Source organism: Garra rufa, chromosome 1 (assembly GCF_049309525.1).
Source record: "Garra rufa chromosome 1, GarRuf1.0, whole genome shotgun sequence".
Lineage (NCBI taxonomy): Eukaryota > Metazoa > Chordata > Actinopteri > Cypriniformes > Cyprinidae > Garra > Garra rufa.
The window spans coordinates 11,067,577-11,131,387 of record NC_133361.1 but is presented as its reverse complement, the minus strand read 5'-3'; the positions used below and the strand labels follow the sequence as shown (position 1 = coordinate 11,131,387).

Genomic DNA, 63,811 nt, shown 5'->3' with positions numbered 1-63,811 from the left:
AACCACAGACAATAAATAAGGCTATAGACTGTACAGTACAATTGAAGAGCTCTTTTCCAATGCCAAATAAAAAAATAAAAAAATAAAAAAAATAATACTAGCGTGTATAGGTAGATATATTGTTTAGATGGAGGACGTGCTTGGAGCGGTCAAAGTAGGAATCTACTGATAACTATAAGTACAGCAACGAACATGATGTGATTGTTTACATGGTCCTCAATGATATGCAGAGAGAATGTGGGCAGCCATGCCACTGTTTTCAAAAGTCTCAGTTTTGGTCCGTTTACAATGAAACGCGCAAACTAAAAGCTGTCAGCGGACGACCTGATGATTAATTTGAACACGTTTTACCAAACAAGGTTGAATAGGACAGGGCAATACGTAATTTTCTGGACATAACGCAAGTGAAAAGGCAGCGTCTTAACGTAAACAAAGGGACAGACCGACATTAAAAAAATAACGATTTATATTATGAGTCCCTAATGTCATATGTTGCATGTTGTCTTTTTTTTTTGTTTGTTTGTTTTTTAAGACATAAACGAACAATGTTTTGGAAAAAGGATGGATTTGTAGCGGTTTGAAAAAAAATAAAATAAACGTTGAATTTATAATCAATGTTGTTTCATTTAACGATCGTTGTTTAAAATGTTCAGACAGAGCCATTTGGATAAAGAATATAGGATCTAGGTAAAAATGTCATTTTCAAGAAAACTATTAAAACGAATTTATAACGTTTTTGAAAAGAACTCATTAATTATAAACGTATACACTCAGCTTTTGCTTTCTACAGTCGCCATTCATTGTGTGCGTTTTTGTATTAAAGCCTTGCGCGGGACTGTTTTCTTTATCATGCTTCTGCAAACATTCTAATATTAAATATAATTTTGGCGCATTACGGAGTCGCTTTGGAGTAGTTAAATCGCTCTGGATGCAGCTCGTGTAAGATGTAGGGTTGCCAAATCCATTTTTAATAGCTGATTTTAAACTGTTGCGGCGGGTTGATTTTCTCCCGTGGGTTAAAAGTTTGAAATATTGAATAAACTCCATTTGACTGAACTGCTTGTATCGAAACTTTTTTTTTTTCATTCTACCTTTGATAAAACTGTGGTAGATATTAGTTATGTGAAGGATGACCACTTTTTAGCTGTGTTTTTGATCTGCATAACGGTGACTGTAGAATTAGTAGTTTTGGTATAAAAAATATATATTTGATACCAAAACTATATAGGACTAAATGTTGTTGTTATTTAAAAGAACACTTGTTTATTTTATATATTAAAAAAAAAAAAACATACTTAAATTAAATTTGGCAGTATAGGGTGGGTCGTTCAAAGTTTTATTCGTTTTATTATTATTATGATTATGATTATTATTATTATTATTATTATTAGGCTACGTCAGGGCTGGACTGGGATTAAAATGTTTGAAAGTTTTGTTGGATTATAGGGACATTTATTGGAGTAAATACATTAATGAATAAAACAGGACAGAAACAAATAATGATATCCTGAGTTCAAATTTTAAAAACTTAATAATGCATTTTAGCAAAGTCCCTTTAAGGCAAGTCATGTCACTCGGCGGCCATCTTTGAAACGCCTCTCGGGCATACAAGTGCAGCTCCTATCTGTTTGAATGGGGAAACATCAAATTCTCCAAAACTGTTCACCAAGCTTACGATTAAATTTCATATTTTAAATATCCAAAGAAATCCAACAAGAACTGCCTCATAAATATGGTTCCTTGTACTCCAATAGCGTGAAAAAACGCTTATTTTTCCGGCTAGATGAGCCAGTGCGCATGCGCAGTACTGAGCGCACGTCTAGAGCGCCGATTGTTTCTATAGCAACCGGGACTTCTCACGGTAGCTCCAGTGACGCGCTGACTTTACTAATCAACGATTGGCTCTTTCACTAAGAAGGCGGGGCTTCGCGGCCATGATGACCGCATTTTTCCCCATTCAAAACTACACGAGTGACATGTCTTGGGTATTCTATAGTCTTTGATTTTAGTCACATAGAAATGCACATAGCACTGATTTTCAGCTAGAATGCGGGATTTTTATTGCTAATAAGTTCTGTAATAAAAAAATCTTTCTTTAATACAAATAATATCCTCACCATCACGTCGTTCCAAAACTGCATTTTGTATAATGTAACCAAACATAATTTGTAACCCTTGATTTCTACTCTATAGACATCAATGTACTGAATTTATCAGAGTATCTTCTTTTATGTTCCACAGGATAAAGAAGTAAAATTAAGTAAATGAGGACAATTTTCATTTTGGGGTACAATATCCCTATCAGAACTTTAATATTTGCAAACATAAAAAAAAAAAAAAAAAAAAAACCTTATTTAAGACACTGATATTTATCTTAAATCTGGCTCTTATTAAATTGACATTAAATGAAAACGAATTAGAACTAAGCCTTTAAAAAGAAAGAAATTCTTGCTTAGAATCCAGATATTAGCTTACTAGTTTTAGTACGATGGTCACAAGAAAACATCATGGTTATATGTTTTTTATTTTATTTTAATTTTTTTTAAATAAAGCAATAAATATAAAACAAAACATAAAGCTGCTACACATTTGTTTTTTTATGAAAATAAAATTCAAAAGACCATAGGCTATTGTAAAGTGCAATATGGTGCTGAATTTACAGTATTATGCATTATTTTTCTCCTCTAATCCTCTTTAAGACTGTTGATGGTGATCGAATACCATGCGAGTATATAATTTTAAGTCATTTTCATTTATTTGTGCTGATTGGCTTTTTTTTTCTAAAGGGGAAAAACAGCGTACCTCCCATGTGAAAATAAAGGTTACTTGAGTACCCTAAAAATACTTAAATACAAGAAAGAATATTAGTAATGTTATATTTTGTGCTAAATGGGATTGTAAAAATGATACACTATAAATGCAATGCTAAAAGTATACTTTTACTTTAGTAGTACTTTAGTGCAACTGTGAAAGTATACTAAATGCAACTGATATTTATACTGATTTTTAGTGCATAGCAACAAAGTAAACTACTGAAAAAAATTACATAAAGAGTTATATTAGCATTTCTTAAAAGTATGTTTTGAATGCTTTAAAAAATAGTTCACTGTTAGTACACTTGTAGATAGTTACCCTAAGTTTAAATTAAATTGATTTTATTTAAAATATATTAGTAATGAAATAGATAAAATTAAATTTTCCCAAATGTGCTACTTAAGTAGACTTAATATAAATATACTAACTAGCACTAACACTTACATATATTTTAAGTGTAGTCAAATAAATCAGAATTAAATTGATTTTACTTAAAATAAATTAGTAATGTAATAGCTGAAATGTTATAGTTAAAATTACATTTTCCCAAATGTGCTACTTAAGTAGACTTAAAGGGGCTATATTAAAGGAACACTCCACTTTTTTTGGAAATAGGCTCATTCTCCAGCTCCCCCCGAGTTAATAAGTTGATTTTTACCGTTTTGAAATCCATTCAGCCGTTCTCTTGTTCTGGCGATATCACTTTTAGCATAGCTTAGCATAAATCATTGAATCCTATTAGACCAGTAGCATCGCGTTCAAAAATGACCAACGAGTTTCGATATTTGTCCTATTTAAAACTTGACTCTTCTGTAGTTATATTGTGTACTAAGACCAGCAGAAATGTAAAGCAGCGGTTTTCTAGGCTGATAAGATTAGGAACTACACTCCCATTCCGGCGTAATAGTCGAGGAAGTTTGCTGCCGTAACATGGCCGAAGCAGGCGCATTAATATCACACAGCGCCTGAAATTAGATCCCAGCTAGGTAACTTCCAATGTGACCGGTGCTAAGTTTGTGTAATTCCGGTTGTTGCAGCTGTCAGAGTTGCAGCTGGTAAATTGTTAGTGGCTGGATTTACCTGTGTGTGATTAGCTATGGTTATGTGCATTGTAAGGGGCTGTGATAGTAAGTCGAAGACGTAATCTACTACCATCTTTCATAGAATTCCCACGAAAAAAAAAGCAATTTCGACTAATGAATCAATGGCTGGCTGCTCTGAACATAGATCTCAAAACACCGTTAGAAACGATCAAGAAATGGCGTGTTTGCTCCGAGGATTTTGAACCAGATGACTATTTGGATAGTTTTACCGGTACTACAGCACGGCGTCTAAGGGACACGGCGATCCCAACAATCTTCAAACTAACGTTACAGACAGGACAACAAGGAGCATCGCCCACGGCTGTAAGTGAAACATGATTAATTGCTAACGTTACCTGTGAAATGCAACCCCTGACGACTAGGTTTGGGCGAACAGTTAGCTTAGTATTTGCTATGACCAAATTCCATGTGTGATTGCAAAAGAAAGTTATTGCGAACAGTCGGTGGTGTTTTAAAGTCAGTTTTGAGTAAAAGTGTACATCATGAATGTAAGCCTGAAAATGCAAACTGACAGTATGCATTTAAAATCTTTATATTATATAATGTAGCAGGAATAACTTACTCTTGCGACAGCTGGCCATTAGGTCCACTCGGCGTGTGACGTTTTTTCTAGTTTATTTTGTCAAACCGGAAAAAAAAATCGACTATTGCAGGATGCAGCATTGCATCCAAGTCCTCGGATGTTGCGACCTGACACTTCCTCATCAGGTAGATCCGCCCTTGCCATCGATGGCAATACCTAGTCCCACTCGCGACAACACAGGCACTCACTTTTAGTTGGCATGGGTTGGCAAGCCCCGCCAGCGCGAATCTGCTCTCCTCATCCCTTCTGTCCCAGGCAGTTCAGACACACTTTCTTGTCTTTCGCGTACCAAAACCTTAGCTTCAGTGAATTCTGGTTCAAATTGATACGGTTTAGGATCTGCACCAAAGTAAATATCTTCTAAATCGTCTCTCACAAATGTCTCCATGGCGAGGAACGCTGCCTATGCTGCATGCACGTTGGATATGTTGACGGAAGTAAACATTTGCACATGTGCTGTGTGATATTAATGCGCCTGCTTCGGCCATGTTACGGCAGCAAACTTCCTTGACTATTACGCCGGAATGGGAGTGTAGTTCCTAATCTTATCGGCCTAGAAAACCGTATCTTTACATTTCCGCTGGTCTTAGTACGCGATATAACTACAGAAGAGTCAAGTTTTAAATAGGACAAATATCGAAACTCATTGGTCATTTTTGAACGTGATGCTACTGGTCTAATAGGATTCAATGATTTATGCTAAGCTATGCTAAAAGTGATATCGCCAGAACAGGAGAACGGCTGAATGAATTTCAAAACAGTAAAAATCAACTTATTAACTCGGGGGGAGTTGGAGAATGAGCCTATTTCCAAAAAAAGTGGAGTGTTCCTTTAAAGGGGCTTTCTGAAATTTAAACTCGGGACTGACACCTGTGGCCAAAAAACGGAATTGCTCTTCCTTTCTGCTTGCTCTGAAATGTTTAACATGAACGCGCTTGACGTCACATCCACAGACAGTGCACGAAAAATCCGACCCGACAGAAAATAGGAAAAATAAGATACAGGCTTATAGGTGCACAAACTGTTATGAAGCAGACGGGACAACAAGGTAAGTGTTAATACAGGTAACGTTTATTTATATGCAGCAGTGCCGGAGATGAGAAGAGATTCTGTGATGGTGAGTATAACTGAATAGGATGGTTTAGAACCGGGTTGAGGAGTGTAGATTTTAACTGATCCTTTTCTTTGCAGATGGCAAGATGGGAAGACTCCAAGAACGATAGACGGAGGAATATTGAAGAGTCTGTGGATCCACGAATCTACCGCTGACATGGAAGTCAGCTTACAGCCACACACCGCTGACGACTGGAAATAGGAGGACTGGAACAACAGGACAGAGTTCAGGTAAGTATAATCAGGTAAGTTTTTCAGATAGTGACACTCGTAGAGAGACACTAGCAGTCCGCTTCGCCAAGAACGAGCCCGGACACTGAGCGTTGTGTGGAGAGTGACTTTATAGTGAGGTGGATGATTGCAGGTTGATGATTGATGAGTGCAGGTGTGCGTGAATCAATATTCAGGTGATGGTGATCTGGGCGTGATTGTGGGTGTAGAACCTGACCAATCCGTGACACAAACTGTGAGCTGACAAGGTGTCAGTATGCTCATCAGGAGATGTTTGAGTCATAAATGGTCAGATAAAAAGGCTATTGTTACGTTTATTTTGGGGAAAAAGTTGCATATAGCCCCTTTAATATAAATATACTAATTAGCACTAACACTTAAATATATTGTAAGTGTAGTCAGATAAATCAGAATTAAATTGATTTTATTTAAAATATATTAGTAATGTAATAGTTAAAATTAAATTTTCCCAAATGTGCTACTTAAGTAGACTTAATATAAATATACTAATAAGTACTACACTTACATTCCCAAGTGAAAAAAAATATTTTTAAAATGCACTTATGAATAATATATAATAAATATATACAAAACGTATTTATAATGTATTGCCCACATATTTTTATTCATAACAATACACAAATTAATTAATTAAATATATATGAATAATATATAATAAATGTAATAAATCTTAAGGAGTAGTCAAATAAAACTTTTAGTATATTAAGTACAAAATTAGTGCGTGAAAAAAATATCACTTTAAATACATTAGGGAAGTGCACTAAATAGTGTACTTAAATTGTATTTTAGTGCACTTTTTTTTCACCTGGGTTTACAAACGCACTAAATAATTTTGTCAATGCTTCACACTCCAGGCCAGCGGGTGGCGCTAAAACACATGCGTTTGTTTGCCAAACAGGACTAAACCCCAGAGGAAGATGATTAGTTTAACCGGGCTCTCTGTTATAGAAATACAGAAACGTACAGTTTTTCAATCAAGTTAGTAAATACCTGTAATATACCTCATCCAGTCGTGACTAAGTTTTGATGCAAGCTATAATATCTGAAGGAGTATCTACGGTGGCCGACAGAGGTCAACGCGCTGCAAACAAGAAAACACATGCAAACAGAAAAAAACGACAACAAATTAAGAAAACATCTTCATCAGTTTGACAACACAGGCGCTGCAAATCCTCGCAACGCAAACACAAACGCGCTGCAAATTCTCACAACACAACCAAACTCAGAAACGCGCTGCGAACACACGAAGGCACTGCAAACTAACAAACGCACTGCATACAGCTCGGTCTACAATGCAAATGTTTCAGGGGGACCTCAAAAAGTGACGAACTCATCTGGGACCTGATTATTTATATCACTATCACCTTTAAGTGATACTATACTATCACTAAAAGGTGATAGTTCACCGATAACACCTCTGCTCTGACCAACAGCCACTGAAAAAACACTCGACTTATCGTGACTACATTTAAGATGGCGGCGACCGGTCGAGCTGCTTTTTTCTTCGCTTTTATCATTAGTCATTGTTATTTTAATACCTTCGAGCTCAAAGTATCACAGTAATATAATGTGTAGTGCAGTCATCAACTCATTTTTGCTTAAAGCAACCCTTACTGGTTTAGTTTAACAGAGACCTGTCAATCAACTTACGTCTTTAACGTTAGTGAGATGTGATGACTTGTGAGTGACGGGGTTCTGACCCTATAACGGGCAAGATTTTGAATACGCAGCTTATTCATTTATACATTTTAAGTAACTGCAAGGCAAAGTGGCCTAAATATAAGTTACATGATAAAAAAGTCTTAAGTGGATTACACGTGGTGAGAGATGAATAGAAGACTTCTAAATATAATTGTAACTGAAATAAGAAAACGTGGGTGTGTGCATGAACGTAAATGTCAGCTACATTACATTTGTTTCTCATCACTTTATTGTGCACTTTTTGCACAGAAATTAGCATATTTTTACTGTGGACATTGAAAATGATGCATGTGTTTTCCCCAGGGTTAAAGTCATCGGTTAATTTCCACTTTGAAAAGAAGACATTTTACGCATATTTTTGGACTGTTTTGATCCATATTCCTGTGGAATTTATTTATCTTTATTTTATTTTGTCATCATTCTTTTTTTAAAGAGATAAAAATGGTCCTTATCAACCTTGACATGGCAATAAAATTCTCATTGTTTTGGCAAATTTGGGCTGGTTTTTGTTGAAGTGGGCTGGTTTTTCATGAGCTTTTGGGCTGGAAATCGTCAACCCGATCTGGCAACACTGAACCCTGTTTAGACTTTAGTTTCAGCCCTGCTCCAACTCAGCTGTCTGTAATCAAGTGCTACCCAAGAGATTAATTAGCTGGTTCAGCAGGTTTGATGAGGGTTGGAGCTGAACTTTGTAGGATGGTAGATCTCCAGGAACAGCGTTGGGCACCCATGTCCTAAACCAAATACTCTGGTGTTTTAAACAAGATCTCAACAGCAACACACACTGTGCTCGGATATTTCTACAAAAAACTGTTGTGTGTTATGTATGACTGTTAAATAAAGTAATTTTCAGAATTTGGTGGCATATTTATACACATGGGCAAGATTAGACTGGGGTATGGCTCAGTTTTGGTGTTTCTGATTAAAGGCTCATAATAAAAACCTGTTCTGGTCCACTTAAGGGCTGGTCAGGAAATAATTAAATGGCTGGCACTCAGTTATGACCCATGTGTGGACCTTACATTTAATTCATATTAGGGCCACAAAGTGAAACTTTTACCCTCCTCTCAACGTTTCAGGCTCCAATCCAGCGGGTGGCGCTAAAACACATACTTTGTTTGCCAAACATTAAACAGCAGAGGAAGAACATCAGTTTCACGGAGCTCTCTGTTGTTTTATCGTGATGCTGTACTAATGCAAACTGTTAGAAATGTTATTTCTGTAAATAGAAAATAAAATATCTTAATCAGGTCAATAAATACATTCCCATCCTCACAGTCGTGACAGCTGAACTGAGATCTGCTCTGTGAAGATGGTGTTTGTTAAAGAGGAGAGTGAGGAGAACAGGAGTGAACCAGAACCCTGGAGAATAAAACAAGAGGAACCAGAAACCTTGAGAATAAAACAAGAGGAACCAGAAACCTTGAGAATAAAACAAGAGGAACCAGAAACCTGGAGAATAAAACACGAAGAACCGGAACCCTTGAGAATAAAACAGGAGGAAGAAGGAGGTTGGTGTTTACACATCATTCATCTTTAATGTTTTTGGTGCAAAGCATTTAAATTCCTCACAGAATTCTGTTATGAACTGACCAAACAGTGCTGATGCAGAAACCCAGACACAGCTATAACCAACGGCTCAAGTATTTCACACTTTATATTTATATTTTATAAATGTATTTTTTCCATTCCCTTATCTCTTAGGGCCCGTTCACACCATGAAAACAATACAGGGAAATGATATCGTTGGGATCACTTTCAGAACATTTTTTTTTTCAAAGCTGATGAACGATAATAAAACACTGACAGCTAATGCGACTTTATTCAATTTTAAAGGGCTTGTGCAGTTGAAATAGCAGGCGACACAGCAAACAGAGTAACATAAAATTACCTCAGGAATTCAGACCTAGTTTGGACAACGTCTTGCCTCCTTTGAAGTTGCAGTAAAAAAAAAAAGAGTACGTATTGTTTTTATTCAGCTGCATTGACAACATTACAGACAGTTTACGCTAGATTCACTGTTTAGAAGCGTGTTGAGGACATCTACTGGTTGAAGTCCTGTAAATGCAACAAATAACAGACATTATATTTAGAACATAAATGACTAATCCATTTATGAATCAATAAAATTGGTATATACATGACTATAATGATTCATAAAAATGATTATATGATTAAATGGAATATCAAAATCAAAAAAATCTAATTTAGTCAGTTTTACACTTTTTCGAAGTATGTAGTTAGAATTTTCTGAATCTGAATTACACATTTATTATGATCACTTAAGTTGTCGATCAGTTCCGTGTCATGCTATAAAAGAATAAAAGTACATTTAGTATGAGTAGAAGATATTAATTTTCTACATAAAAATTAGATTTTGCATGTAACTGATGTTAATAGAAGTGCAATAGTTTTTGCATGATTCTTAACTTAAGCTCAGTGCTTTACTGTTGACTGTTTTACCAAGAAACAAACAGTAACTGCAGTCCCCTGTGCTACCAAATCTGCTTCTGGTGCTAACATCTGTAGAACTTAGTGACGCTGCTCTTAAATGTTAGTGTGTAGCCCTGCACCTGTTACTTTACATAAAAAATGTCCATGTTTCACTATTTTTACTTTTATTTCAGCATTGATTGAAGAAAAAGAGAATGAAGAATCAAGTGAAGTTGAGGAGAAACAACATGTCAAAACTGGAGAAAAACCTTTGAGTTGCTCGAAAAACAAACAGAATGTTTTAAAGAAAAGAAGAGCTAATAAACGGTTCACCTGCACTCAGTGTGGAAACAGTTTCACACGCAAAATAGGCCTTCAGCGTCACATGATAATTCATACTGGAGAGAAACCGTTCACTTGTGATCAATGTGAGAAGAGATTCACTCAAGCAGGACACCTAAGGAGACACATGACCATCCACACGAGAGCTAAGCAGTATGTATGCGATCAATGCGGTAAAACGTTTTTAAGGGATTCATTTCTGAAGAGACACTTGAAAGTTCATTCAAATGAGAAGCCACATTCATGCTATTTGTGTGGTAACAATTTTACTAGCCATCTACAAAATGCAAAAGTGCATCAGAAAACAGATAATGGTGTGAGAAAGTACATGTGCTTTGAGTGTGAAAAGACGTTTACTTCAGAAACCTGTACAAAACTGCATGAGAGGATCCAAACCGGAGAACAACCTTATCTGTGTTCACACTGCAACAAGAGATTTAGGGATGCAGGAGACCTAAAAAGACATGAGAAGACCCACACTGGAGAAAAACCTTACGTGTGTTCACACTGCAACAAGAGATTCAGTCAGACAGCACATCTGAAAACCCATGAGATGATCCACACTGGAGAGAAACCATTTACATGTTCACACTGTGACAAGAGATTTATAGATTCAGGAGACCTAAAAAGACACGAGAGGATCCACACTGGAGAGAAACCATTTACGTGTTCACACTGTGACAAAAGATTCAATCAGTCAGCAGAACTGAAAAGACACATTTGGATCCACACCGGACTGAAACCTTATAAGTGTTCACACTGTGACAAGAGATTCAGTCAGGCAGCACATGTAAAAAAACACGAGACGATCCACACTAGAGAAAAAACGTTTAAGTGTTCACACTGTGACAAAAGATTCAGTAGGTTGAGAGACCTGAAAACACATCAGATGATCCATATTGGAGTGAAACCTTATGTGTGTTCACACTGCAACAAGAGATTCAGTAAGGCACGGAACCTGAAAACACATGAGAGGATCCACATCGTAGAGAAACATTACAAGTGTTCACACTGCGACATGAGATTCAGCCATTCATCAAATCTAAAAAAACATGAGAGGATCCACACTGGAGAGAAACCATATAAATGTTCACAGTGCGATGAAAGATTCAGTCAGTCAGCAGAACGGAAAAGACACATTTGGATCCACACTGGAGTGAAACCTTATAAGTGTTCACACTGTGAGAGGAGATTCAACCATTCATCAAATCTAAAAAGACATGAGAGGATTCACACCGGAGAGTAACCGTATCACTCAGATGCATGAACTGGAAATTGGAAATCTTGGTCACACTTTTTCACTTGTCTTCTCACTGCAGCCACCAAATCTTAGTCTTACCTACATTTCAGGTGAGGTAATAAAAGTGACAGATCCCCAGCGTTTAACGGCTGTATAATCTGTTTCCTTCACAAAAGGGGAATTCTCAATGTGTTTTGCTTTTGTAATTTGATGTAATTGTAATTTTTGGGGAGTATTATTTTCTTTTTTTATTGCATTTTTTGGTATGAAATTGGAAGTGTTCTACTAGCCTTTGAACTTTTGTATTTCAAGCTCGTATGAACAGTGTTAGGACAGCTTGTGAGCAAAATTTGATCATTTGATATGAATATTTTGATATTCATTAATCTAATCATATAGGATTATATATAGATATATATAATCCTATATGATTAGATTAATGAAATTTAATAAAGTTGCCATTATATGTAGTAATTCTGCCTTGATTACATTCATTGAATTTAATTGAATAGCCATGTGGCGCCCTGTCTTTGGGTGACCTTGGGATCTCCTACCCAGAAAAATATGCCTTAAAGGGTCATCGGATGCAAAACTAATTTTTCCAAGTTGTTTGAACATAAATGTGTGTTGGCAGTTTGTGTACTAAGATGTGCGGTACGCCACTGCAACACCAGTAGCATATCCGAATAAATCAGACAGTTAAAGATTCAAACAGAACATTGTTGAAACAAAAAGAGCCAAATTCCACAAAGACAACATGGATGGCCATAAATCAGAGCCTAGCACCAGCCTGAAGGAGGCCTAACCAACCAACTCTTTCACAGCTTGAACAGCTTGCAGAATAAAAACAAAAGAACAATTATTGGTAATTCAACTCAGAAAGGAGATTGTCAAATTTGGGGCAACTATCCAAGATTAATGGTCAAAGAGAGCTTAAGACACCCAGGAGACAAGAACCAAACTAAGATTCCTTCTAGACCCTTTTGTTTCTCACAGAACGACACAGAGACTGTGCTAAAATGCTAAAAGGACTAATGAGCAAATATCATGCTTATAACCCACGAAAACATCTTAAATACCTATTGAATAGGTTAAAAAATGTTTAGTGTGTGTGCATTTGGAAAATATTTCCTTTAAATGTTTCTATCAGTCAATTCTTTGTAAATGTGTCATATTCTGGTTATAGAAATTATCGCTGCATGAAAAAGGGTTTTTTCGTCAGTTAACGACACTGAATTGTCGCAGAAGTTTCAGGTTAACGACTGTTCACAGGAATGTGCAGTTAGCACAGTTAATTGTCGGGAACTGCCAAAAATTGATGTGGAAGGCTTAGCACCTGACCCCCCGCCATGATTCATGTCACCTTGGCCTGGGTGTAGCTTTTATATGTAAATGATTACTGGAGCTATACAAATGCAAACCAGGGGAAGGGGGGTGGCTTGGGAGACTCAGTGATCTAGCGTTGGCTTACCTGTTTCTTTGTCTTACACCGTGTCCCAACTACACGTAACATGCAATAAAATTATATTTTTCATGTTAAACAGTTTTTTGAACAGATATCATTTAATCCTGATATCTTAATCCTGTAAATAAAGCTGTAAGGGTGTACTTTAAGCCTTTAAGTCTAACTATAACTAGAAAACATTTTGGTAAACAGCTAAAATATCAAAATGTGCCTATGGCCTAATTTTATAGACCAAACTGTATATAAAAATAGTTTGTACAAATGTGGATTTTCCTTATTTTAGCTGTTTACCAAAATGTGTACACACAAATGTTAATATACACTTTTAAAAAAAAAATCTATCTATATAGATATAACAACCATATTTTCTCTATTTTCATCTATCTATCTATCTATCTATCTATCTATCTATCTATCTATCTATCTATCTATCTACAGTGGCGGCTGGTCAATAGGGGGTGCTGGGGCGCCGCCCCCCCTCAAGTTAGCCAAGGAAGAAGACTACTTACATTTTAAAAATAAGTTTAATACATATTGCAAAATAATTACGAAATTGCATTATTTTGACATACTATTCGACTGGTAGTTATGTTAGCACCTGTTTAAAAAAAAATCTAAACTGTTTTTCGTTTGTTTGTGTATGCGGGACGCCGGCCAAATGGGTGTCTGTAGAGCTTGGCCAACTACGTCACTGCGCGTAGAATTATGGGTAGTTGCCGCCATGTTTTATGTAACGTCGTCAGCCGTCAGTATTACAAGCAGTTACAAGATAGTAGGCTACTATTAAAAAGAAGAAAAAAAACAATGCACAGATCCGAGGAAAAGATAAATCTTCCATACCGAGAAAAGCTTAATGAAGTGTCAAAGCTGAGGTATTTAGAAAAACTAAAAATAATCAACGGCTCGATCCTTACGAGCATAAAGAGTGGTGGACGATCTAAATGAGTTACCGCCTTAACGCACGTGACATTCCCAGATGGTGTTTTCCTACTTTGTTTGTAGTCTTATTTGCCGTTTTACCTACTGCATTGTTACCTGTGTTCTTGAGACTTCAAGTTTACAGCACTGTTACATCTTACACCTGTTGTGTTTGCACTATAGTAGTAGTGGAACTGAACTTTTCAATTTAGTTGATTCTTATGTTACTGTGAACTGTGCACATTTAAATCAGTGTGTTATCCACAAATAAAGGGATATAGAAATGTTCGTGTTTTTTCAATTTATTGCTGCAACGTGGTATGCAATATGCAAAACAGATAATGCATGTTTTAAGCTGCGTTCCAGGCAGATTTTTAAAGCCAGTAAATCACGACTTCAAACCACCAGTCACGCGTTCCAGGCAAGTCGTGCCAAACTGTCTGAGCGCATTTAATTAATTTGAATGCAACGTTATATTGTCCTAAAGTCTATTTTTCCACCATGTACCACTTGCATAAACAACGCACCGTATATCAGAGCTCGGAACTGGGAGTACGTTGATCTAACGTTAGTACGAGTTCACAGATGGGAAATCACAGGTTTGACAGTGCACTTCCACCGGTAGAAGGCAGGAAAAAAACGGGTAACGGGTTGCCTGAAACGCGGCATAACTGAAGGCTGTAAAACATTGTTTGTCTATGTATAAGTACACATACATGTGTATATTTTATACCTGTTATATCTATATATGTTAGTAGTCAACATTCGAAGTGGATCAAAAAAGTTAAAGTAAGACATGATTTTATTATGACAACTTTGATGAAAGCTTTCGATCCACTTCAAATGTTAACTAGTGTATATATACATAATTTAAATTTTATATATGTACATGTGTATATACATATAAATACACGCAATACATGAACATATTTCTTAATTCATGGTTTCATAACAACGCTGGGGCACATATTAGTCAACTAATGCTTTTCCGTCTAACTGCTTGTACCCACGCCATGCAACGCCGTTTTGTTAACTCGGACACTTGGGATCCAAGGTGATTGTCCAAGCTGGAAAGCTGGAAAATCAAACATTTGACAGTCGGCGTACATGCTGGTAATCGGTGAGACTGTGGCAATAAACAACACAACAATAGTTCACCAAAAATTATTATTTATGCAGAATAAAGTAGACTAAAACTTCACGATCACAATCAAACACAGTGTTCACCGCAGCTCCGTTACCTAAATTCCCAACATGCATTGCGTTGCTGACGTCACGTTCCCAGACTCTATTAGGTCTGAAAATATTTGAAACGCATGTGACTTGAGGCTGAGCTCTGATTGGCTTGTTTCAGATTGTCCTCGGGGCGCAGAGCACAGCGCCCAAGACCCTCCCACTTTAGATCTTAGCCAATCAATCTTGTTTTTATATATTTTGTCCTCATGTGATTGGACCTTTCTCGACTGTCAAATATGTGCAATATCTTTTCGGAGATGAAAATAAATTTGATTTTATCTTTCACAAGCCGTTCAAATGAAGAAAAAAATAAAATAAAATAAACTTACGAATCATGGAGCTTGGATAGAGTTTGCTTGCTGGACGCGATGTAAGTCATGCCTTTTATTGTTTTAATTGTTTGTTATTTCAAAGTCCTGTCACCGAAGCGTTGTGGGCAACTACACAGAAAGTAACGTTAACTGTAACAATGCAGTTTAACTCAATCGTCAGGGTACAAGCAAGGGTTTATGTAGATGTCTTTTTTCAAGTAAATTGTGAGTGTTTATGTTAGTATATATAGTATATAGTTAGTATATATATATATATATATATATATATATATATATATATATATATATATATATATAGTGTTCCTTCTTTAATTGGACATACAAATATATTGTCAATAGCATTATAATTACTTATTATATTGGACTATATATAACTTTATGAAATTAATTTATATGCAATGTTTTATTACAAATCAATTTATTTTCTCTGTCTTTGAGATTTATCCTGTGGCTCCCTCGTGTGGATAACATTAGTATTATGGCCTTTATCTCTGAATCACATTAATATAAATGCAAAATTTTTTTTGGGATGATTACAAATGTTTAATGATTACTTTACTGATAATAAAGCCTATATTAACAGTGTGATTCATTTTGTGTGCGCCCCCCTAAATTTTTTTAGCACCAGCCGCCACTGTCTATCTATCTATCTATCTATCTATCTATCTATCTATCTATCTATCTATCTATCTATCTATCTATCTATATACACTCACGCACGCACACATAGAGAAAATATAGTTGTTTGTATATTGATATTTTCTAGACCAATACACCAACAACTATATTTTCTTTTCATTAATGAAAGCCAAAATAATTTTATTGTATGCAATTTACAAAGAAATGATCACTTTATAAAAATATTAGAACATTTTAAACCTCCACCACTGTACATAGTGGTTTGACTATAGTAACTTTTTCTGTTGTTTTACTTAATTGCACCGTGGATGTATTTCACACACGCGCTCAACAGGGAGAAATAATGCTGGCCATTGTTATCGCCATTGTAAGCAGCGAATACAATCTAAACAGTGACGTAAAAATGAAAGCAGCAAGCAAATTCTTCATCTATATGTTTTGGATTCCGCGCAAATCGACCATGTCACGTTCATGACCTCGTCTGTGATTGGACAAATCGGCCACGTGACCGTGCCCTAGAACCGGATTGGCCGAGAACGTCATATGCGCCGTGACGTAACCAGGAAGCGCCCGGAGAGCTTTAAACAGTTGACGGACTAAAAACATGTCTTGTATTTTTGGAAAATGGAACTCTCCAAACAAAAAAGAAAAAGACAGCGTCGTTATTGTGAACACTGTGACAACGAACTGTCACATTCACAATACTTTGACCATAAAAAACGGTTCTGCAAAAATGGAGTTTGGGAAAAGAAGTCTAACAATAGACAACATGTAGGAGTCATCCAATCGAGTCCTTCATTGGATAACAAGATGCTGCTTACAGCAATCACTAATTTATCTCACCAGCTGAGCGAGTTTGCTGCCGATGTCTCAAGAGAATTTAAATCGGTCAACGATAGACTTCAGTCTATGGAAGATCGACTTGCTCAACTTGAGTCAAACAGCTGCTCGACAGAGGAAATGAAGAGGAAGAGGCGGCTGCACAATCCTAAAATCGCGGTAAGTTTAAATCCTTCTTCATTCGAATTAAATTCACTGCTTTCATTGTAATGATCAGTTTTGTAACATAAATTTTAATTGTATTTTGTAGGAGGCAGTCCGTCGGCTACACAACTCTGAGGCAAACTGTAGGCGTTATGACCCAGAACAAGGGTACAGATAAAAGATATAATCTATCATGCATTTTGATATTTCTGAAGCAAGACATGTTGTTTTAACTCAGTACTTTTTGCCTCCACAGATTAAGCTCACCATATAATGAGACTGTTACCTCATATTTAGTGGGAGTATTGTCCATGAGCCCGGAATTTCGCACGGAAGGCCTAGATGGTAATGACTTTGTTGGTAAGTACTTTCCACTGTGTTTTTATTTTTATTTTTTACATTTTTTTTTGTGACCATATTTTGTTTATTATTTGTGTATTTATGCTTGGCTGATTTTTGTTTTTAACAAACCCATTCACTTGTTTCTAGTTGCCTGCAAGACATATTATGAGACTGTGCACAGAAATTTCCGGTACTGCCAGCCAGAGCTAGCAAGATGCGGCCGCAGCTAATAAGACCTCAGCCCGGAGTCGCCAGAGAAGGAAGCGGGTAAGAGAGATTGGAATTAAATTCTAATTAATTGAAAAGGTTTTAATTATTTTCCATTAGTATGAATTGTAAGGATGTACATATTACTTATTTTATGTAACAACTGTGTTTTCAGCTCTTGGAGGCGAGGCGAAGTGTACTTGCTGCGGACGGAGTGGACTTCTGGAGGGGAATCACAGCGGACATGATGTCAGATAAAGAAGATGGTGCCGTTGATGGAGTCTCGGGGTGGATTGTGAGACCTCCATCATTCCGCAGCCAAGAACTCAGCAGTTTGCGTGCTAAGCTGCAGGCTAGACTTGAAGCCAGTTCAAAGTATGCAGTACTGCATCGGCCACGTCTAAGAACTGGGTGTCTGTCTAACAGAAAGCCACCAAAAACATATTACACAGAGGCAGCCAAAAGACATTTTACAACAAACGTGATGCCATGAAAAACATTCTCTGACTACATTTTGTTTATTTTGCTTTTGTAATATAACTACATTTTATCAACATGTCTCTCCCAAATGTCTGTTGTCCTTCTCTAATAGCCTTTATATATTAGTTGTAATATCCTTAACAATTTAAATTTTTATTATAACCTTTAAAGATTAATAAGGATATTGATTAATAAATATATATATATATATCTATATATACACACACACAAACTAAGGGGTGGGGTTTACACAAAACTATTTAAAATTGGCCAGACTGACCAATGACAACACACGTCTCAGCCAGTCACAGTGATCATTCTATGCTTTCAACCAATAGGTACTGTCGAAAAGCCTAGGTGGTTTCATTCATATGCTAATTCAATTTCGCACCTTGTACCTCCACAAACACCTCCTCTCTCCTCACACCCATGGTATGTTTCTGACTGTTTCTGTCAGCGGTGATTAGAGAAGTCACCAGACATAAATCTGCCTGTTCATGCAGTGTATGTCTCAATTGTACAATGCAAGAGAACGAAAATATATGACTAACACTATTTGGGATGTGTCCAACAGCCCAGTTTAAAAACTCAGGACATCAACACATTTTTACCTTTTGGGCTTTTTCCTACCTCTTTTTGGTTTTAGGCCTTTTTCCCACTGCTTTTTTTCCAGTAAAGTTGAAAATAGAAGTATTTTGTGCTTTGTGCTTACAAGTTAATGTCTTAAACTGCCGATCTTGTTGGCATGCTAATAAAGTGGTTTTATTTTAAAGGGGTCATCCAATGCCCATTTTCCACAAGTTAATAGGATGCTTTAGGGTCCAAATGAAAAATTTGTAATATACTTGGATTAAAAATTCTCTATGGTAGTGTAAAAAAACACTCATTTTACCTGGAAAAAAAGTGCCTCTGTTCTCAGCAAGCGATATCAGTACCTGGCCCTTTAAATGAAATGAACCTCTGCTCACCCCGCCCTTCAGTTCTGCGGGGCGTCATTACATAGCACACAGGGTGTTGCCTAGACAACAGTTGGGGGTATAGTTGTATAGTTTGGGGAAAAATGACACTTGGGGGGCTTTGAAGACACTGTACTACCCCATCCATTTAATATTTAATTTAACACCCGGAGTTCGAAATTAAACAAGATGACACCCGCAAAGAAGTTCTGCAATTACGGCTTATACTGGACGTGTCTGAATGGTTAGTAAACTTAATGTCACTTTGATTTATCTTTATACTGGCAGGGTAGAGTACTGAGAGATCCGAACGTGATGTGTTTACTGTGTTTACTGTGGTAAAGAGACTAACGTGGTGTGTTAACTGGGGAATAGCTGATTGAACAAGAGCAAACAGGTGATCGGTTAACATAACTTCTTTCCTTATATTGAAATACATAAATGTGAGTGTTATAGTCTTTACTCATGTGCAGTTGCGAGTCTTGAGTCTACTGCTTCTCAAAAACTCCTAACACTCTCACAATGTCCTCCTATAAAGCTTTAGAAGAGATCTCAACAACATCATACACCATGTTCAGCTATTTCTCCTAAAGTAAAGACTCTAATGGTCTAATTTTTGTCTCATCCAAAGTTTCAAACAAGATCTCAACAAAATCATACACTGTGCTCAGAATTTTCTCCTTCGATAAAGGCTGTGGTGGTCGCATTTGCTGGCATATTTATACGCATGATTTGGGCAAGATTAGACTGGGGTTTGACTCAGTTTGGGGGTTTCTGGTTAAATGCTTATGTTGATGTGGTTTTCTTATGACAGAGAATTTGTACCAATAATAAAAACCTTTTCTGGTCCTCTTAAGGGCTGGTCAGGAAATAATTAAATGGCTGCCACTCAGTTATGACCCACGAGTGAACCCTATTTAATTCATATTAGGGCCACAAAGTAAAACAAAGTATTTCCCTCCTCTCAACGTTTCAAGCTCCAGTCCAGCGGGTGGCGCTAAAACACATACTTTGTTTGCCAAACATTATTAAACCGCAGAGGAAGAAGGTCAGTTTCACGGAGCTCTCTGTTGTTTTATCGTGATGCTTTTCTAATGCAAACTGTTAGAAATGTTGTTTCTGTAAACAGAAAATAAAATATTTTAATCAGGTCAATAAATACCTTTCATATTCTCATCTTTACAGTGGCGACAGTCGAGATCTGCTCTGTAAAGATGGTGTTTGTTAAAGAGGAGAGTGAGGAGAACACGAGTGAACCAGAACCCTGGAGAATAAAACAAGAGGAACCAGAACCATTGAAAATAAAACAAGAGGAACCAGAACTCTGGAGAATAAAACAAGAAGAACCAGAACCCTTGAGAATAAAACAGGAGGAACAAGGAGGTTGGTGTTTATACTTAATTCATCTTTAATGTTCAAATTCCTCACAGAATTATGTTATGAACAGATCAAACAGTGCTGATGCAGAAACCCAGAAACAGTAACGCTAACTATAACCATGGTGTTGTGGCAGAAATTAGAAATAGTACAATGCTATTACATAATTTAATAATTTAATTTAAGCTGAACAAACGTTCGCTGTCTGCGCTTGTGCAGGGCGAGGACAGGTACGCTTGCGCAACTTCAGCGAGCACAGAAAAGCGGCTGTCCTTTGCAGACATTGCAGATTGCAATCTTCACGTCCTGCTCACAGATTTCGAAAAACCGCCTCACAAGTGACATGTTTCTGAATGAATAGAATGCCCGCGTACACACTTCCGGAAAAAAAACGGTTGCCGATCGCGCGTTAGATGCAAAAACCAGCCGGTTTCGATTTATGGCCGGTCAACCGGTGCATCCCTATTTTAGACATCCATCAATTATGTCGCGCTGGTGGAAACAGCACAAGACTTTCGCTTTTACTTTCGATAACAGATAACGACTCGGATGGCGCAACTGGAAGAGATCCAAATTCAATCGCACGCAGTAGGCTGAAACTTGCCACAATATACCGGCAAAAATAAATAATAAATGTGTCGGGGAAAGAGTAAGGACATATCTGAATTATTTATTAATAAAGTGTATTTAATGTGAGTCAATGTGAGTCAATGTCGCAAAGATCCTGAAATCTAATTTTTGGACGCGCCTTGAGAGACAAATGTATCGTTAAGGATTACATATTAAACAAGTTTTTGTTTTCGATTTGTTTTATTTCGTTAAGTAATAATTTAAAGCTTTCTATAGATATGTTTATCATGTCTGTGAGGCATGCATTTGGCTTTATTTTTGTTAAGCACTCCTGTTCAAGAACGAGACGACAGAAAGCGCATCTTTTTCGTTTTCTTTATTTTATAACACTGCAACGTTTTTTAGTGTATTACTTTTTCCTTTGTGAGCAAAAATGACGGATAATTAGAAATTGCTTCCACTGAAAAAATCCAAATGATTGAGCTGGTGCCTCGATGACCTGCAAAGCGGCTTTATGTATCTTCCACTCTCCACTCTGTCACTGTGTCAGTCACCGCTCTTTCGAGAATGAACGTAATTGTACGATGTACAGATGTAATTCCCAAAACATAAGAAAAACGAAAGTTTCATACAAATTCTGAATGGATTATGGCATGGAAAGTGCAAAGCGCGCTCCCTTTATTATCACTAAAAGCGTCACAAATCTAGTTCATATAGAGATCTCACAACGTTCCGTTATAATCAATAAAGCTTTCTAAACTACACAATGAATATTTTATTTACATCGCGTCTACACTTAGTCAGGAGATGAACAACTTTGGATTGTTTGTCAGATCTTCAATTGCTTTGCTTTCGTTTGAGGGTAGGCTATATAGCACCGTCTACCCCAGTAGAACCGGGCCTAAGCTTGGCTAACCACTCCAGTTGCAGAGGGGCTGTCGCCCAGGCTTGTACTTGTTAACTGTACCATCATCATTCTTTTTATATTTGAATCCGTCCATAGGCTCACCTTGCTCTATCTCGCCTCTAGCTCCCCAATCCTGACAAATGATTCGTCACACTGCGCATGCGTTAAATGCGTTAAACAACAACAAAATAATTAACGCCGTTAACGCGTTACTTTTGACAGCCCTAATATATATATATATATATATATATATATATATATATATATATATATATATATATATATATATATATAGATATAGATATAGATAGATAGATAGATATTTATACAACAGTTCGTTCTGGTTCTCAAATCTGATTGGTTGAGAACCGTGAGATATTCTACTGGTATGGCTACAGGAACGCCCTTTCACTATTTTGTATCACTCCGCGTGTTTCTAGCCGGGACCGTTTTTTTCTGAGTTACATGGCAGACGTCCAAATCCCGTATCATTTTATAAGTGTTACTCTTTTTGTGTCACGGAATGTATTTTTAAGAGGTTTTCAGGCGAGAATGTACTTGCGTATAGTTCAAAAATGCAGTTTGTTAATAAAGGTAACGTCTGTTTGAAAATTTGCTTTGTCGTTTTCGGACGTGCGAGACCCATAACGTCAGGGGGCGTTCTGCACTCATCAATCCGCTCTAGAGCGCTCTCACAACGGCCAGATCTTCAGGAATTTACCACTGGCTCCGATGTCTCTGTAGTGGTTAAACATAATATTTTAAATAATGCATTTAATAATAGTACTTCGTTTTGAGTAACGTGCGTGTATTCTTGATGATGATTTTAGTTACCGTTACATTGTTCCGCCTTTAGATGGCGACAAGAGACCGTTTTATGAGTGAGCAGTTAATAGGGACTTTGGGACATTTAAACTGAAGTTAATCCATTAATGAATCAATGGAATTGGTAAATACATGACTATAATGATTCATAAAAATGATTATATGATTAAATGGAATATCAAAATCATAAAGAAATCAAATTTTGCATGTAATTTAAGTATATAGTTAGAAAAGTCACAAAAGACCAAACTTTTCTTCACTTTGCATCTGAATTGCACATGAATTATAGATCACTTAAGTTGTCGATCAGTTCCGTGTAATGCTATAAAAGAATAAAAGTACATTAAGTATGAGTAGAAGATATTAATTTCTACATTAAAATTAGGTTTTGCATGTTAATAAAAGTGAAATAGTTTTTGCATGCTTCCTAACTTAAGCTCAGTGCTTTACTGTCGACTGTCTATTATCAAGAAACAAACAGTAACTGCACTTATTAATGAAAACTGTGGTAGCTGTATGACTATTATATGAATTATCTTTATTTTTGATACCCCACACGCCAGTCCCCTGTGCTACCAAATCTGCTTCTGGCGCCAACATCCGGAGAACTTAGTGACGCTGCTCTTAAATGTTAGTGTGTAGCCCTGCACCTGTTACTTTACATAAAAAGGTCCATGTTTCACTATTTTTACTTTTATTGCAGAGTTGATTGAAGAAAAAGAGAATGAAGAATCAAGTGAAGTTGAGGAGAAACAACATGTCAAAACTGGAGAAAAACCTTTGAGTTGCTCTAAAAACAAACAGAATGTTTTAAAGAAAAGAAGAGCTAATAAATCGTTCACCTGCACTCAGTGTGGAAACAGTTTCACACGCAAAATAGGCCTTCAGCGTCACATGATAATTCATACTGGAGAGAAACCGTTCACTTGTGATCAATGTGGGAAGAGATTCACTCAAGCAGGACACCTTAGGAGACACATGGCCATCCACACTAGAGAGAATCAGCATGCATGCAATCAATGCGGCAAAACGTTTTTACGGGATTCAGTTCTCAAGAGACACTTGAAAGTTCATTCAAATGAGAAGCCACATTCATGCTATTTGTGTGGTAATAGTTTTACTGGCCATCTACAAAATTTAAAAGTACATCAGAAAATAGACATTGGTGAGAAAAAGTACATGTGCTTTGAGTGTGAAAAGACTTTTACTTCAGAAACCTGTACAAAACTGCATGAGAGGATCCAAACTAGAGAAAAACTTTATGTGTGTTCACACTGCAACAAGAGGTTCAGTCTGTCATCACATCTGAAAACACATGAGATGATCCACACTGGAGAAAAACCATGTGTCTGTTCAGACTGCAACAAGAAATACAGGGATACAGGAGAACTAATAAGACATGAGAGGATCCACACTGGAGTGAAACCTTATAAGTGTTCACACTGTGACAAGAGATTCGGTCGGTCAGCACATCTGAAAATACATGAGAGGATCCACACTGGAGTGAAACCTTATAAGTGTTCACAATGCAACAAGCGGTTCGGTCGGTCAGCACATCTGAAAACACATGAGAGGATCCACACTGGAGTGAAACCTTATAAGTGTTCACACTGTGACAAGAGATTCAGCCATTCATCAAATCTAAAAAGACATGAGAGGATCCACACTGGAGGGAAACTATTTACGTGTTCACACTGCAACAAGAGATTCAATCAGTCAGAGGAACTGAAAAGACACATTTGGATCCACACTGGAGTGAAACCTTATCAGTGTTCACACTGTGACAAGAGATTCAGCCAATCATCAAATCTAAAAAGACATGAGAGGATCCACACTGGAGAAAAACCATTTACGTGTTCACACTGCAACAAGAGATTCAATCAGTCAGCAGAACTGAAAAGACACATTTGGATCCACACTGGAGTGAAACCGTATAAGTGTTCACACTGTGACAAGAGATTTACTCAGTCAGCACATCTAAAAAAACACAAGATGATCCACACTAGAGAAAAAATTTATAAGTGTTCACACTGTGACAAGAGATTCAGTAGGTTGAGAGACCTGAAAACACATCAGATGATCCATATTGGAGTGGAACCTTATAAGTGTTCACACTGTGACAAGATATTCAGTGATTCAGGAGGCCTGAAAACACATGAAAGGATCCATATCATAGAGAAACATTACAAGTGTTCACACTGCGACAAGAGATTCAGTCATTTATCTAATCTAAAAAAACATGAGAGGATCCACACTGGAGAGAAACCGTATCACTCTGCCACATGAACTGGAAATTGGAAATCTTGGTCACACTTTTTTCACCTGTCTTCTCATTGCAGCCACCAAATTACCTACATTTCAGGTGAGGTGATAAAAGCGACAAAGCCCCAGCATTTAATGACTGTATTATCTGTTTCCGTCACAAAAAGGGGGCTTCTGAATGTATTTTGCTTTTGTAATTTTACAAGGAGAGGAAAGGAAGTGAAGTGAGGCCAAGTATGGTGACCTATACTAGGAATTTGTGCTCTGCATTTAACCCATCCAAGTGCACACACACAGTAGTGAACACACACACACCGTGAACACACACCCGGAGCAGTGGGCAGCCATTGCTGTGGCGCCTGGGGAGCAGATGGGGGATTGGTGCCTTGCTCAAGGGACTCACGTCAGTCGTGGTATTGAGGGTGGAGAGAGTGCTGTACATACACTCCCCCCACCTACAATCCCTGCCAGGCCTGAGACTCGAACCTGCAACCTTTGGGTTACAAGTCCGCCTCTAACCATTAGGCCACGGCTGCCCGAGTATGTATGATGTAATTGTAATTTTTGAGGAGGTTTATTTTCTTATTTTTATTGCATTGATTGGTATGATTTTGGAAGTGTTCTACTAGCCTCTGAACTTTTGCATTTTCAGCTCATATGAACAGTGTTAGGCCAGCTTGTGAGCAAAATTAGATAGAACTATATATAATCATGTATGATTAGATTTATGGAATTTAATAAAGTGAACAGTTATAGTAATTCTGCCTTGAGTACATTCATTTAATTGAATTGGGAAATATCACGGTCTCCTCTTGTGATAAATTATGGCAAATTTGTGGGATATGTTTAATCAAAGATAACCTGTAAATGCGACGGAAAAAAAAAAAACATTTTTATTGCTGTTTTGCGAAATATTCCTTTTTCAAATTGCCTGAAAATCCACCTCATGTTAGCTTAAAAACTTTTTTTTGTGCAATATATGGGTGTTTTGGGGCAATTTATGCGTTTCTATTAGGCATAATTTCAATTGACAATTTAATTTTGTGCAATTTAAGGGGTAATGGAGACTGCAGATACTGCCCTTTGTTGTACATTAATGAATTATCTTTTCCTTTATTTGATGTTTGGTGTGAAAGGACCGTCTGTCAGCAAGTGTTCTCACATTTTGGCATTGCGTTCAGCTTGTACGTGTAGGAAACAATGTGATTGATTACAGATTACATGTCAAGCCTGCGCCATCTGGAGTTTCATGACCAAACTAGTGATTTATAACACACATCATCTTCGTGACGTTAAAATACATCGTAATCGTGCACAGCAGGTGTTGAGCAGATTTCATGGTGTTAAAATGACAATTGAGCTAATCTTGACTTTGGGGTTTTGATCACTTTTCCTTTCACATTTGTGTCATTTAAAATCTCACATGATTAAATGTTTCTTTTAAGGTCCTTGCTCCTTAGATAAAGGCCGTGGTTGTTGCATAATTGTCTCAACATCAGACACTGTGCTCAGATATTTCTCCTAGTTTAAGGACACTGGTGGTCTCATATGTGTTTCCTTGAAGTTTTATTGGAGATCTCAACAGCAACACACACTGTGCTCAAATATTTCTACAATAAACACTTGTGCATGCTTGTTAAATAAAGTCATTTTCAGAATTTAGTGGCATATTTATACACATGATTTGGGCAAGATTAGACCAGGGTATGGCTCAGTTTTGGTGTTTCTGGCTCATGTTGATGTGTATTGCTTATGGCAGAGAAACAGTACCAATAATAAAAACCTTAGTGCTTGTAAAACCTTATGTGCGTTCACACTGCAACAAGAGATTCAGTCAGTCAGGAGACCTGAACACACATGAGAGGATCCACATCGTAGAGAAACATTACAGGTGTTCACACTGTGACAAGAGATTCAGTCATTCATGAAATCTAAAATGACGTGAGAGGATCCACACCGGAGAGAAACCATTTAAGTGTTCACGTGATAAAAGATTCAGTCAGTCAGCAGAATTGAAAAGACACATCTGGATCCACACCGGAGTGAAACCTTAAAAGTGTTCACACTGTGAAAAGAAATTCAGTCATTCAGCACATCTAAAAAGACATGAGATGATCCACACTAGAGAAAAAAACGTTAAAGTGTTAACACTGTGACAAGAGATTCAGTCATTCATCAAATCTAAAAAGACATGAAAGGATTCACACTGACGAGAAACAGTATTACTCTGCTGCATGAACTGGGAATTGGAAACCCTGGTCACACTTTTTTTCATTTGTTCTCTCACTGCAGCCACCAAATCTTAGTCTTACCTACATTTCAGGCGACAAACGACACAGACAGTTTTTTTAAATCCCACCTCCTTTAATGCCTTCTACTGCCCATACTCTAGTAGGTGGCAACTGCCGTAAAACCTGAAACGCAATGTATTTAACACTTATACACAGTCCTTGAGGTCATTATGAATTTATTGAATTTTATTGTCTTCTGATAATGAATTGTAATATGAGTTGAGTGAAAGTGTTATATTTATGTTTTCTAGTCATATGTATGAAGAAGGTGTAGTTGAAATGAATGGGAAGGGGTGTCCAAACTTTTCGTCTGTACTGTATATTTTTATATTTATTAAAGTTTTTACTCTACATTTGTGCAGTTTTCAGTGGGTTAGTGATATTTTTTAAATATATATAAATTAATAAATATTTTTTAAATGGGTTTTTATACAAAAACTGCTTTTTTATGAAAAATTTACTTTATAAAAGACCCACATTTCTAACTTAAATTCATGGGGATAACATGGATAATTTCACATGGTTAAGTGTAAGACTTTTGCCCATCTTTTGGAAAATCCAGTTTTAAAAGTAAAAAAAAACAACAACTACAAATAACTTTTACCAGTAGGTGGCTGCAGAGCTCCACTATTTGCTATTTGACCACCTGAAAGATAGTTTTTTCTGTTGAATTCATATCTACAGTACAGACCAAAAGTTTGGACACACCTGAATGAGAAGGTGCGCAAAACTTAGGTGCTATTTTATAAACGTCATTAAAAAGCATTGCAAAATGACGGCGTTTCCATTAACCGATGTTATGCGACTAAAACTTTTTCCTCTCGCAATAAGTCATGGCGACGGATTTTTGTGGGATTTTGTCTAATAACAATAATGAAGCCGAAAACATAAAATATTGCTTTGGTGCTTTTTATTTTTAGAGGTTTTATGATTGTTGTTGGTCTATGCACATACAAAAATGTAACAAATATTCTAGGCTACTTTCTACTTTCTGTTTATAAATAAGAAGGGAAGACACTACACGACACTGCACAAACAAATAAATAGGAAACGAAACAACAACAACACACAAAATCACCATAATAAACGGCAGGATTTTCAAAAAAAAAAAAAAAAAAAACATTGACAAACTTTTGCGTTTCGTTTCTAAACTAAATCATATCTGGTAAATGAAACTGATTTGTAATGTGAGTCATGCGACTCTCTTTCACTCTGAATTGAGCAGCCGAGTGTTTGATCTGATTAATTATTATTGCTTTAAAAAATCAAAACAACGGTGGGGGTCAACACCGACTATTGCAATAATTCTTAATTTTTAACAATTAACAATTAAATTTTTACTCTTTGTTCAGCAGAAATTCTTAATGTATTTTAATGTAAAATAGCCTATATGTAACAAATTAAATATAGAACAAAGCATTAATCTTTACACGTGTATTGGAAGATGTAAATTTAAATACAGAAATACATTGCCATTTCATATATTGCATTGCCATTTTATATATTGCATTTCAAATTAAATTTCGCTACCCATATGCTTCCTTTTTATATAATTTACATTTGCCATTTACTACACTAGTGATGCTGAACATGGTGCTAAACAATACCATGCAAGTATATTATTTTATGTTATTATTCATTCGTGCAGATAGTACAAAGGAAAAAACTGCAAACCTTGTAAACGCAGTAAGTAATTTTCCACTTTCCCCGTATTATTTTCCCTCCTCTCGACGCTTCACACTCCAGTCCAGCAGGTGGCGTTAAAACATATATGTTTGCCAAACACCATTAAACCTCAGAGGAAGAAGTTTAGTTTCACCGTGCTGGCTGTTGTTTTGTCGTTATGTTGTTTTAATACAAACTGTTAGAAATGTTTCTGCAAATAGAAAAATACAGTATTTGAATCAGGTCAATAAATACCTGTAATATTCTCATCTTCAAAGTCGTAACTAAGTTTTGAAGCAAGGAGGAGTATCATCTGAACTGAGATCTGCTGTGAAGATGGTGTTTGTTAAAGAGGATATTGAGGAGGACACGAGTGAACCAGAACCCTGGAGAATAAAACACGAGGAACTAGAAACTTGGAGAACAAAGCATGAGGAACAAGGAGGTTGGTGTTTGTTCTTTATTCATCTTTAATGACTGTAATGCCTACATTATATTATCGGTGTCTGTATTGTCTAATGATGATAGTTTAAGTGGCCAAAGACACTCCAATGATCACAGCTGGATCAGTGCAGGAAAGTTGAGTCTTGGGTCAGAAAGCCTGTTAATGGGCTGTGGTTGTAGAACAACGATCCAAAAGGACCATAAAATCAACAGAAAATGTGTCATTGAGCACAAAATGAAGGTTCTGCCATGGGTGCGCCAGTTCCTTGACCTGATGCCTATAGAAAAAATTTATGGAGAGAGTTTATAATGGAGCTAGGAATCTGAAGGGTCTGGAAATAAATAGGCATGCACCAAATTATTCAGCCGAAAATAGCAAAAAAACAAACAAAACTAATTAGCATTAAGCCGAATAAGCGAAAAGACCAAATAAATTATACCAACAATGACCAGACATGATCAAATAGAGGTAATGTAGCAAACATGACAGCAGCGTGGAAACATTATTGTCAGAGAAAGACACAAATATCATTACAAGCACCAACAGCGAGAGACTATTTAGTGGTTCAGTGGGTGGTTGTTTCTGGTTATTGTATGATGATTGAAATTGGAAAGAATACCTGATTTAAGAAGGGGGTCTTAAAATGGCCAAAGAATATTATTTTACTAACTTATTAATTTTAAGTTAAATTGTGCTTTGTTGGTAGGCTATAATGTCTACTAGAATGTTAAAAATATTCAGTGTAAAGTGATGTTTTGTAATTGTTTTTTTTTTTTTTTTTGCATTTTTTTTTTTTTTTTTATTATTATTTGAAAACCAAGACAAAACTGTAAAAAGCATGTTTTGGCTATTTAATTTATGCAATGGTTAAAAAAAAAGGCAGAATACATGGGGGCAAACCACAAAAAAAAAAAAAAAAAAAATGTTATTTTTTTTTTTCAATCAACCTTCTACCCAGTGTTTAATTTTGTTCAGTCTCGGCCAAGAATTTTCATCTCAGTGCATCCCTAGAAATAATCTATATGAAGGAATGGTCTCTGAACTCTTTGCTGGTGTTCTCCAATCTTATCAGGAATTACAGGGGAGACTTGTAGCTGTTAAATTGGCGAAAGGAGGTTGCAAAAACGACTTTATTTTAAATTTCCCTTCCCTTTAATTTTTTATGAAAGGTTAGGGTTTTGTTTGTGTGTGTGTTATAATATTATATTTAATTATTTATTAATGTAAAGCCTCAATTTAGTCCTGATGTAGCTCAAAGAAAATGTAATTCTATACTAGACTAAGTCTAAGATTATTTAAAATAGGGCTGGACGATACAGCCGGTATTTATATCACAATACATTTCTTAATTTTGGTCGATACAATATAAATAATATTTAAAGAAAAACAGCCAAGAATGTCTGTACCTACAATTTCTGATAAATGAATTTGCCAATTCTATGAAATTTCCTTCTATACAACTATAAAATAATAATAAGGCACAAGTAAATTAAAATAGAAATGTTAAAGTCAATCATTTTGTAGTGGCAAAAAAAAAGCTTCAAATCTTCAATTTTGTTAATGCAATAATCATGCAAAGTTGCGTGAATACATCCAAAAAGACTTGATGATGTTCCAAACTTCTTAAATTAAAAATGAACAAACAACTTGAAGGCTGCTGGCTTGTTGCACCATGCCATCTTAGCTCCATAGCACTGTCAAAAAACTGTGTGCTCTTGCACCAGCGCCCCCTACTGTCAGTGGTGGCATTTCCTTTTAAACATTTTTAAAGGGGTCATCCAATGCCCATTTTCCACAAGTTAATATGATGCTTTAAGGTCCAAATGAAAAGTTTGTAATATAGTTTGATTAAAAATTCTCTATGGTAGTGTAAAAAAAACACTCATTTTACCTGGTAAATAATGCCTCTGTTCTCAGCAAGCGATATCAGTATCTGGCCCTTTAAATGAAATGAACCTCTGCTCACCCCGCCCCTCAGTTCTGTGGGGCGTGTCATTACATAGCACATGTGGTGTTGAATAGACAACAGTTGTGGGTATAATAGTATAGTTTGGGGGGAAATGGCCTTGAAGACACTGAACAACCCCATCCATTGAAAATTTAATTTAAAAACCGGAGTTGGAACCGAAACAAGATGACACCCGCAAAGAAGTTCGGCAATTACGGCTTATACTGGACCTGTCTGAATGGTTAGTAAACGTGATGTGTTTACTGTGGAGACTAATGCGATGTGTTTACTAGTGATGCAACAATACAGTTAGCCTACGGTTCAATACATACCTCGGTTTTTTAACACGGTTTTCGGTTCGGTTCGGTTCTGGTGGCTTGACACGTAAGTGTTTTTTTTTTTTTTTTTTTTTTGTCATTCTATGCTTAGGCAATAGGAACAGTTAGAGGTTAAGGAGAAAAAATAAAAACGATTTATTGCAATACTTCTTTGTTTTACTTAAAAGCCAGAAAAGTACACTACACTGTAAAAAAAAAATCCGTAAAAAAACGGTAAAATTCCGGCAGCTAGGGTGCCGGAAAAAAACCGTAAAATAACAGGCACATTAAATTACGGTAATTTTCCGTAATTCAAAAAAACAGTTTTTTTCTGTAATTTTACACACGATTTTCTGTATTTTCTTGAGCTTTTAATATTTAATAAGGAACTTTACTTAAATATTGTGGAAAGTAATGTAAAAACCATTCAATTATCCATTTTGAACATTTTCATTCAAATAATCAGCCATAAAACAGTTTTTTAATAATTTATTCACATATCTGCAAGAATATAACATCTCAACTTAAAGAATATATCAATATAGTTTGTTCAGAACTGCAACAATATACCAACATAAAGATTATAGCCCATCTACAATCTAGCAAGTTTGTTCATAACTGTAGTATAACAATAAACATTTGATCACAACTGCAACAATACTTCAATAATTTGTTTGTAAATAAAATATTTTAAAAATGATCATAGCTGCAACAATAAAAGATGGTCCAAAAGGTAAAATTAGGTCACAACTGCAACAACATAATTTATAATGGCAACAGTATAAAATTATAAAAAAATATATATATAATAACTGCAACAACACACAATAAAAAAATTGGTTAAAACTGTAACAATATAGCAGTTTGGTAAACAAATAACAATAACTAAATTGTCCTTAAAACTTGAGCCACCAGTGAACAGATTAATTCAGATCTGACATTCAAAGTTTTTAGTCCATCCATTCATAGTCTGCAATCTTAAATTAATCAGTTAGTTAGGTTTATCAGTGAAAAAATGTTTGGACTGACTGCCGATTGCTTTATCGATGTGGTCTTTCTCCACTGTCAATCCCTTCTCGGGGTTCATCTTAAACAGGCATCTGTTGAATGAAAAAAACACTTAGTAATAAAACATGGACTGTAACATATGCTCTAAATATATTATTAATAAAAGCAGAGTAATAAGAATCTGTGGGTGTGAGGATGTGTGTGCGCGATGCGTATGTGGGTATTTGTGTGTGTATTTGCGTATGTGAGGCTACGTGTGTGGGAGTGAAAGTATTTGTGTGTGAGAGTGTATGTGAGTAATTGTGAGTGTGTGAGGATACATGTGTAAGAGTGTGAGTGTGTGTGTGAGTATGTGAAAAATTGTGAGTGTGTGAGGCTACGTGTGTGGGAGTGAAAGTATTTGTGTGTGAGAGTGTATGTGAGTAATTGTGAGTGTGTGAGGATACATGTGTAAGAGTGTGAGTATTTGTGTGTGAGAGGATACGTGAGAGTGTGAGTATGTGAGTAATCGTGAGTGTGTGAACATAATTGTGTGAGAGAGTAAGTATTTGTGTGTGAGGATGCATGTGTAAGAGTGTGAGTATTTGTGTGTGAGAGTGTGAGTATGTGAGTAATTGTGTGAGTGTGTGAGGATACGTGAGAATGTGAGTATGTGAGTAATTGTGAGTGAGAGGATACGTGAGAGTGTGAGTATGTGAGTAATTGTGAGTGAGAGGATACGTGAGAGTGTGAGTATGTGAGTAATTGTGAGTGAGAGGATACGTGAGAGTGTGAGTATGTGAGTAATTGTGAGTGAGAGGATACGTGAGAGTGTGAGTATGTGAGTAATTGTGAGTGAGAGGATACGTGAGAGTGTGAGTATGTGAGTAATTGTGAGTGAGAGGATACGTGAGAGTGTGAGTATGTGAGTAATTGTGTGAGTGTGTGAGGATACGTGAGAATGTGAGTAATTGTGTGTGGGAGTGTAAGTATTTTTGTGTGAGAGTGTATGTGAGTAATTGTGAGTGTGTGAGGATATGTGTGTGGGAGTGTAAGTATTTTTGTGTGAGAGTGTATGTGAGTAATTGTGAGTGTGAGGATACATGTGTGACAGTCTAAGTATTTGTGTGTGTGAAGATGCATGTGTAAGAGTGTGAGTATTTGTGTGTAAGAGTGTGAGTATGTGAGTACTTGTGTGAGTGTGTGAGAATGTGAGTATGTGAGTAATTGTGAGTGTGAGGATACATGTGTGAGAGTCTAAGTATTTGTGTGTGTGAAGATGCATGTGTAAGAGTGTGAGTATTTGTGAGTGAAAGTGTATGTGAGTACTTGTGTGAGTGTGTGAGGATACGTGAGAATGTGAGTATGTGAGTAATTGTGAGTGAGAGGATACGTGAGAGTGTGAGTATGTGAGTAATTGTGTGAGTGTGTGAGGATACGTGAGAATGTGAGTATGTGAGTAATTGTGAGTGAGAGGATACGTGAGAGTGTGAGTATGTGAGTAATTGTGTGAGTGTGTGAGGATACGTGAGAATGTGAGTAATTGTGTGTGGGAGTGTAAGTATTTTTGTGTGAGAGTGTATGTGAGTAATTGTGAGTGTGTGAGGATATGTGTGTGGGAGTGTAAGTATTTTTGTGTGAGAGTGTATGTGAGTAATTGTGAGTGAGAGGATACGTGAGAGTGTGAGTATGTGAGTAATTGTGAGTGAGAGGATACGTGAGAGTGTGAGTATGTGAGTAATTGTGAGTGAGAGGATACGTGAGAGTGTGAGTATGTGAGTAATTGTGAGTGAGAGGATACGTGAGAGTGTGAGTATGTGAGTAATTGTGAGTGAGAGGATACGTGAGAGTGTGAGTATGTGAGTAATTGTGTGAGTGTGTGAGGATACGTGAGAATGTGAGTAATTGTGTGTGGGAGTGTAAGTATTTTTGTGTGAGAGTGTATGTGAGTAATTGTGAGTGTGTGAGGATATGTGTGTGGGAGTGTGAGGATATGTGTGTGGGAGTGTAAGTATTTTTGTGTGAGAGTGTATGTGAGTAATTGTGAGTGTGAGGATACATGTGTGACAGTCTAAGTATTTGTGTGTGTGAAGATGCATGTGTAAGAGTGTGAGTATTTGTGTGTAAGAGTGTGAGTATGTGAGTACTTGTGTGAGTGTGTGAGGATACGTGAGAATGTGAGTATGTGAGTAATTGTGAGTGAGAGGATACGTGAGAGTGTGAGTATGTGAGTAATTGTGTGAGTGTGTGAGGATACGTGAGAATGTGAGTAATTGTGTGTGGGAGTGTAAGTATTTTTGTGTGAGAGTGTATGTGAGTAATTGTGAGTGTGTGAGGATATGTGTGTGGGAGTGTAAGTATTTTTGTGTGAGAGTGTATGTGAGTAATTGTGAGTGTGAGGATACATGTGTGACAGTCTAAGTATTTGTGTGTGTGAAGATGCATGTGTAAGAGTGTGAGTATTTGTGTGTAAGAGTGTGAGTATGTGAGTACTTGTGTGAGTGTGTGAGGATACGTGAGAATGTGAGTATGTGAGTAATTGTGAGTGAGAGGATACGTGAGAGTGTGAGTATGTGAGTAATTGTGTGAGTGTGTGAGGATACGTGAGAATGTGAGTAATTGTGTGTGGGAGTGTAAGTATTTTTGTGTGAGAGTGTATGTGAGTAATTGTGAGTGTGTGAGGATATGTGTGTGGGAGTGTAAGTATTTTTGTGTGAGAGTGTGAGTAATTGTGAGTGTGAGGATACATTTGTGAGAGTCTAAGTATTTGTGTGTGTGAAGATGCATGTGTAAGAGTGTGAGTATTTGTGTGTAAGAGTGTGAGTACTTGTGTGAGTGTGTGAGGATACGTGAGAATGTGAGTATGTGAGTAATTGTGAGTGAGAGGATACGTGAGAGTGTGAGTATGTGAGTAATTGTGTGAGTGTGTGAGGATACGTGAGAATGTGAGTAATTGTGTGTGGGAGTGTAAGTATTTTTGTGTGAGAGTGTATGTGAGTAATTGTGAGTGTGTGAGGATATGTGTGTGGGAGTGTAAGTATTTTTGTGTGAGAGTGTATGTGAGTAATTGTGAGTGTGAGGATACATGTGTGAGAGTCTAAGTATTTGTGTGTGTGAAGATGCATGTGTAAGAGTGTGAGTATTTGTGTGTAAGAGTGTGAGTATGTGAGTACTTGTGTGAGTGTGTGAGGATACGTGAGAATGTGAGTATGTGAGTAATTGTGAGTGAGAGGATACGTGAGAGTGTGAGTATGTGAGTAATTGTGTGAGTGTGTGAGGATACGTGAGAATGTGAGTATGTGAGTAATTGTGAGTGAGAGGATACGTGAGAGTGTGAGTATGTGAGTAATTGTGTGAGTGTGTGAGGATACGTGAGAATGTGAGTATGTGAGTAATTGTGAGTGAGAGGATACGTGAGAATGTGAGTATGTGAGTAATTGTGAGTGAGAGGATACGTGAGAGTGTGAGTATGTGAGTAATTGTGTGAGTGTGTGAGGATACGTGAGAATGTGAGTAATTGTGTGTGGGAGTGTAAGTATTTTTGTGTGAGAGTGTATGTGAGTAATTGTGAGTGTGTGAGGATGTGTGTGTGGGAGTGTAAGTATTTTTGTGTGAGAGTGTATGTGAGTAATTGTGAGTGTGAGGATACATGTGTGAGAGTCTAAGTATTTGTGTGTGTGAAGATGCATGTGTAAGAGTGTGAGTATTTGTGAGTGAAAGTGTATGTGAGTAATTGTGAGTATACATGTGTAAGAGTGTATTTGTGTGTGAGTGTGAGTATGTGAGTAATTGTGTGAGGATACGTGAGAGTGTGAGTATGTGAGTAATTGTGTGAGTGTGTGAGCATACATGTGTGAGAGAGTAAGTATTTGTGTGTGAGGATGCATGTGTAAGAGTGTGAGTATGTGTGTGTATGTGAGTAATTGTGAGTGTGTGAGGATATGTCTGTGGGAGTGTAAGTATTTGTGTGTGAGAGTGTATGTGAGTAATTGTGAGTGTGTGAGGATACATGTGTGAGAGTCTAAGTATTTGTGTGTGTGAGGATACATGTGTAAGAGTGTGAGTATTTGTGAGTGAAAGTGTATGTGAGTAATTGTGAGTATACAAGTTTAAGAGTGTATTTGTGTGTGTGTGTGTGTGTGTGTGTGTGTGTGTGTGTGTGTGTGTGTGAGTAATTGTGTGTGTGAGGATGCATGTGTAAGAGTGTGAGTGTTTGTGTGTGAGTATGTGAGTGTGTGAGGATACATGTGTGAGTCTAAGTATTTGTGTGTGTGAGGATGCATGTGTAAGAGTGTGAGTATTTGTGTGTGAGTATGTGAGTGTGTAAGGATACATGTGTGAGAGTCTAAGTATTTGTGTGTGTGAGGATGCATGTGTAAGAGTGTGAGTATTTGTGTGTGAGTATGTGAGTGTGTGAGGATACATGTGTGAGAGTCTAAGTATTTGTGTGTGTGAGGATGCATGTGTAAGAGTGTGAGTATTTGTGTGTGAAAGTGTATGAGTAATTGTGAGTATACATGTGTAAGAGTGTATTTGTGTGTGAGTGTGAGTATGTGAGTAATTGTGTGTGTGTGTGTGTGTGTGTGTGTGAGGATGCATGTGTAAGAATGTGAGTATTTGTGTGTGAGTATGTGAGGATACATGTGTGAGAGTCAAATATTTGTGTGTGGGAGGATGTGAGTAATTGTGAGTCTGTGATGATACGTGAGAGTGTGAGTATTTGTGTGTGTGTGAGGATGTGAGTAATTGTGAGTTTGTGAGGATACGTGTGTGAGAGTGTAAGTATTTGTGTGTGTGTGTGTGTGAGGATGTGTGTGCGAGCGCGTGTGTGTGTGTGTGTGTGTGTGTGAGAGAGAGAGAGTGTGTGTGTGTGTGTGTGTGTGTGTGCTTTTTTTTACCTTAAATGTTCAAGCATTTGTATGACAACTTCGGAGCATCCCTGAAGATGGTGATGTGGCTGCTAACTATGGCTTGGTCAACAGAAAACAAAGTTCTCTGCCGTCAAAGGGGATGCTCCTGTTGTTATGCATAAGAAAAAGAAGGGATCAGTAACACTGACAAACTTAAATTCCTGCAAATTTTAAATAGTTTTCCTTTAAAAACATTCAAACATACCACACACAATTATGCAGGGTTTACTTGGAAGTTTGGCACAATCCACTTTAGAGGGCAAGGTTGTCCGATCCACTTTATAGAACATCTGGTCCTCAGGTGACACACTTAAGGCAAAAACAGAGTATTTTCATGCACCAGTTACAATTTTTTTAATACTTTTCACTGATTTAATACTTCTTTAATCCATAGACAGTTATAAAGGGTAACCAAATGAAATTATTTATGAAAATATGAGGAGAGATAATAAGGTTAGGCACCTATGGTCCACAGGAAGAAGAATACCACGTGCCAAGAAATGCATATGCAGACACCCAGGCCTCCCTGTTGAAAAAAAATCAGCATATACTGGTTAGCTAGGTTTTCATGCTGGGATGCTGGTTTTAGCTGGTCCTTTGCTGGTTTATATTGGTCCTTTGTGGTCATGTACTGGTCCAGGACCAGCCTAAACCAGCTAAGCCAGTGCTTGTAACGTTAGAGGGGAAAAGTGCCGACGAACAGTGCTCGGAGGGGGTTGGATCACTTTAAGCGTTACTCCTAATGAATCTGTTTCTGAATACAGAATTGTCATCCAACCTCACCTCGGAAAACAGCATTTTTGAGCTTGTAGACGACGCCTAAACAACGATGTATATAAAAACTGACTAAAAATATTGCACTATGCGTCGAAGTTAGGTAAAGTTGGCGCAATTTTTACATATTCGCACTTACTGCATCAATAATTCCGTAGATAAACCTTCTTAAAACACACATTAACGTTACACATCTTTCTAATAACAGTGACGTTAATGTAAACAACCAGCTAACGTTAACGACCTAACTTAACGTTCATTTTTCCCTCAGGGACTTTAACGTCAGCCTACTTGATAGCAAAATCAAATACTACAAAATTATGTAGTACGATTCAGATAAAATATAGCAAAAATAAATCAATAAATACACAGTACCATCAAATGAAACCTAAATTTTAAACTTTTTGAAGATTTTAAACGACTAACGACGTTAACGTTGCTGGGCAGAGCGAAAGTTTAAAACACGCACTGGTTTAACGATTCAAAAATATTTCAGATACTAGGACTCAAATATAATTTAAGTAGAAATAATGACCAAAATATAAAACATGTACTTTACCTGCTTATTTTCGCCTCACATCGAAGATTGGAGGGAAAGCTGAAGGTCGAGTGATTACTTGTCGAGTGACAGCCCCACTGCTTGCTTAGTGGAGAATGTATCCTTGCGCCAGGGCGAGAATTCCTTTAGTTCGAATATTAAAATCATAATTTTTGTAATTTAAATATCAGCGTATTATTATATTATTATATCACTTCATGAAACGACACTGTGGAAATAAACGTATAACTAAACAGTAAACGGAGCAGAACTACTTTGAAAAGCGGAAGAAGATGTGGTAAGCCAGTGACAGTAGTAATTGAAGTGATTCTTTTCTTTTGCTCGAAGAACCGGTTCAAAAACTGATTCACCAGCTTTTTTACGTAAACACGCAGTGACTTAATAATTATATAAAAAATAAATTTGTTCGAATCAACATATCAGGTTCATAAACCATTGAAAGACACTAGGAACCTCACAGCGCTGCAATATCCTGTTTTTTAAAAGAAAGAATAAAATGGTGAACAAAAGAAAAGTGATGATCCATCTGTTTATTTATAAAGAAATGTCTTCATTAAGACACTTTTTTTACAGTAAATGAATTATGAAACCTATGTCAAATTAAACTCAGTGAACATACAGTTGTCATGTTATTTATATTTTTAATCTATTAAATAGCATGAAATATGAACACACACATGTATGTATGTATAAGTGTGTGTGTGTGTGTGTGTGTGTGTGTGTGTGTGTGTGTGTGTGTGTGTGTGTGTGTGTGTGTGTGAATTGATAAATTGGTGTTCTGTGGAAAAAATCTTTTTGGGGTGTTATGTACATTTACATGTTTTTATGTGATTTTACACTGGATACGTACATTTACAGTTTGCGAGCGTAATTTTACAGTTTTTAACTGTTTTTTAAAAATACGTGAAAAAACTGTAAAATAAAACAGTAAATTTCCGTAAAATAACAGTTTTTTTTTACAGTGTAGTTGTTAGTGTACTGTACAATAAAAAAAATAACACTGAAATCTCACAGCTGCTGTTAGCCCATGTAGAAACTGGGGAACACATAAATTCCTACATTTTGAAAGTAAACATACATGTGAAGTTAATACACATAAATTGACCATTTCAAATAAACATATTTGTACTTCAGTAAACATAATTATTCAATGGAATGTGTGGATACTGTATTCTGATTGGCTGGCAGGTATGCAGTAAAACAGTTTAATGCACAGGTAGTTCCAAGTCAGTTTAATCATTGTTCTATATTAATACGCTGCTTTAACTGATGCACGCAAACACAGAGATAGATAGAGAGAGAGAGAGAGAGATCACATTGTGCTGTGCACATACATAAACTTCTTGTCAGCGCTTGCCCGCGATTCTTATTAAAACAGCATAGATACTAGATCGCTACATTATATTCCTCAGCAACGAGGTGGTAAAACTGCTGTTTTTGGATTTAAAATGCACTTCGCGGAGGCAACCACCCTCCGCTTGAAAGACGCCAGCGCTTCCTCACATCACCAACGCTCGCCATGTTAAAGTGTGGAATGATGGTTAAGCGCCCCCTAGTGTTGTCACGGTACCAAAATTTCAGTATTCGGTACCAATACCATTGAAAATCCACGGTTCTCGGTACCAATTTCGGTACCAAAGCAAAACACAATAACATATTAATTGAGCAACACACTATTTTTTATTAATAAAAAAAATAAAATGTACAAAAAACAGTGCCATTCTTTATACTAATGTAAAATTTTGTTAAAAGTTTTTTCACAGGTTAAAAAAGTATTTGTAAACATTTTAGTAATGAAATAACATCTAAATAAATTACAGGCATAAAAAATGTAAACAAGCTTCACCCAAAACTTTTTGTCATATTTCTGCTGCTGTTGCTGAAAAACATCTGCACTGTTGTCTGTTTTAGAGTTCGCTGGGGTCTTTCATGATCTTCCTTAATCTGCAACTGTAAAAAGAAATATAATATACTTAAGTAAAGCCATGGCCTAAGTCTGACCAGATGCAACATTAGATCATTGACACCAGCAAAATATGAATTTTCAGTAAAAAAAATAACCTCAGCTGTTATAATAAATTAAGATAAGATTACATATATTAAGACAAGTGTCTATCACAGATGAAAACTGCAGTATAAAAACACTTTACAATTTTCATTTGTTAGATAACATCGCCTAACAATAAACAGTAGTTAACATTACATGGCAATTATTCTTAGTGAGGTTAGGCTAATTTCAACATTTGCTAATGCATAAAATCATATTAATCTGTTAAACATGAACAAACATGATCATGTCTTTTTGTATTAAATAACATTCACAAACATGAATTAATGTTGTAAAAATATGTTTCACTTACTTTAAGTTTATGTTAGATTATGCATGAATTTGATCTTATTTTAAAGTATTACCAAACTAAACAGGGGATAAAACGTGTTTTATTTAATTGTACTTTTATTCAATCCAAACTGCATTCATATTTATCCAGTCAAGAATAAACCTGAACGTTTTCTGACAGACTCATATTAAGGACATAAACTTTGTTAACGACACATACATTTGTACATTCTCTAACACATATATTTTGGATACACATGTCATTTGTGTAAAAAATAGTAAATACATCATGTCCTTTTTTTTTACTCTAACAAAAGTTATAGGAGCGTTGGTTCAAATTCATTCTAAGGCCCAGCATATTAGCGTTAGCCGCGCTTATGCTAACGATTCACTACACAAACGGTGATGTTTATTTCAGTCTGACATTCAAATTAAAATATGCAATAATGCTCTAAATATGAAATTAAAATGAAACTTACATTACTTGAACTCTTTCATTTGATCCCTGAGTCGATCTTTGAGGTGTTTTAAGTTTGATGTTTCCTCCTTTCGAGGGAACCTAGACGACATCTTTTGCAAATAGTTTTTTGATGATCTATGATGTTCGCCTTGTTCAGCCGCAAATCCAAACTATTTGGAGCAAGCCTGGCTCTTTGTCAACAAGTGGAGTCAGAGCCGCGGGATCAGCAGCACCGCTGAATAGAGCGCAACTGTGCAGTGCGTGAGAGCGGTTGACCGGATTGTCGGTACCACCGGTACTTAAGAAAACCTGGTACCGTCACGTTTTAATTTTTTTAGTACCGACTTGGTACCGAAGTACCGGGACTTTTGACAACACTAGCGCCCCCTAACTTTAGAGAATAGTGATTGAATATTTACTCGCGGGGAGGAGTTTCCTCATCTCAGCTCGTATACTTACAGGCACACACAAACAGTCATTTTGGAGAGAAATAAAACGCACATACATTATTTAAACGTAAAACCGAAAAACCGCAATTCACAAGCGCGTATTGAACCGTGGATGTCGTACCGAACGGTTCAATATTATGTTGAGAATTGTGGCATCCCTAGTGTTTACTGTGGAGACTAACGCAATGTTTTTACTGTGTTTACTGTGGAGACTAATGCGATGTGTTTACTGTGGAGACTAACGCGATGTGTTTACTGTGGAGACTAACGCGATGTGTTTACTGTGGAGACTAACGCGATGTGTTTACTGTGGAGACTAACGCGATGTGTTTACTGTGGAGACTAACGCGATGTGTTTACTGTGGAGACTAACGCGATGTGTTTACTGTGGAGACTAACGCAATGTGTACTGTGGAGACTAACGCAATGTTTACTGTGGAGACTAACGCAATGTGTTTACTGTGGAGACTAACGCGATGTGTTTACTGTGGAGACTAACGCGATGTGTTTACTGTGGAGACTAACGCGATGTGTTTACTGTGGAGACTAACGCGATGTGTTTACTGTGGAGACTAACGCGATGTGTTTACTGTGGAGACTAACGCGATGTGTTTACTGTGGAGACTAACGCGATGTGTTTACTGTGGAGACTAACGCAATGTGTACTGTGGAGACTAACGCAATGTTTACTGTGGAGACTAACGCAATGTGTTTACTGTGGAGACTAACGCAATGTGTTTACTGTGTTTACTGTGGAGACTAACGTAGGGCTGGACAATAATTTGATATCAATATATATCGCGATAGAATTTTTTTCAATAACGGTGATACGATTTTTAAACCCATTTCCGATATTTCGATATACATTTGCATATATATATACAATTTTATACATTAGCATTTGTCACTGAATGGCGTTCAATGCTCAGCCGTCAGAAAGAGCGGAACAGAATTGCGTGATGACGTACATCACAGACACGCTGCCAGCGCTCAGCAGTAGTTGGTTAAGCTCCGTCGCGGAAAGTTTTAGCTACAAAATGAATACCCCTGACCGCAGTACAGATGTGGATGAAGAAGCTTCCACAAGTAAGAAGGCAGACGAAATAGTTGATAAGACAGGAAAGACTAATTCAGTGGTGTGGAAGTGGTTCGGCTTTTTAAGTTCGGATAAACTCTGCCATTGGTAAGTTATACACAGTTAATGCAAATGTTCGCCATAATTTTCAAATAGATTTTCAAAAAGACTTCGACTTCGTTAAATAAACATGAGCACTGCACGTTTCACAGTCAAAATGTGGCGCTGTTTTTTTTTTTTTTTTTTTAAATGAATGTGTCTAAAAAGGAAACTTTACTGTATTCAGAAAAGTTTGTCATTTTCATCTAATTTTTACTATAACTCCTTATAAAGTAATTCATGACCACTGCGCTACTTTGTGTCCAAATGTTACCAGGAAAATGCGGGAAACAGCACCTCCTTCTGGAAGAAGATTAATAATTAGTTGGCCTAGTGGCATAATTTTTATTATGACTACTTTCCCCCTTTTTAAGCGATTTTATAGGGAATTAATTTAGTCTTTAGTCAAGACATACATATTTGTATAGATTATTCACAGTTCTCTCAATTAAATAAGACTGTTCTAGTTTAAATGGAAATATATTATTGTTAATAAGCTGAGTCTGAGAGTTTTATTTATTTGATAGTTTAATTCAAATTTCTTGTTTGTAAAGGCTAAATACAAATACAAAGTGAACCTTATTTTTTTTTGTTCTGTTTTTATTTAAAAAAAAAAAAATTATATATATATATATATATATATATATATATATATATATATATATATATATATTTATTAGGCATGGGCCGGTATAAGATTCTGACGGTATGATAACCTTGGATAAAAATATCACGGTATCACGTTATTGTAATTACTGCTCTACAATGTTATATTTAAATGTCTGGGTAAAAAAACTTTTTTTTTTTTTTTTTTTTTTTTAACTGAACACAGTATATTTTATTTTAGGAAACATATAGAACATTTTGTAACATGGAACATCAGGCAAAATGATTAAAATAAATAATTTAATCTTCTTAATTCAATTTAATTTCAGTCACTTGTGTGAGCCTAAGCCTGCAGCTCAACAATATTCAACAAAATAACATTTTCAAAAACAAATCCTTCTTAATAGAAAAAATGCAATCACTAATCAAAGCAAAAATATGACCATATGACCAACATTTTTTAAATGTTAAAGGTGCACTATGTAATATTTAAGATGATCTCTAGACAGAGGTGCAATAACTATGTTTTAAGGGGTGCATAAAGACCTCAATGAACCATTATGCTTTTATTAATTTAGAATTATCAGCTTGCGAAAAGTAACAAGTAACAGTAATAATCACAATAACAAAGTTTTATTAAATGATTAAGTAAATATAATTCCTTAAATTACGTTTTAAAAGAAATCTCACTATTCGTTGCAGTCAAAAAAGGTGAGATTTTAATCCTGTATCTGCTTCCATAGCTCTGTAAAGGGAGGGGTGAGCGGTGGACTGTTGTAAGCAGAAGGCTTAAAAGCAAAGACGTGATTTCACTTTAACTTAATTGTTTTACTAATGTTCAGTCACAGAAACGTAAGGTTAGTACAGTCTGCTATTTCCCACTCTGTGTTGTGGGGGTTCACCTCCTTCGGCCATCCTGAACTTATATTACTGCTGAGTGACAAGTCTCACAGACAAGTGCCTGCAGCACTAACCGCTGGGGGAGGGGCTGCATTGTATTCGCTACGCACACACACAACCTAGTAGCGAGTCTTGCGCTTTCACTTTGACAACACAAAAAATGAACATATCGTAGGAACGGTTTAACTTTTTTTGTTTGCGGTTTTGAAACCGTGACTTTTTCAAACCGCGGTAAACCTTGAAACCGGTTATCATCCCATGCCTAATATATATATTTATTTTAATAGGAGGAGCCTGGAGGTATTATAGACTTTGCAAATTCAGTTTGCAGACATTTGTAGGTACAGACCTCTGCAGTTTTTTCCTGAGGCGTTTTAATATTGTCCATATCGATATTGGAATTATATCGTATCGACCGAAATTAAGAAATATACGAACGCGGTGTGTTTACTGTGTTTACTGTAGTAAAGAGACGAACGCGGTGTGTTTACTGAGGTAACGTTATAGCTGATTGAACAAGAGCAAAAAAAGTGAATTATATTGAAATACATAAGCCTAAATGTGAGTGTTATAGTCTTTACTTGTGTGCAGCTGTGGGCTGTAAACACGTTTGCAGGTATTGCATTAAAGGTTGTATCAGCGATTTCAAGCCTAAAACATAAGTGTCAAATTCAGCTGACCTTTATTCACGATCCGCTCGCTGCCTGCTCAATAAATCGACTGTAAGAAAACCGCGTCTCTCTGGTCAGCCTAGGGTCCGAGATATGCCAGAAAAACAAACAGTGTTCCAACCAATCAGCGTCAGGGGATTGGTGTTGTGGATTTTCGCTCCGCCTCCCTCACATCCCTGCACCAGTAGGAAAGTCCAAAACACCAACCCCCTGACGGTGATTGGTTGGAACACTGTTTGTTTTTCTGTGGAAAGGTTGGTAGCACCGATAGTTTTTTTTGGCATATCTCAGACCCTAGGCTGACCAGAGAGACACGTTTTTTTCACAGTCGATTTATGGGGCAGGCAGCGAGCGGATCGTGAAGAAAGGTCAGCTGAATTTGACACTTTGGCCCAATCCCAATTCTATTTTCTACCCCTCCGCCTACCCCTCGCCCCTTCCCCTTGTCCCTTGAAACAAAGTGTAAAGGGGAAGGGCTAAAATATTTCCCCTAAGAAATGGGACACCACTACAACACTGTGATACGTCATCATACGTTGTCGCTAGTTCCTAATGTTACGTCAGAGGACATGCGCAGATGTTTATCATCATTCCAAGATGTCAAAATGTTGTCATGTTGCAAAAAGTAAAAATGTACGGTGTACGCACCGTTCATTCACATGTGGCCGTAAGCAAAACAAACAACACATTATCTCATGCGCGGCAAATTGCTAATCAGTGTAGTGGTGCCTGGAGAAGTATATATGCTTCATTTGTGAATTTCGTTTTGAACTTTCTATTTGAACGCATTCGTTTTCTGGATCCTTGGACTAAAATGTTTACAGGGGTTCACTGGTTTAAGAAATTTCTGATCGTAAAAATCAGCTTCTTTTTATTTGTAAGGTATCGTTTTTATTATTATGTACTGATTTAAATTACTGGTGCGGTGAGCGGGCGCATTAGGCGCAATCATTAAAGACATTTCAAAGCAAGCCGGCTCCACGGTCCTGACTGCATCATCACTGCCTTTATTGGGTGTTTTGAGCGAATATTTCGTTTATTCACATGACTGGATGCGGTGGACTGCCGTGATTTTGGTGAATGCAGGACACTACTGAATAATGCGCATCAGAGGGGATTTAAAAAGTGGAAATTGCCGTGCCACTGGTCTTTCATGTTTCTAACATGCAGTCAAGTGTATATGACATAAAAATATATTTTGTAATATCGTGCAATCAGTGCTATCTGCTAGCAAACTTTAGCGATTTTTTTGCAAACGTTTATTTACAAAACAACACCATAAACACAAACACAAGATTGAAGGTAATATAAATATAATGAAACATTGTCATGAAAATCCTTATTAAAGGCAAAAATTACTTATATTTACGAGTCTGCTTGCTCGAGTGAGCAGCCATGTTGGAAATTTCTCTTAGCCCTTCGTTTGAAGTGAGGTCCTGAAAAATCTTCGTTTGGAGGGCTATCTGGCCCTTCCCCTTACCCCTACCCCTCCAACCAAAAGAGAAATGAGACACCCCTACCCCTTCACGTGAACGCGCCAAACGGAGGGGTAGGGCTAAGTGTAGGGCTAAGGGGTAGAATTGGGATTGAGCCTTTATGTTTCAGGCTTGAAATCGCTGATACAACCTTTAAGGTTACATCTTAATCATTAACAGACACCGTTTTAAACCATCTAGCGTTACAAAGCTAAGCTTTATACTGATCCTCGTTTATAAAGCAGTATGGTGAAAAATGATTTGTGTGAACATGAACCCATTTAGATAGATGAGCTGTCACATTCCCTCAGTGATGTCAGTTTACACTCCAGGCGGGTCTATGCTAAAACACTGCTGTCTATCAACTATCGCAGGAGCGGCCTCTGCCTCTTGTTACGTAATAACGACAGGCATCTGAGAACGGCTCGATATGAGAAGGGGCAAATTATTTTACTAAATTTAGAAAAAACAACTGGGCGTATTTTTTTCATTCTAGGGTGGTTGTGTATAGAGGTCGACCGATGTATCGGTTTTGCCGATTAATCGGCACCGATAGTTGATTGGCGGAACTATCGGTTATCTGCAAAAATCCTTGCCGATAGTTTTTCCGGGTTGCGTTTTTTGCTGAAGCAGCTCACGCTCTGCTCCACTGTAGTGTTCTCACGATACTGGAATTTCTAACTTCGATACGATACCTCGATATTCAATACTATTTTCGATACCACAGAGAAAAAAAAATGCAACAATATTAAGGTGGTAAATTTCTTTTTTAATTTAAAGATAAATATAACATATAATAAGTCTAGAACATGACAATGATGTACAGTATATGCATATGTACACTGCTACAGCCCTGTTCAGCTTCTTAGCTTCATTTGAGTTTGCTTCATTCTCTCTTAGCTGTTCAAATACAACTGGTAGTGTAGGTCGTAAACTTTTTTTTTTCTTTTTAGACCACACTTTTAAAATAAACTGAATAACTAATCTCACAATTTAACTTAATAGTTAAAGATATTTGTTAACATTAGTTAACATGACTAAACAACGAAAAATACTTCCAAAACATTTATTAATCTCAGTTAAAAGTTAATTTAAACTGTCATTTACTAATTAAAATCTAAAGTTCTATCTGTTAATATTTTTTATTTGACCAGAGCTAACATGATCCGTTGTATTTTTTTTCTTTACCTACGGTTATCAAAAATTAAATTTTACTGTAACGAATGCATTGCTCATCGTTCATAAATGCTGGTTAATAATATTATTTGATGAACATATTTTAATGCCGGATTCATAATCACCAATCCATGCAAGCAAACGTGCGTGCATCACACGCGAAAACAATGTTCTGGATAGACATTAAGACAAATTGCAGAATTTAAGTAATGATTTATAAAACAAAAAGTTAAATAAGCGCAGTTAATTCACATTTGACCGCAGTTAAAGTATTTACTTGTCAAGTAGATTACTCAATCAGATTATATTAACGAACTACGGTAAAAAACGTGAAAACACTCATATGAGCAACAATAATAGGCAATCTTATTTAATGATCCAGTAATGTTAAAATGAGCACAGTTACCAACCTCTCGAAATGTTTTATATAGATCCGGGTCTTTCAAGTGCTTTGCGAAATTAGTGGTGTTAGCGCCTTTTGTTAGCACTGCTCTCTGTAACTCTTATATATTGGCTTGCTTGTGTACTTCGGCTTTCCATGTTCATTTGCTTCATATCCGAACTATTTCCAGATAGCGCTCCTGCTGTGTTCTTTATCAAACAAAGCCGGTCGCGGGCTCGCCTTTCATTTCGCTTCACTTGAACGAGACGACAGACAGGCACTGCGGTCACGCGCCTTTGTGGAGAAGTGAAAGTGACAGCTAGTATCGATACTTCGGGAAATTAGTATTCGTACCGTTCAGATATTTCAGTATCGATATTTATCGAAATATCGATATTTTTGACAACACTACTCCACTGTCATAGAGTATGAGAGGTTAAGTCAGAGACCAATGCTTAATGTCAGGATTGTTACCATATATTTGTGTAACGGTATGAAAGAAAATCTTTTTGACGATTTTGTTTATTATTGATATTTGTTTGGATACTATAATTTGTGTTAAAGGAAAAAAAAACCCATTGTATTTCATTGTTAAAGTAATTTCATTTTTATACCTGGTCGGGGACGAATGATAGAGGGGTCAAGGGTGAATGAGGAAGGGAGGAGAACGAACTCAGGGCGCTTTCCCAGTAACCAGGGCTAGGAAAAGCGCTACATAAATTGGAGGCACCGCTGGGATTGTTTTGGTTTCCCAAAAGATTGTTCCAAGACAAGAGAATTAAGTGAGGTTGTTTTGAGGAATGACATCTAAAAGCCTGTATCCGGAGCTTGTGGATGAGCTCAAAGGTTGGTGTCGTGGTGAGGCAATAGATGTGTCTCATGCTTTGATGGTGATGGTTCCTGAGGAATCAGAGGTTTCTCAGATTGAGGAAAATCTAGAAACAATCAAATGTTTGGGTCGTGTGAGAGTACGTGGAAGAATGTACAATCATAAGCTAGGTTGTTTAGCTGCTTTGTGCGAATGCAAAGAGAAAGTAGCTCAACACCAAGTTCCCCCTGAGATTTTGCCCAAAAGTGGCGCTGGAGCATGGCCCATTGTTAGGGTTGCGGGAAATTCAGCCGAAGGAACCACAAGTGAAAGACGCGACTCTGCATCCCAAGATGGAGAACAAGGGGGCAGTGGGGAGACTTTATTAGGCTCATCCACCAGTTCTCCTGAAGCTATTATTCGTGCCGTTGGGGACCTTTTAGCAAAGATTGAAAAACCTGCTAGTGAAGGCAGCAGTTATCGTCGCCTCAGAATATTTTCAGGGACTATGCCGACCCCATCAGGTGAGGAGTCTCTAGAGCATTGGCTAGAGCAGGCTTATTTTATGGTCGAAGAGAGCGAGTGCTCTTTAAAGGAGAAACGGCGACGAATAATGGAAAGTTTAAGGGGTCCAGCCTTGGCTGTGGTAAAGGCTGTACGAACTGCAGAAACAGAGGTATCACCAGAAAAGTGTTTAGAAGTGATTGAGAGTGCTTTCGGTACTGCTGAGTCGGGTGAAGAGCTTTATTTTGCCTTTCGTTCGATGCAACAGAAATCAGGTGAAAGATTGTCAGATTTCCTAAGACGTTTAGAGCATTCTCTGACTAAAGTAGTGCAGCGCGGGGGCTTACCAGCTGATAAAGCGAATCGAACACGTGTCGAGCAACTCATTCGAGGGGCAGTTGCCTCAGATATGATGTTGGTTCACCTCAAATTGAGGGAAAGAAGGGAAACACCCCCAACATTCTTGGATCTCTTGAGAGAGATTCGAACAGAGGAGGAATATGAAGCCTCAAGGGTTAAACTGAGCACCTCAGTGCATAAAATCCATGCAAAAGCAGAGCTGGAAAGTCAACAGAATGAAGTACAAACACTGAAAAAAGAAGTCAAAGAGCTGAAAGCTTTGCTTGCAGCCATGACTACCACTCAGTGTATCGATGTGGTGGAGTCAGGGGAACCTACTCCGCAGTCGGTGATATCTAGTGTGGATTTAGATTCTGAGGTGGCCAGCCTCAAGAAGCAAGTAAAAAGACTACAGCAAAAAGCCACAACCCGAGTTTCATGTACTCCTGCAGCAAAAAGCCACAACCCGAGTTTCATGTACTCCTGCATCCGCTTTATCCATTGAGACTCCTAGGTCAATGCCCCAAACGGTAAGATACCCCAAACCTTCCACAGATACAGATGACTTTTACTGTTATCGATGTGGGGAGAATGGTCATTACTCTGTTAAATGTAAAAACCCAGAGAATTCAAGCAAGGTTATAAAGAAGCTCCTTCAGTCCCTGAGGAAAGCAAGAAATAAGGAGGTGTCCTCGTCTTTGGCCAGTGCTGATGTTAGTGATTGTTCATTAAAGAGGAGTGCTGTAGATGTGCAGAGAGCTAGGCAGCTACCCAAAGGGCTTATAGGTCCAACATCTGTGGTACCCTTAAGGGTTAATGGACATCCATGTGAAGCTTTATTGGACAGTGGCTCACAGGTCACCATCATATTTGAAGACTGGTATAGGCGGTATTTGTCTGACCTTACCATACATCCGGTTACTGGGTTAGCCATTTGGGGTTTAAGTGAGTCAACTTACCCATATTTAGGCTATGTGATGGTTGATCTGGAGTTTCCTGAAAAGGTCACTGGATCTCGAGAGACGATTTCAGTTTTGGCATTAATATGTCCGGGACTATCCAGCCCTGACCAGACGCCGGTTATATTAGGCACTAATGCCAATCTGTTTAAAAGGTTGGCTGAGCTTTGCAAAGACCGGTCAGGGGTGGATATTTCCCAGGCTTTGGGCATTACAGTTGACGCATACCATGCAGCAACAGAGTTTCCATCACAAGATGCCACCCCACCCACCTCTGATAGCAGTGAAGATCATGTAGGCGGTGTGATATGGGATGGCCCAGGTCCACTGACTTTATCTGCAGAAGGAAATTGTTGTGCCATCTGCAGGGTGGAGTTTTTAGGAAAGGTGGAAAAACAGGTTCTGATGGTGGAAGCATCATCCTCTGTGACCCTACCTTTAGGGGTTTTACTTCAGCCAATGGTTGTTCCTAGCAATGGGGTTGATGTAAATCATTTTCCTGTTTTAATACACAATGAGTCAAAGCGAACCACTCTTGTTCCTGTGGGTACCGTTATTGGACATTTGTTTCTGATTGACCCTGTGAATCCAGTAATGGAAGCTGAAACAGTTTCAGAACAGTTTGACCCTGGCCTAATTAAGTTTGGTGACTCCCCTATGCCAGAGAGCTGGAAAGAAAGGCTTAGCCTAAAGCTAGCACAACGATCAGGGGTTTTCTCACTCTATGAGTGGGATGTTGGTCTAGCAAAAGGGGTAGAGCATCATATTCGGATGACAGATTCTAAGCCTTTTCGTGAACGATCGAGACGATTAGCTCCGGCTGATATTGAGGATGTTAGGAGGCATCTGCAGGAACTTCTAACGGCTGGGATTATAAAAGAATCCCGAAGCCCATATGCTTCTCCCATTGTGATAGCCCGTAAAAAGAATGGGAGTATCAGAATGTGCATAGACTATCGCACATTAAACAGTCGGACAGTCCCCGATCAATACACTACCCCACGTATTGAGGATGCATTAGATTGTCTATCCGGGAGCCAGTGGTTTTCGGTTTTGGACCTTCGTAGCGGCTACTATCAAATAGCAATGGCCCCGGAAGACAAAGAAAAAACAGCTTTCATATGTCCTTTGGGGTTTTATCAGTTCGAAAGAATGCCTCAGGGCATTACCGGGGCTCCTGCGACATTTCAGAGATTGATGGAGAAAGCCGTGGGGGACATGAACCTTCTTCAGGTTCTTGTTTACCTTGACGACCTCATCATCTTTGGGAGAACGCTGCAGGAGCATGAGGACAGGCTTCTTAGGGTTCTAGACCGACTGAGGGAAGCTGGCCTGAAGATTTCACTTGACAAATGCCAGTTTGGTCAAGCTAAAGTGAGATATGTAGGGCATATAATATCTGCAGATGGTATTGCAGCTGATCCCGAAAAGGTCAAGGCCGTCACTACCTGGCCTCAACCAGTGGACCTTAAGTCGCTGAGGTCATTCTTAGGTTTCTGCGGATATTACCGAAGATTTATCGCAGACTACGCAAAAATAGTGAAGCCTTTGACTGACCTCACCAAGGGATATGCCCCGAAGCAAGGAAGGTTAGACATAAAGAAGTCAAGTAATTATCTGAAGGAATCGGAGCCCTTTGGTGAACGATGGACTCCATCCTGTACCGAGGCGTTTCACCAAATCATCAACCGGCTGACGACTGCACCCGTGCTGGCCTTTGCAGATCCAAGCAAGCAGTATATCTTGCATGTTGATGCGTGTTTGCAAGGGTTAGGTGCGGTTTTGTATCAAGAGCATTCTACGGGTTTAAGGCCCGTGGCTTATGCCAGTAGAAAGCTAAGTAATGCTGAACAGAGGTATGCCATTCATCAGTTGGAGTTTTTAGCCTTAAAATGGGCAGTCGTGGATAAATTCCATGACTACCTCTATGGGGTTAGATTCACGGTCTGTACCGACAATAACCCACTCACATATGTCCTGACCACGGCGAAGCTGAATGCCACTGGGCATCGTTGGTTGGCATCCTTGGCCACCTACGATTTTGAGGTACAGTATCGGCCTGGAAGGACAAATGTTGATGCGGATTTGTTGTCTCGCCGGTTGGAGGAGGACAGGGATAACTGGCAGTGTATCTCAGAGACAGAAGTTAGATCCATATGCCATGGGGTCTATGTGGATGCCTCTCTTGACAGTTCACCTAGGTATGTAGATCAGTTAGGTGCATCACCTGAATGTGTCCCAGATGCATTTGCTTTTCCTACTCAATTAAGCTGTTTTTCTTTAGAGCAGAAGTCACATGCTGAATTGATAAAAGCTCAGAAGGATGATGCTACCCTAAGGGTTGTGATCTCTGCTTTGAAAGGTGGGAAGTGGCCGGTTGAGGGGGAAAGCCATTCGGAGTTAGGGTTAATGAAACGTGAGGGGACGCGTTTAATACTAAAGGATGAGCTGCTGCATAGATGTACCAAGAACTCTTCTGGGACTGAGACCTACCAGATGGTGTTACCTACAGAATTTCGAGAATCAGTGTTGAGGTCTCTGCATGACGATATGGGACACCTAGGTGTGGAAAGAACCACAGAGTTAGTGAGGAACCGGTTCTTCTGGCCTAAAATGTCTCAAGACGTTGAGAGGTATATCAAGAATTGTGGCCAGTGTGTTACTTTTAAAACGCCCTGCAAAAAGTCTGCTCCTTTACATCAGATAGTTTCGGCCCGTTAGATCTGGTTTGCATTGATTTTTTATCAATGGAGCCTGACTCTAGAGGAATCAGTAACGTGCTTGTTGTTACTGATCATTTTACACGACACGCGCAGGCTTTTTTAGAAATCAAACCGCTATGACAGTGGCCAAAATCCTGGTGGACAAATATTTTGTGCACTATGGGTTGCCGGCCAGGATTCATTCAGATCAGGGGAGGGATTTTGAAAGTAGGTTAATTAAAGATCTTTTGAATCTGCTGGGCGTGCGAAAATCCCGAACCACACCGTATCATCCACAGGGTGATCCACAGCCCGAGAGGTTCAATTGTACCCTGATCTCTATGTTAGGCACTATGGGGAATGAAAAGAAAAGACAATGGAGCCAACATGTATCACACTTGGTCCATGCTTATAATAGCACTAAGTGTGATGCCACGGGATTCTCTCCCTATTACTTAATGTTTGGGAGGGAACCCCGGCTCCCTGTTGACATATGTTTTCCAAGTTCCTCTGATGGAAAGGAGACCAGGGAACATTGTAAATATGTGGCAAAATTGAAGAATGATCTACAGGAGGCTTATCGGTGTGCTTCCAATGCAGCTGATAAAGTGCACCAACGGAATAAGAGAGCTTATGATAGCAAAGTGAAATTCCAGCTTTTGGAGATTGGAGATAGGGTGTTGCACCGAAATCTGGGGTTAAAGGGAAAACATAAGCTTCAGGGTCGTTGGAGTTCAGTGCCACACCTAGTGGTGGGAAAAATGCCTCGCTTACCGGTATATAAGGTGCGGCCAGAACAGGGGAGTAGAGGAGTGAGGACCCTCCATCGTGATCACCTCTTACCCATTGGACAATGGGTAAGGATGGATGATAATACTGTTAGTGCTGAGCGTGAGAAAAGAGATACCCAGAGGTCAAAGTCAGAAAGAAGACACTCTGTAGTTCAGATGCAGAAGGAAATGTCTAACTTATCCGAGTCATCTGATTCAGAGAATGAAAGACCTAACCGTCTATATGGAGCTTATATAGACAAGTTATTGGAGAATAGGGTGTCACGAGAAAACCCTCCTAGCTTAAGTCCCGATGATAGGGATTTGCAAGGAGTTGAAGAGGAGGATATGAGTGAGGGAGAAAGTCAGATCCTTTGTGATAGTCCTTTTGATGAAAAAGGGGACAAGGCTTCCGAAGACGGGTCTGAAAATGAAAAGGAGACAGAATCTGAATGTATTTCAGATAATAGGCCGGGACTTAAACAAAACTCCAAAGTGTGTCCCCCTCAAAGATCTGGTAGCAAAAGGAAGGTAAAACCTGTGATCAGACTAACTTATGATGAACCAGGCAAAGCTAGAGATCACCCAATTACTATAGTGCATAGAGGAATCGTAATTAAAGTTGGGTAGTTGGGATGTTTCAAAGAAAACGGTAAAGTATGTCCTCTCCCATTTGGTCATATTGTTGATGTTTATTTTGTTGAATGTCTGATGAGGACATCAAGACAATTAAGAAGGGGGAGGGTGTAACGGTATGAAAGAAAATCTTTTTGACGATTTTGTTTATTATTGATATTTGTTTGGATACTATAATTTGTGTTAAAGAAAAAAAACCCATTGTATTTCATTGTTAAAGTAATTTCATTTTTATACTTGGTCGGGGACGAATGATAGAGGGGTCAAGGGTGAATGAGGAAGGGAGGAGAACGAACTCAGGGCGCTTTCCCAGTAACCAGGGCTAGGAAAAGCGCTACATTTGCATTGGTTTATATCCAGCTGGTCATATTGTTAGCCAGCAAAGTTGCAGATTTAAAGAAGTGAGGTGAGAAAGCAAACTGTGTTCATTCCGCCGACAGAAAACCTGCTGCGCCACAGCGCGCCATTCATAGTTTTACACGACCTCATATTTGTCCCAAATCTTTGTTAATTTTCATAAAGACTTGACCCTGGGCTGGAGGATTGTGCATTTTTTTGCTCTAATAAAGTCTGTATGCTTCATATAGAGCTATAATTTGTTTTAGCCTTTTCTTCAGGCCGCTGAAGCATGGTAGTTACGCACTTTATTTCACAATGCCAGTTTTCCTTGTTTTTAATAACTGATCAACAAAAATATATATTTAAAATTAACATAAAAATTATACAAAATGAAATTCGTTTAAGAAGGGATTTTCCACAAATAAAAACGTACGTCTGACCCTCTCCAATTCTCCCGGCCTATTGCCGTCCAATTCATACCACGTCCTTTATGACATTTACAAATTACACAAACTTCTTTCGTAATAAACAGATTGAACTGAAACACAACACAAACAAATACTATTTAAACAATGTAAAAAAAGAAATTCTTAAATGGCTACAACAATATATATATCGCTTTTTATCTTTTCGTTTGATCTGTTCTTTAAAATAAACTTTGCCGCTTTTTTGATCATTCTTTAAGAAAACATTTGGTGATTAAATAAACGGTTTTAGACTTCCCCTTGAATTACACGCAACACGTCCTGTGTGTGTGTGATACCTGCGAGTTGTCCGCGCAACGCAACGCAGCGCTGCACTTTCGGTTTCATTAAGGGTGGGTGAAAAAGGATTATTTGATGCATTGCAATCCTCTCTTCTATGCCTTGTGTGGTTTTGTGTCTGTGATGAAAATTGACTGCAGAGAGAGCACACCCTGATTATTTTCTTTATTTTACAAAAGCAGATTGTTCTGCTTTTATAATGACTATACACAAATAAAAGTACACCCTTTGCAGTTTCGAACAATATATTATTCTTATCTGCACAATCAAAATTACAGAGTATTTTTAGTTCACAGTCATCAAGAAAAAAATGAGTGTTACAGCTGAAGACTTACAGCTACAAAGTTTCAAGCACTTTTAGATTGTGTGATTTAGTTTGTTGTGATAGAAACTATAACGCTGCTGAATTATATAGATGAAGCAGCAAATAAATAGGGACACTTTTTTTAACAAAATGATAATTTTGTAGTTGATCAAACACTTAATAGTTCACCTTATAGAAACGTGATTTGTTTATAATGCTTTAAAAAATTATATCTTGAAGATCAATTTAGTGTATTTTATATAAAATTGCATCAGAATGGTTCATTAATATGTACTTTCACATTTCTCTCTGACAAATAAACTGTTTGTGCTTATTTTAGAGTTTATTGAAGAAAGAGAGGAGAACAAAGAATTAAAAGAAGTTGAAGTGAAAATACATGCTAAAACTGGAGAAAACATTAGCAGAGCTAAGAAATCGTTGACCTGCACTCAGTGTGGAGCAAGATTTATGTGCAAATATAATCTTGATGCTCACATGAGAGTTCATACTGAAGAGAATTTGTTCACTTGTGATCAAAGCGGGATGCGCTTCACACAAACTTTAAGCCTTAAGGATCCCATGAAAGTCCACACCAGAGAAGAACGGTACCAGTGTTCACACTGTGACAAGAGATTCAGTTATCCAAGAGGCCTGAAGAAACACAAGCTAGTCCACACTGGAGAAAAACCACACCTGTGTGATCAGTGCGGGAAGAGTTTTAGACAAAAAGGAAGCCTTACGATGCATTTGAAAGCCCATAAAGAAGAGAAACTGTTTGTGTGTAATCAATGTGGAAAGAGTTGTGCAGAGTTCGCAAACCTTAAGGTGCACATGAAGATGCACACTGGAGAAAAACCTTATAAGTGTTCACACTGCGACAAGAGATTCAGTTATCCAGGAGACCTGAAGAGACACAAGCTAGTCCACACTGGAGAAAAACCACACCTGTGTGATCAGTGCGGGAAGAGATTTAGACTAAAAGGAAGCCTTACGAAGCATTTGAAAGCTCATTCAGGAGAGAAACTGTTTGTGTGTAATCAATGTGGAAAGAGTTATGCAGTGTTCGACATCCTTAAGGTGCACATGAAGATGCACACTGGAGAAAAACCTTATAAGTGTTCACACTGCGACAAGAGATTCAGTCATTCATCACATCAGAAAAGACACGAGAGGATTCACACTGGAGAGAAACCACACACATGTAACATGTGCGGGAAGAGTTTTGCACGAAAAGATTACCTTATAACGCACATAAGCGTTCATACAGGAGAGAAACGGTTCGCATGTAATCTATGTGGAAAGCATTTGAAATGCAAAGCTGGTCTTGATTTTCACATAAGAGTTCATACTGGAGAGAAACCGTTCACTTGTGATCAATGCGGGAAGAGTTTCACACGATCAGCAAACCTTAAAGAACACATGAAGATCCACTCTGGAGATAATCCTTAGAGAAGTGTTCACACTGCAACAAGAGATTCAATAGATCAGGGAACTTGAAAACACATGAGAGGATCCACACTGGAGTGAAACCTCATAAGTGTTCACACTGTGACAAGAGATTCAGTATTTCAGGATATCTGAAAACACATGAGAGGATCCACACTGGAGAGAAAACGTATCACTGCACTGCATGTGGGAAGTGTTTCAATCATTCATCTGCTCTACACAGGCATACAAAAAACAAGGCCCCGTAAACATAGACCTGCATTTAGAGATTGAGATATAATTTTAATTTGTTCTTCATTGTTGTTTTTAAAGTAACTGAGTTATTTTTTCCCATTAAGATGTATTTAGCGAACACAGATGCAAGATATACTATCATGTAGCTTTGTGAATGATTCTTCTGTAAGAAGGGATGAATATCTGAACTTGGTATTAAACAAACTCTGGGGCTAAATAGCAAAAGACTGTAGCATCAGTAAGCTCTTATGTTAACTGTTCTGCTTTTGGTGGGGAGGAAATAAACTTTTTAATTCAAGATACTCGTCTGTGATGCGTTTTTGTTTGTTTTTTTGCAATCAAGAAGTGAGATGTCTATTGTACTTCAGGGCTGTGAATTTAATTAGGGCCCGAGCACCGATGGTGTGAGGACCCTATTGGATCTGCTCCGTTTCTTATTAGGGCCCGAGCCCAAAGTGGCGAAGGCCCTATTGTTCTTCTAAGGGTTCTTATTAGGGCCCGAGCCCAGAATGGGCGAAGGCCCTATTGTTTTTCTAAGGATTATTAGGGCCCGAGCCCAAAAGGGCGAAGGCCCTATTGTTCTTCTAAGGATTCTTATTTTTTAGGGCCCGAGCCCAAAAGGGCGAAGGCCCTATTGTTTTTCTAAGGATTATTATTATTAGGGCCCGAGCCCAAAAGGGCGAAGGCCCTATTGTTTTTCTAAGGATTATTATTATTATTAGGGCCCGAGCCCAAAAGGGCGAAGGCCCTATTGTTCTTCTAAGGATTCTTATTTGTTTTTTTTTTTTTTTTTTTTTTTTTTTTTTTTTTTTCAACCGTTGGGGCACTTTTGGGGGCCTTAACATACTCAAAAACTCTTGAAAATTTGCACACACGTCGGAATCTGCCGTCGTCCGGACGCCACAGAGGCTGGGACCCGGGCGTGGTTCAGGGCCTCTACAGCGCCCCCTGGAACACAGTTTGAAAACTTGATGTACTGCGCACACATACTTGCACGTATTGATATGAAACTCGGTACACATATAGAACTCATCGAGCTGAACAACTTTTGTACTCTATGTCATGGGCTCCACGCAACAGGAAGTGAGATAATTAGGGCTGTTTAAAAAGCGCATGCTCTGGAATTTAACGTACTCCTCCCAGGAATTCCATGGGATTGTCACCAAACTCGGTCAGCATGATCTCAAGACATTGGGGACGCTAAATTGCGAGGAGATTTTTGATATCTCGAACGGTTTGGCCGTGGCAAGGCGACAAAGTTATGGCGAGAAATGAGAAACAGGAAGTGTCTAATAACTGTTGCACACATTGCCTGATTCTGATGAAACTTCACCAGTTTGTTCCTTGTATGATGCCGATTCCATAAATGTGACTATTATGAGTCAAAGTTATAGCGCCACCAACTGGCAGCAGGAAACGTGTCATTTTCAAAATGCTTTGAAATCAGCCTCTTAATTTTAATCGATTTTCTTTAAACTTCATCAAAATCATGTCAAAACACGGCCAATAAGAATATGTAAAGGGGTCGATGATAAATCGAATGCTGTTGCCATGGCAACATGTCAAACTTTAAAATTAGATTCCTGTCTTTTCGAGGCAGTTAACATGCTTAGAATTTCATGAAACTCAACACACACATCAATATTTATGATAGTTAGACACTGGCAAAAGGTCATAAATGGGCGTGGAGCAGGCACTCTATAGCGCCATCTTTTGACAAAAGTTGGGGGGTTAGTTTTTCCTACAGTCACCAAACTCTGTACATATATTAATCTCATCAATTTGGACAACTTTCTAAATCAAACTCATTAGCTGAGACCAACAGGAAGCCGGCTATTTTGATTTGAATGTGGATTTTTGGAAAAATCAGGCTGTAAACAAATGCACACTACTTCTAAGAACAACCAGCTGTTCACACCAAACTTTTTTAACATGAAGAGAATATTCTGAAGATGTTAAATTGCGAGCGGATTTTGGATATCTCGAACGGTGTTGACGTGGTGATTTTTTAAAGATGTAGTAGAAAACATAACCCTAATTTTTTATATCTTTAAAGTGCAGCATCCAAACTCTTTAAAACTTTTTTCACACAGAGATCTAATCACTCTGAGCAAGTGCTGGAAATATAAATTTTATACAAGCTTCAATGAATTAAAGAAAATTAAAAAAATAACTCAGAAACCTGCTGTCACTCTGGTGAATGTCTCTACAGTATGTGTGTGCGTTCAGTCAGGCTGAGAGAAGCTCATTATTGCAGGGGGGAGGGGTGAGAGGCAGAGAGGGTGACAGAGTAGAGAGCCATCCTACAGACCATCTTTGAACAAAAATGCACATACTGTATGTAGTGTAATTACATAAATATGTCTGATCTTTGAGAGTCTGATATTTTGAGAAAATATAAAGGGTCACTAAGTCTTTCATTGTTCGTATTTTGCAGTTGTTGTTTTTTATTTATTTTTTACTTAACTGTACCATGAACTTGTCCTATTCAGTCACATAGCAAAAGATTTTAAAAAATACAACTTTTTAGCATGATCAATTTATCTTCATTGATAGACAATATTTACATAGTGTTATTTATTGAATATAAAATAATAATAATAAAACATTAAGACAAACTTTGACAACAAAACAAACGTTACTGTTATCTCTTCAAAACATCTGAAAACCATCATTTTAAGATCAGTTATATATATATATATATATATATATATATATATATATATATATATATATATATATATATCACCCCGTTAAAATACTCAACTTGATTTTTAAAGATATTTTGAAAGAAAGCATTTATAGAGCACTTTATTGTGTATTGCTGTACACCCCCATGAACTGTGTTCATGTTCATGTTAATTCACAGTACATAAACTTTATATGAATACTTTTTTTAGCTTAATATTAATTAACATTAATAAATGCTATTTATTTATTGGTCATGTTAACTAATATAGTTAATGCTAACAAATGAAACTGAATGGCAACATTTTATATTTTTTGTGTATGTGTCTGGGTGTTGATTTTAAAGTCTAACCCTTTCAATTCTGTAAACTTAAAATCCAAACTAGCAGAGGGTTACTGTGAATGCATGTGCCAACTGGGCACCGTCTTCCTTATTGATTCTTAGTTATGTAGCGCTTAAGAGTGATGTCTTGTAACAGGAGGAGTCACCAGCAAAGCAATATCCACACAAAACTTGTACAGATAGGTAACAATGACATTTAAGCAGAAGTGGTGGACGTAAAGCAAGCAATAATAACATTTTGTTATCATCATGAATCATGTTCTTATCATCATTATCAGAGTATAGGAAAAATTTTGCATATTGGTTCACAGTTGGCATTATCTGAAGTCCTTGCATTGATTGCATTTAATTAAATCAACATTATATTTGGTCAGTCTGATCTTGAGGCATTAGAGATGTTAAATTGTGAAGATCTTGAGTTTTCATTAAAGGGCATGTCCGTGGTGGCCTGACAAAGTTTGATGTTTCTGCATAGACATAGAAGTTGTTATAACTTAGCCATAAAATGTCTGATCTGCCACAAAATTCACAGGTTTGGTAAGAGTCCTGGCCTGAAGACACCTAAAGACTAATATTCAGATATTATCATAGCGCCACTTGTTGGCAGCAGGATATATCATATCTTTCACTAACTCAAACATACCAAGGTCAATCTGCACCAAACTTCATATGTTTGATAATAGTGCTGGCCTGAACACATCTACATGCCAATAATTAGTTACAGGCATAGCGCCACAATCTGGCAGCGGCAAGTTTGGCACATTTAAATGACTTATGACATATTTTTTCTATATTTACTGTAATAAAAGCATACTGCCCACCGTTTGATGATTTCCTGAAGCCACCGGTCGGCGGTGAGCCCGGGTGCGAGGGCCCGTTCATCGCTGCTCGCAGCTTTAATTAGGGCCCGAGCACCGATGGTGTGAGGACCCTATTGGATCTGCTTCGTTTATTATTATTATTAGGGCCCGAGCCCAAAAGGGCGAAGGCCCTATTGTTCTTCTAAGGATTCTTATTTTTTTTTTTTTATTTTTTTTTTGTTAACCTTCCGGGCACTTAAGGGGGTCTTAACATACTCAAAAACTCTTGAAAATTTGCACACATGTCGGAATCTGCGGCCATCAGGACGTCACAGAGGCTGGTACCGGGGCGTGGCAAGGGGACTCTACAGCGCCCCCTGGAATTTTGAGGGCCATATAGCACACATACTTGAACGTACACATATGAAACTCGGTACACATATAGAACTCATTGAGCTGAACAACTTTTGTACTCTATGTCATTTTCTCAACGCAACAGGAAGTGAGATATTTAGGGCTGTGTAAAAAGCGCATGCTCTGGAATTTAACGTACTCCTCCCAGGATTTCCATACGATTGTCACCAAACTCGGTCAGCATGATCTCAAGACATTGGGGACGCTAAATTGCGAGGGGATTTTTGATATCTCGAACGGTTTGGCCGTGGCAAGGCGACAAAGTTATGGCGAGAAATGAGAAACAGGAAGTGTCTAATAACTGTTGCACACATTGCCGGATTCTGATGAAACTTCACCAGATTGTTCGTTGTATGATGCCGATTCCATAAATGTGACTATTATAAGTCAAAGTTATAGCGCCACCAACTGGCAGCAGGAAGCGTGTCATTTTCAAAATGCTTTGAAATCAGCCTCTTAATTTTACTTGATTTTCTTTAAACTTCATCAAAATCATGTCAAAACACGGCCGATAAGAATATGTAAAGGGGTCGATGATAAATCAAATACTGTTGCCATGGCAACGTGTCAAACTTTAAAATTAGATTCCTGTCTTTTCGAGGCAGATAAAATGCTAAGAATTTCATGAAACTCAACACACACATCAATATTAATGATAGTTAGACACTGGCAAAAGGTCATAAATGGGCGTGGAGCAGGCACTCTATAGCGCCATCTTTTGACAAAAGTTGGGGGGTTAGTTTTTCCTACAGTCACCAAACTCTGTACATATATTGTTCTCATCAATCTGGACAACTTTCTAAATTAAACTCATTAGCTAAGACCAACAGGAAGCCGGATATTTCCATTTGAATGTGTTTTTTTGGACAAATCAGGCTGTAAACAAATTCACACTACTCCTAAGAACAACCAGCTGTTCACACCAAACTTTTTTAACATGAAGAGAAGATTCTGAAGATGTTAAATTGCGAGCGGATATTGGATATCTTGAACGGTGTTGACGTGGTGATTTTTTAAAGATGTAGTAAAAAACATAACCGTCATTTTTTTTATATCTTTAAAGTGCAGCATCCAAACTCTTTACAACTTTTTTCACACAGAGATCTAATCATTCTGAGCAAGTGCTGTTAATATAAATTTTCTACAAGCTTCA

The 63,811-nt window shown here is 37.7% G+C and overlaps 4 protein-coding genes across 4 annotated transcripts; all 4 read left to right on the top strand.

Moving 5' to 3' along the window:
* The first annotated feature begins 8,803 nt into the window (after positions 1-8,803).
* Positions 8,804-11,914, top strand: LOC141330303 (uncharacterized). Its single transcript, XM_073835515.1, has 2 exons — positions 8,804-9,077; positions 10,194-11,914. Exons 1-2 carry the CDS (start codon positions 8,879-8,881, stop codon positions 11,585-11,587), a joined length of 1,593 nt encoding a protein of 530 aa, XP_073691616.1. The 5' UTR covers positions 8,804-8,878; the 3' UTR covers positions 11,588-11,914.
* A 4,835-nt stretch (positions 11,915-16,749) lies between these two features.
* Positions 16,750-18,258, top strand: LOC141330523 (uncharacterized). The gene is made up of 5 exons (XM_073835530.1): positions 16,750-17,170; positions 17,262-17,323; positions 17,412-17,515; positions 17,645-17,764; positions 17,880-18,258. The coding sequence occupies exons 1-4, from the start codon at positions 16,796-16,798 to the stop codon at positions 17,725-17,727; spliced, it is 624 nt and encodes a 207-aa protein (XP_073691631.1). The 5' UTR covers positions 16,750-16,795; the 3' UTR covers positions 17,728-17,764; positions 17,880-18,258.
* Positions 18,259-20,204: 1,946 nt separating this feature from the next.
* Positions 20,205-25,819, top strand: LOC141330255 (uncharacterized). The gene is made up of 2 exons (XM_073835512.1): positions 20,205-20,523; positions 23,523-25,819. The coding sequence occupies exons 1-2, from the start codon at positions 20,355-20,357 to the stop codon at positions 25,103-25,105; spliced, it is 1,752 nt and encodes a 583-aa protein (XP_073691613.1). The 5' UTR covers positions 20,205-20,354; the 3' UTR covers positions 25,106-25,819.
* Positions 25,820-29,206: 3,387 nt separating this feature from the next.
* On the top strand, positions 29,207-58,682 carry LOC141330394 (uncharacterized). Its single transcript, XM_073835522.1, has 2 exons — positions 29,207-29,482; positions 57,074-58,682. The coding sequence occupies exons 1-2, from the start codon at positions 29,374-29,376 to the stop codon at positions 58,180-58,182; spliced, it is 1,218 nt and encodes a 405-aa protein (XP_073691623.1). The 5' UTR covers positions 29,207-29,373; the 3' UTR covers positions 58,183-58,682.
* The last annotated feature ends 5,129 nt before the right edge of the window (positions 58,683-63,811 follow it).

What these genes read in the sequence shown, in the direction of transcription:
- LOC141330255 (XM_073835512.1), top strand. Translation starts at nt 20,355, where the DNA reads ATGGTGTTTGTTAAAGAGGAGAGTGAGGAGAACACGAGTGAACCAGAA. An exon ending in AAAACAGGAGGAACAAGGAG is followed by an intron (nt 20,524 to 23,522) that starts GTTGGTGTTTAT and finishes CTTTTATTGCAG; the next exon opens with AGTTGATTGAAGAAAAAGAG.
- LOC141330303 (XM_073835515.1), top strand. Translation starts at nt 8,879, where the DNA reads ATGGTGTTTGTTAAAGAGGAGAGTGAGGAGAACAGGAGTGAACCAGAA. An exon ending in AAAACAGGAGGAAGAAGGAG is followed by an intron (nt 9,078 to 10,193) that starts GTTGGTGTTTAC and finishes CTTTTATTTCAG; the next exon opens with CATTGATTGAAGAAAAAGAG.
- LOC141330394 (XM_073835522.1), top strand. Translation starts at nt 29,374, where the DNA reads ATGGTGTTTGTTAAAGAGGATATTGAGGAGGACACGAGTGAACCAGAA. An exon ending in AAAGCATGAGGAACAAGGAG is followed by an intron (nt 29,483 to 57,073) that starts GTTGGTGTTTGT and finishes TGCTTATTTTAG; the next exon opens with AGTTTATTGAAGAAAGAGAG.
- LOC141330523 (XM_073835530.1), top strand. Translation starts at nt 16,796, where the DNA reads ATGGAACTCTCCAAACAAAAAAGAAAAAGACAGCGTCGTTATTGTGAA. An exon ending in TGCACAATCCTAAAATCGCG is followed by an intron (nt 17,171 to 17,261) that starts GTAAGTTTAAAT and finishes TGTATTTTGTAG; the next exon opens with GAGGCAGTCCGTCGGCTACA. An exon ending in AGATGGTAATGACTTTGTTG is followed by an intron (nt 17,516 to 17,644) that starts GTAAGTACTTTC and finishes ACTTGTTTCTAG; the next exon opens with TTGCCTGCAAGACATATTAT.